At 35.6% G+C, this 72089-nt stretch overlaps 1 non-coding gene across 1 annotated transcript; it reads left to right on the plus strand.

Moving 5' to 3' along the window:
• The first annotated feature begins 13299 nt into the window (after positions 1-13299).
• LOC113271037 (U6 spliceosomal RNA) lies at positions 13300-13406 on the plus strand. Its single transcript, XR_003322038.1, has one exon. It is a non-coding gene; the product is annotated as a U6 spliceosomal RNA (small nuclear RNA).
• The last annotated feature ends 58683 nt before the right edge of the window (positions 13407-72089 follow it).

The raw sequence follows: 72089 nt of genomic DNA on the forward strand, positions 1-72089 counted from the left end.
TCAATCTTTTGGTATCGGTTGAGACCTGTTTTGTGTCCCAGAACATGGTCTATTCTTGAGAATATTCCATGGGCATTAGAATAGAATGAGTATTCTTTGGTTCTGGGGTGTAGTGTTCTATATATATCTATGAGGTCCAACTCATCGAGTATGGCATTCAAAGCCTTTGATTCTTTGCTTAGTTTTTGCCAGGGTGTTCTGTCTATTTCTGATAGTGGGGTATTGAGGTCCCCTACTATTAATGTATTTTTATTTATATGTCTCTTTATTCTGGTTAAGAGTTGGCTTGTGTATCTTGCTGCTCCCCTGTTGGGGGCATATATATTTATAATTGTCATATCCACTTGTTGGATACATCCTTTAAGAATAATATAGTGCCCTTCTGTGTCTCTAACTATAGTCTTTAGTTTAAAATCCAATCTATCTGATATGGGATTGCTACCCCAGCTTTCTTTTGAGGTCCATTTGCATGAAAGATTGTACTCCATCCCTTTACTGACAGTCTGAATGTATCTTTGGGTTCAAAATGAGTCTCTTGTAGACAGCAAAAGGATGGGTCATTTCTTTTTATTCAATCTGCAACCCTGTGGTGTTTATGGGAGTTTAAGCCATTCACATTAAGACTGAATACTGATAGATATAATTTTAATGATGCTATATTGCCAGTAAAGTCTTTGTTTGTATTGGTTGTGACTTTCTGTTCTGTATCCCTCTTGGGGCCTTTTTACCTTTATAGAACCCCCCGTAATATCTCCTGTAGGGCTGGTTTCGTGGTTATGAAATTGGTTAATGACTGGCGATCCTGGAACGTCTTTATTTCTCCATCAATTCTGAATGACAGCCTTGCTGGATAAAGGATCCTTGGCTGCATGTTTTTCTCTGAAAGAGCTTTAAAAATGCTCCCCCAGATCCTCCTACATTGTTGGTGGGAATGCAAGTTGGTACAGCCACTCTGGAAAACCGTGTGAAGGTCTATGGAACATAAGAACTAGGATGATCGGTAGGGGAAGAAAGGGATAAAGAAAGGGGGGGTAATCAGAAGGGGGAATGAAACATGAGAGACTATGGTCTATGAGAAACAAACTGAAGGCCTCAGAGGGGTGGGGGGTGGGGGAATGGGATAGACCGGTGATGGGTAGTAAGGAGGGCACGTATTTCATGGTGCACTGGGTGTTATACACAACTAATGAATCATCGAGCCTTACATCGGAAACCGGGGATGTACTGTATGGCAACTAACATAATATAATAAAAAATCATTAAAAAAAATAAATAAAAAAAAAAAACAAAAATTCTCCCCCAACCCTTTCTCTCATTCCAGGTCTGTGTAGACAGGTCTGACATAATTCTGATACCTTTTCCTTGGTACGTGAGAAATTTCTTTGCCCTGGCTGCTTTCAATACTGTATCCTTGGATCTAATATTTGCGACATGCACTATGACGTGGCGTGGCGTAGGTTTGTCGTGGTTGAGCTTGGGAGGGGTCCTCTCTGCGTCTTGTACACGAATGTTTGTTTCCCTCGCTAGATTAGGGAAGTTTTCAGCTACAATTTGTTCAAATATCTCTTCTAGACCTCTGTTTTTCTCCACCCCCTCGGGGATGCCGATGATTCTGACATTGGATAGTTTCATTGAGTCAGTAATCTCCCATAACCTACATTCGTGGGCGTTGATTTTTTTAAGTCCAGCTTCTATTTTCGCTTTTTCTTCTATTAACCCATCCTCCAATTCGCTAATACGTTCCTCTGCCTCATCCACCCTGGCTGTCAGAACCTCTAGTTTTGATTGCATTTGGCTCATAGAATTTTTAAAATTTGTCAGATTCATTCTCATTTCTGCCCATAGGGATTCTATATTCTCAGTAACATTTCATTAATACTTTTTTCAAGTCTACTCAACATCTTTTTTTTTAAGATTTTATTTATTTATTTGACAGAGATAGAGACAGCCAACGAGAGAGGGAACACAAGCAGGGGAGTGGGAGAAGAAGAAGCAGGCTCCCAGCAGAGGAACCCGATGAGGGACTCCTTTCCGGAACGCTGGGATCACTCCCTATGCTGAAGACAGGCGCTTAATGACTGCACCACCAGGCACCACGGAATGTGGGCTTCTTGATTTTTCAGCCTGCTTTCTGGGGGAGGGGCCTGCCGCACTGTCACTCAGGCAACCCTGTTTGGGTAGAGTCTCCGTGTCTCCTGCGAGGGGGGATAGGGATGGGCACAAGGTGAGCCGGTATTTCCAGGCTTTTGTTCTCTGGCAGCTTTCCCTGGTGGTTTGCTGTGCTTCTTCTGAGAGTCAGAGCAGCAGTAGCCAAATCTCAGCCTCTGTCTCAGAGCAGAGGGACTGCAGATGGTTCTCCACTGGGCCCCTCTGGCCACTTTAACTCTGTTTCTGTTGGTGCTGCTAAACCCTACAGCGTACCAGAATGTGCGCCCCACAATGGGCGTGCCAGCCCTCACTTTCAGGGCCGGCGCGTGTCTGTCCTTTGTGTTTGTAACATCGCCAACCACCAGCTGTCCCCGCGCGCTCTGGAGCTCCGTTTCAGTGTGGTTCTCGCACTCCAGAGCTCCGGTTTTCAGACTGGTTGAACGTGTTCCCCAGCTCACGGTCTCAGTCTGCTCTCTCTTAGGTGCCGATCCGCGAGTCTGCCCGTTCCCCAGTGCAGGTGGCTACATCTTCCTGGTGCCCGAATGCGGCGGCTCCCTCCCCCTTGCGTTTATCTTCCGGTATCTGTGCGTGGCTTCACGGCTCCCCACTTCGTACCTCAATACTCATCGCTGGAGATGTTCATTTGTAGGGATCCAGATGTATCTTCCTGTGTCTCAGGCTGATTCCATGGATGTTCAGGATGGTCTGGTACCTATCCAGCTCGACTCAGGGGACCAGCTGAAAAAGGGGACCCCTACTCCTCCACCATCTTAACTCTACCGCAACAACGTATTTAGTACTTAAAGTTTATAGATAAATGAAATTAATGAGAGTAATGTTGTAAAGGACAGGAGAAGAAAATTGTTAATATGAGGTTTTTGTACTACCTAAGAAGTGATATGTTATTTGAAAGCAAACTTGGGTTAGGGTAAATGTATATTCCAAGTATGAGGGCAACCATTAAAAAAGTGGGAGTCACATGCTTCCATTTATGAAATGAATAAGTCATGGGGATGAAAGCTACAGCATAAGGGATATAATCAGTGGTATTATAATAGTGTTGTATGGTGACAAATGGTAGCTACTTGTGGTGAGCATAGCATAAAATACAGAGTTGTCAAATCAGTATGTTGTACACTTGAAACTAAAGTAACATTGTGTGTCAACTTTACTTCAATAAAATAAAATGAAATTGCTGAATTGAGAAAATGTTCAAAAATGTATAAATTACGTGTTAAGAGAGGAGAAACAATTGACTCATGCAAAATAATTAAAACCATAAAAGGCAGAAAAATAGTGGAAGACAAAAAAAAGAAATATAGAAGAAGGACAATGAATAGAAAAAGTAGAAAAGAGTAACAAATATGGTAGATATTAATCTAACCGTATAAACAATCACTTTAAATATAAATGGTCTAAATACACCAAAATTGCAAAAACTGATATAAAAGAGAAAGATGAATCCACTATTGAAGCTGGAGATTTCAACACACCTCTACCTGTAACTGAAACATCCAGCAATCAGAAAGGTAGTAAGGACATAGTTGAACAGCATCATCAATCAACTGATTAAAATTGATATTTATACAATGCTGTATTAAAAATTAGCAGAATACCTATTCTACTCAAACTCACACAGAGCATTCACCAACATAGACCATATTCAATCTATAAAACATACCTTAACAAATTCAAAAGTATAGAAATCCACAGGTATGCTCTTGGACCACAAGGGAATTAAACTAGAAATCAAAAACAAAAATATAAGTAGAAACCTTCAAAATATTGTAATTAAAACAACACACTTTTACATAACCTTGGTAGTTCATGCCCATTCAATTCATGTTAATCTACTGTTGTTGAAAATTCCACTCACTAGAAGACATAATTTGTCGAAATAGCCCACGGTTAACAAATATTCATTAGAGAATGTTGCTCACCCCTTCTTGAACTAACTCTAACATAGCATCCATTTTTGGAGATGGGCAAGAGGAAAATCTTTTTCAATTTTTCTTAGTGTAATTTTATTTCTTCAGTATTGAAACATTCTTTTCTAAGTTGGTCAAGCTGTGATTTTCTTAATTATCTCCTGGGAATCAACACCTCAAACGGTAGCCACCGGCTGCTTAATAACTTCTTAAATTACATTTCTCATGCCATGTAAGCCTCAGTGATTTCACTGGTAATTATCATCTTCACCAACTCCTTTCTAGATGTCTTCACTCTAATCTTGATGGCTGCCAGAGCACTATCCAGTTCACCTTTACCTGGGGAACTTTTCTTTTCCATCTATTTTCCTTGTTCTGTAACAGTTTCTACAACATGCTTGCATTTTTGCTATTGATGTTGCTATTGTCATTTATACAGTATTAAAGGTAGTAGTTCAGTTTGAGAAATCCAAGTTGAGAACTGTGAGGACATTTTTAAGATTCTTTCAAATCTGAACTTCTATTATTCTTTTATACTTTGTAGATAGACAATTGAAGGACTGGGAAACTAGGAGAAAAGACACAAGGCCTTTCACCGACTTTAATTATTTGACTCTTCCTAAGCAGCTGCAATGTGTCAGGCACGATTCTAGGTACTTTACAATGTTTCGGCTGAAGCATTCAGATAATGCCTAACTGTAAATACATATTAAATAATGAGAGCTCATCAACGAAGAAATAACTGAAAGAAGGTCCTGAGATCACTCTTGCTAGAAATTATTACAATTACCATACTCATCTGTCTAAACTAGTTTAGAGATAGCCTCACCTGAAGGCAAGGAAATCGACCAGACAAGCTCTCAAGACAGCCCCCATCCATAATCTTCCAATAAAATAGACATTGGTCTGAATGCTTGATTCTTGTGGGTTAGAACAGAGGAAGAAACATTGCCATACCAATTTAGAGAAAATAAATTTGTTTTGATAGGTTTACTCTTCTTTCATTTAATTTTTCCCTCCAGACACTTTTTTCATTCCCTTTATTGAGTTTGTTTATATAGCAAGACCATGGTATTGAGCTCCTTTTCACTGAGACTTTTTTAAAGGGATACTGTGATGACTCAGAAGGTCAGTTGGGTTTAAATTAATTTTTGCAAGTTGCCTGTGCATATCAGAGTTTCTTAAATACCTCTTTTTTTTTAAAGATTTTATTTATTTATTCGACAGAGATAGAGACAGCCAGCGAGAGAGGGAACACAAGGGGGAGTGGGAGAGGAAGAAGCAGGCTCACAGCAGAAGAGCCTGATGTGGGGCTCGATCACGTAATGCCGGGACCACACCCTGAGCCGAAGGCAGACGCTTAACCGCTGTGCCACCCAGGCGCCCCTCTTAAATACCTCTTTTTAAAATGAATTATTTGATTATTTAAGCCAGGAGACAGAAAACAAAATGAGTAGAAAAGAAAAACTTACATTCTAAAAATGAAATGAAACCTAATAGGGTTTCAAGTGGTTATTAGTATCAACTCTTTAAGAAATAAACATTTGCTATCAATCTCATATCTTAGCCTATGGCAGAAATGATATTAACTTTGGATGTGTATCTACTAATAATTACATTGATTCTATTTATAATCTATCATCGTGTGGTTTTGACCTCTGTGCAATACCATGATATATTGTTATATCCAAAGAGCTTATTATAAATTAAAATTCCCACTAGCTATCTAGAATTGCTAAAAAATTGTTTGTTTACCCTTAGTTTGTATATTACTTTTCATTTAATATTAATTCTTTCAAGATAGGAAAAAAAAACATATAATTTCAACAATCTAAACCTAAATGCTAAGTGTATATTGCATCTGACTCTGGTTTCTCTTCTAGCTTTGACATTGGTCTGTTCCTTATGCTATCTTTCCACCCAAACTCATCAGTTCCTTTTGTTTTTATTTTTTTAGCAAAAGAATGACACATATGAAATTTCTATTTTAAAAGGATTGCTGAAATCTTACTCAGCTTTAGATTTCTAAGCAAAAATTTTCCTCTTAAAGGCCAATTACACTTAACGTTGAATTTCCTTTTATTCAAAGATATTTCCCAATCTGTCCTAAAAATAATAGCACCAACTGTAGCATTATTGGTTCACAAACTTGAGAGTTTCTTGGGTGAAATCTGAAAGTGGCCCCTGTACTCAGAGGGCAAGGAGAGATGGAAGAAAGAGGCAGACCACTCCAGAATGGTAGGTGGTAGGTTTAATAAACAAAGGAACTTGTATACAAGACTTGTCTTTGGTGGCCACAAGACGAGTAGATCTCTGTACCTGCCACCAGAATGTTATGCCATATAGTGGCCTTAACAGGTTTCAGTCATGTAAACCATTCAGATGGTCTCAACAAAACCTTACTCTGTCAAGGTTACCGCCTTGAAACAATTCCTAGTGTGGGAATGATGGGTGGTATGTACATTCCAAGGATAGAAGAGGGGATAAGGAGACTCCAATTCCCCAGGTCCAACTCACAGTTCAACAAGCAGTCACATTCTGGCAAAAATAGACAAGGCAAGAAACAACAATTGTTGGAGAGGATGTGGAGAAAGGGGATCCCTCCTACATTGTTGGTGGGAATGCAAGTTGGTACAGCCACTCTGGAAAACAGTGTGGAGGTCCCTTTAAAAGTTAAAAATTGAGCTACCCTATGATCCAGCCATTGCACTACTGGGTGTTTACCCCAAAGATACAGACGTAGTGAAGAGAAGGGCCATATGCACCCCAATGTTCATAGCAGCAATGTCCACAATAGCTAAATCGTGGAAGGAGCCGAGATGCCCTTCAACAGATGACTGGATTAAGAAGTTGTGGTCCATATATACAATGGAATATTACTCAGCAATCAGAAAGAACGAGTTCTCAACATTTGCTACAACATGGACGGCACTGGAGGAAATAATGCTAAGTGAAATAAGTCAAGCAGAGAGAGACAACTATCATATGATTTCTCTCATCTATGGAACATAAGAACTAGAATGATCAGTAGGGGAAGAAAGGGATAAAGAAAGGGGGGGTAATCAGAAGGGGGAATGAAACATGAGAGACTATGGACTATGAGAAACAAACTGAGGGCTACAGAGGGGAGGGGGGTGGGAGAATGGGATAGGCCGGTGATGGGTAGTAAGGAGGGCACATATTGCATGGTGCACTGGGTGTTATACACAACTAATGAATCATCGAGCCTTACATCGAAAACCGGGGATGTACTGTATGGTGACTAACATAATATAATAAAAAATCATTATAAAAAAAAAAACAAGCAGTCACATTCTTTCAGTGTCCTCTTCCCAAAAGCATCAAAACACAAACACACATACACACAAAACACATTTTTTTTGTGTTTTCTGTGTTACTGTGTTTCCTTTATTCATTAATAGAGTATATGATTTATTTGAATATTTTATAAACATTTGTCAATAAAATCAATTATAAGGGGAAACAGGCTGAAAATATAAGGAAATGAAGTAATTGATATATTTCATAGCTTAAATAAAATAAATATTAAAACATAAAATATACTGTATAAAGGGGTGGGACAATAAAGCAAAACTCAAAAAAGTTAGCACCTAAATTGAAAATAAATAAATTGGGAAGTGAAATAACGATTAGAAAACACCAATATTATAAAATACAAATATTGGATTTTTATTAAAAAGAAAAATCCATTTAGATACTCTGAGCATACATTGATATAGTTTCTTTTCAGTTTAATCTTTTTTTTATTATGTTATGTTAGTCACCATACAGTACATCATTAGTTTTTGATGTAGTGTTCCATGATTCATTATTTGCATATAACACCCAGTGCCCATTATAACACATGCCATCCTTAATACCCATCACTGGGCTACCCCCATCCCTCCAACCCCCTCCCCTCTGAAACCCTCAGATTGTTTCCTAGAGTCCATGGTCTCTCATGGTTCATCTCCCCCTCTGATTTCCCCTACTTCAGTTTTTCCTTCCTTCCCCTAATATCCTCCATGCTATTCTTATGTTCCACATACAAGTGAAACCATATGATAATCTTTTTTTTTTAAGATTTTTATTTTTTTATTTGCCAGAAAGAGAGAGAGTTAGCACAAGCAGGTGAAGCAGCAGGCAGAGGGAGAGGCAGACTTCCCTGCTGAGCAAGGAGCCCGATTCAGGACTTGATCCCAGGACTCTGGGAACATGACCTGAGCCAAAGGCAACACTTAACCAACTGAGCCACCCAGGCCTCTCAGTTTAACTAATTCTTTTTGAGTAATTATAACAGGTTCTGTGATAAGTAACAAAGACACAAAGATTAATTAACAGGTTAAAAATTAAGAGGAGGAAGAAGAATCAATACACTGTTAAGCATCTTCATAATCATCATACAATTTACCTTATACCAAGCTTTTACTTTGCATTTTTCTTTTATTCTCACGATTATCTATCACAACCTTATGAGGCAGTTATGTTTATTATGCCTGTTTTATAGATGAGGATACTGAGGCTTAGAGAAATCAACAAAATTCTCAAGGTAAAAAACAGACCAAAACTAGGTCTGTTTGAATCCATGTTGCAATTTTACATAGTACACTACTTGGTATATAGAAAACATTCTTTAAGTATTAACAATTTTATCACGCTTATTATTACTGTTATTGTCTTATTATGTAACTATTAGAGAATTCAACAAACCTTTATAACAATAAATGTACATACAGGTTTCTGCAAAAGATGCCTTGGTAGAATGTTGACTTTGGTTTTTTCATATTTATCTATAAATTATTAAGGAAGCTTCTGAATAAAAAATTAAAATAAAACTTGAAATATCTGATGACTTGCATGGGGCCTAAAAATAGGTTGAAGAGTAAAAAATATGTTAGTCCACTACCCAGCTTGGTAAGTTTTAAACATTATTATCAGTATTGTCAATACTAATATTATTGCATCATTTGAAATAACAACATATTTTGATACTTTGTAGCTAGCATTTCTACTTGACAACATGAAAAGATAAAGTCTGGCCTAATCAGCATGCCAGTTTATTAAATATTGAAGGCTTATTTTTCACATTTGTTGTTAATAAAAACAAAGACACGTTGAAACTATAACACAAGGTACAAGGTAACATGAAGTTTGTTAAAATATTAGAATATATTGTAATAAGTAGAATATTAGGGAAGGTTAAAATGTCTAGGTAAAAGAGAAACCTATATATGCATACAAAAAACGGTATATGTAGGGGAAGAGAACACTAAAAATAATCCAATATTAAGATATGTTTTGTCATTTTAAAATTATTACTATAATTATTTTAATCTGGAGAAAAATGCATATTTTTTTCATTGCTAACATATTTCTGTGTTTCATGCCATCTTATTAAGGGGAATTTAGAAATTTGGGGAGGAAATTTAAAACTTATTGTCTCTAAGAGAGCTCTTAACCAAGTTTTGGAGTTCACTTGTTAATTAATGATAAACTCTCCGCCATCAAGATATAGAATAAGAAATCATTGGCAGTGACAACACTCCATTGAATAATTTGAAACTTGCTTTCAGTTGGGCTGATGTGATTAATTAACCCATCAGCAAGCTCAGCTGTCTGATGAACAGTAGCTGTGCAGCACTGAATCTCAAGGAGAACTTGAACTTTTCGAGGACCTTGAACTGAAATTTCTTCTCAGATAAGTGGCCTAATTGAATTTCAATGAATTGGAAATCAAAGCTTTCTAGACTTTTAAATTTGTTAGTACAATTCTCTTTCTTTTAATATTTTTCCCCTCAAGTGTTACAAGTGTGTATCAGATCATATATCTTGAAATCTTTGGAGATTGAAACTTCCCAGAATAAAATTGTTTGCTTTATTTTAAATAAACTTTTTGATGAGGCTCATTTAAACTCTTATTAGTAACCATTCATTACATTTATTTGCAGTTTACTATATTAAAGTAATAGAAATAATCTTTTTTAAAAGGTGTACAACACTAAGTTGTATACTTATTATTTATTGTTAGTCTGAAAACAAATGCAAAAAGCCACCTGTGACTTGTTGACAATAGAGATATGTTGACTCCATACCCAGATGTTTTGATTCAGATAGAATGAAGTAGAGGCAATGAAGTTTGTTTTGAAAATCATCTCAGGGGATTTAAATCCATAGCTAACTTTGTAAGCATAAGGAACTTTAGTGATGGTTTAAGTTTCTTTGAATAATGTCATATTGCTATTTAAAATCTATTTTCATCTGTTTGTCTGTATTTTTGTTAGGAATTTACTGAAACTGGGGTGCTTGGCTGGCTCAGTCAGTAGAGCATGTGACTCTTGATCTCAGGGTCATGAGTTTGAGCCCTATGTTGGGCATAGAGATTACTTAAAATTTAAATTTAAGAAAGGAATTTACTGAAACTTCAACAATCTGTCCTATTCAGAGTTTCCATGTGATTTGTCAATTATAATTGAAATAATAGTAACATTCCAACAATTCTAAGGAATTTACTAAGTCAACAACATGATGCTTCCTCTATTCATAAAGTGATTATATTTAAAGCGTCACATACTGTTGGTTGAAACTCAGTTTAAACACAAGAACAGAAATAAATGCCACAGTGAATGAAGCAAATGAAGCAAATGTTCTAATACAATATCTCCCTTAAAGTGGATCTGAGTTATTTAATGTGAGAACATAGTTGTTATTATCCGTAGTATCAACTACATTGGAAAAGTAGGTGCAATAGAACATAATTTCTCTTAACGATATAGAGTTCCATTAAAAAGCTTTAACTCTGTGGTTGAAACTGTAGGTCAGCTAACACTAATGCCCATTTCCCAAACATTTATACCCTCTACTTACCTCCAATTTATATGAAGTAAAAGCTAAATACTTTTTAATTCAGTCTCATTTGTAGCCAAGTGTCAAGTAATGAGTTCTGACAAAAAAGCACATTTAGATGGATTAGGATATAAATGGGATGCCTGAAGATATGGCAACTTGCAATCTTGTGGGAAAGAACAACAGAATCATAGAAATGCCAGCCTGCCTATATTGAGTCAGTGAATCAGCTCCTACAGGAAAAAAAAAGTCTTGTTATTTGAGAAAAGAAGACTTCTTTATGACACAGTGTTATTTAGATCTTCTCTTGCAACCAAAAATATTTCTACCTAATATTCAAACATCCCTAATTTATCCCATTCAGTCATATAAGAATCAAAGTCATCTTGCTTCATTTAAAAAGGAATAAGCTTCTAGAGATTTTATTTCTGAAAAACTGGTATACATAGTCAGTGCTACAGTCTTTGAATATTTAAAGTGTTACTCTTTGTGGAATCTTTTCCACCAGTGATTGCTAATCATTAAGGTTAGAACACAATATTCTCATAATAGAATAATATTCATATATCCAGCTCATTGAATAGGTCTTTGTATTAGCTTATCTATGTAATGAGATTCCCATCTTTACACATAAAGTCCATCTGTATTCATAATGTATGTTTTGCCTGGGATGTTTAAGCATCTAAAGGTGATTCCAAAGTTGCCCAATGTGTGTGTGTTTGTTTTTAATTATCAGCCCCTGATAACTGAGATATGTGATATAATGATTTATTTTTGCTGCAAATGCCTAGCTTGTTGATTCTTTGGCATTAGCAAACAGAGAGTGATTAGAAAATAGTTCTTAAGCACTTCCAGTTAGAATCTAAACTAACAGAAGCAAAAAGAAGGAAACATCACAATTTCTCTTAATAACTCATGATAGCCATGTATAGTGACATCTGTCTTAAATTACTTGTGCTCTAATTTCACTCAATCTCCCCTTTTTTGTACAGTTTTCAGAACCAGTAACTATCTGATCAGCAGCATTTATATTCTTCAAGCTGGTTACTGGAGTTGCAACCAGTGGACGTTAATGTAGAGAGTTGAATGAAAATAAAAGGAATGGGCATGATTTCTTTTCTTTTCCTTCTTCTTTTTTTTTTTTGGATATCATGTAAAAATCTGTTGAAATGACTATATCTTTTTTCAATACTTTGTTTTAATATCATGGAATTTATTTTCCACATATATAGAACTTATATGAGCTAAGTAATATTGGGAGGTCCTTTGACATTTGTCAAATATCAGATGTGATAATTTGTAAATGACATACATTTTTATGTATGAACATAATTCATAACAAAATGCTGAAACCACTTGAAGTAGGTATAGGATGCCTACTAAAGCAGATATTTAAAGAAAGGAATTGACAATGATCAATAATTGTGGTGCTAGGTACTTTCTCACATACATAATACTGAAAAGAATAGGCACTATTACAATTACTATTTTAGAGTAGCTTGGAAAGGCTAAGGTACACACTCAATGCCAAATAGCTAGTAAGCAGAGAAGCCTGATTTTAGACCCTATATGATACCAGAGTCAGTGTTGTTTCACAGACCCTTAGAAGTTTTTTTTAACCTATTTTCAGAGTTTCTGTTTTTACAAAAAAGTTAGACTATTCCAAACTTTAAATGTATTTGGTTTAAATTAACATTAAGCCAGCACAGTTGCTCATACTTAATAGATGGCCAACATTTTAAAAAATATTTGCTAAAATAAAAGGTATTTTAGCCATACCTAGCTTAGAAACTATAAAATGTAGTGATCACTTCCAGTTTAATATGTGTATATTGTCCAGTTTTCCTTGGTAGAAGTCAATATCTTATAATGGTTTAGAACACGTGTTTTGGAGTTGTCCTCCTAGAGGTAAAATTTTGGTTCTGTCACTTACTAGCTCTGTAACTCAGAGAAGAATTTAACCTTTTGTGTTCAATTTTCTCAGGTGTGAAATATTAGTGATTATTGGACCTATTGTTGATTCTTATTTTCTTCTGGGCAGGCCAAACTCTTTGGAATAATGAAAAGAATAAGAAATTAATCTAAGCAACAGGCTGTCTAAATAATCCATTATCAAGGCATGAGGAGAGTGAGCATCTTCCATTTCTCAGTCATTAATTCCATTCTTAGAGCTGCATTGGTGAAGCAATGGGATTATATTACCATCAGATTTGTTTATTTATATTTTTTATGTAGGCTCCATGCCCAGCATGGAGCCCCATGTGGGGCTTGAACTCAATGACCTTGAAATCAAGACCTGAGCTTCAATCAAGAGTCAGATGCTTTGCTTACTGAGCCACCCAGGTGCCCCAACCATCAGACTTTAAAAGTACACTAGTTTGTGCTCACTTTGGAAGCACATATACTAATATTGGAATGACACAGAGAAGATCAGCATGGTCCCTGTGCAAGGATGACAAGCAAATTCATGAAACATTCCATATTTTTATAGAAATAAATCAGTCAGGGAAAGATAAATACCATATGATTTCACTCATATATTGAATTTAAGAAACACAACAAATAAGCAGAAAAAATAAGAGAGAGAGAGAGAGAGGGAGAGAGATCAAGAAACAGACTCTTAACTATAGAGAACAAACTGATGATTACCAGAGGGGAGGTGGTGGAGGGATGGGTGGGGGGAGGTGGAGGGATGGGTGACATAGGTGATGATTAAGGAGTACAGCTATTGTGATAAGCGCCAGGTGTTGAATTACACTGTATATTAATTAACTGGAATCAAAAACTTAAAAACATACACTGGTTTGACCAGAGTCGTGACTGGGGGGAGTAACAAGTAACAAGTAACAAGCAGGTTTCTAGTGTGGTATGGGAAAAACAATGAATGAGTCAGGAAGTTAATCCTGGGTTTTGAGATAAGTTTTGAATATAGGGTAGCTTTGACCTAGACAAAGAAGGAAAACATATATTAGGTAAGAGGAATATAATATATAAAAATCTATAGAAATAAACCAACATAATATTATTTTTGAAGAAATACAAGTAAATATGGGTGGATGGTGCACAAACTATATGTGGCAGGACATGAGAGTAGAAGTGTAAGTAGGGATTGAATCATTAAGGGTATTGGTGTCAAACTAAAAATTCATTCTTTATATTTAAAGTGACTAGAGCAGAACCAGATTAGAGACAATGAGACCATTTAAGAGACAATGATAGGAAGAAATTAATAACGAACTTTATCAATTTTTTCATATTTCATTATGACCTTTTTAACAACCCTCTTTTATCTTTCATTATTTTATCTCTTACAACAAAACTAGCTGATAGCCAATGAGTGACACAGCAAAAATGTTTGTGGCAAAACTACCTCGAATGCTGATTAAGATGTGGTTCTTTTTTTTTATAATAATTTTTTATCATGTTATGTTAGTCACCATACAGTACAGTACAATTTTTGATGTAAAGTTCCATGATTCATTACTTGCATATAACACCAGTATATGTAGTCATTAACCACTATTTTAAGACCACCGTGGCTACTGGTGTCTAGACCATTATGAAGGCTAGGTAACAAATATTTATATAATAAAAAATGGGAACTTTGTTAATGGAGAAATGAAACCAAAAAACCCCCCACAAAAAAACAAACAAAAAAACCCAAAACGCATAACATATAGCCAATGATCTTGTAACAGCTTTGAACAGTGATAGGTGGTAGCTATATTTGTGGAGAGCACAGTACAATATATAAGGAAACTGGATCATTATGTTGTACACTTGAAACTAATGTCACATTGTGTCAACTATACTCAAATAAAAAAAAGTAAAACAAAACAAAAAAGAGACAATGATAGGAATCTAAGCAAAAAACAACAGGGGTATCAGAAAAATCCCTTTATTTATGTTTGTATGTTTGACTGTATCTAATGAAAATAGAGGAAAGAAGGAATGGAAGAAGAAACCAGACTGCCATTTTACTACCAAGGGAATTGGGTTGGTGGGGAGGAAAAATACTATTTATGTTATTTGATTTGGTATTGTAGGTATGTTTTATTTTTCTAAAAGAATTGTATATATAAAAAGTCAGTAAATTAGAAGCCCGTTTATTAATTTTTTCTGCTTGAAAAATACATCATCTCACTTCAAATTTGCAGTTACTTTCCATTATACACATATACAAGATAAGGTATGACATCCTACATTTTAGCTATTGTTACTTGTGCTTTGGTTGTCATATTCAAAGAAATTGTTGCCAAGACCAATGTCAAAGGGCTTTTTCTCTGTTGTCTTCTAGGAATTTTACAGTTTCAGGTCTTATGTTTAGGTCTTTAATACATTGTGAATTAATTTTCGTGGATGGTATAAGATAGGGTTCCAATTTAATTCTTCTGCATGTGGTTATCCACTTTCTCCAGCATCATTTATTGAAGAGACTATCCTTTCTTCACTGAGTCAAATATTGGCTCCTTTGTTAATTATTAGTTGGTTCCCTTGTCGAGTGTTAGTTGATCCTGTATGTGAAGGTTTATCTGGAGGCTCTCTGTTCTGTTCTATTGGTTTTTTTTGTCTGTTTTTAACACCAATACTGTACTGTTTTGATTGCTATAGCTTTGTAATATAGTATGAAATCAGGAAACGTGATACCTATAACCTTGTTCTCCTTTCTTAGAATTGTTTTGACTATTCAGTCATTTGTGGTTCCATACAAATTTTGGAATTATTTTTTTCTTTTTCTGTGAAAATGTTATTGGAATTTTGATAGGAATTACATTAAATCTATAGATGGCTTTGAGTGGTATGGACACTTTGTTTTTACTTTTATTTTTTTTAAGTTTATTTTATTTATTTGAGAGGGAGAGAGAGAGAGAGAGTGGGGAGGGGCAGAGGGAGAAGGAGGGAGAGAATCTTTAGCAGGCTCTATGCCCAGGGCAGAGCCAGACACAGGGCTCTATCTCATGACCCTGAGATCATGACCTGAGCTGAAATCAAAAGTTGGGTGCTTAACTGACTGAGCCACCCAAGCACCCCTGGACACTTTTAATAATATTAATTTTTCCAGGGCAACTGCCTGGCTCGGCTAGTAGAGCATGCAACTCTTAATCTCAGGGTCATGAGTTCAAGGCCAAATTGGGCATACAGCTTACATTAAAAAAATAATATTAATTTTCCTAATACATTAGCATGGAACATCTTTCTATTTTTTTGTGTCTTTTTAAATTTCATTTATGAGTTTTTTAGTTTTCAGTGTACAGATATTTACCTCTTTGGTTGAATTTATTCTTTTTTTTTAAAAGATTTTATTTACTTACTTGAGAGAGAGAAAGAGAGAGAGAGAGAATGGGGAGGGGAAGGCCAGAAAGAGAGAGAGGGAGAGAGATAGAGAGAGAGAAGCAGACTCCCCGCTGAGCAGGAAGCCCAATTTGGGGCTCTATCCCAGGACCCGGAGATCATGACCCAAGCTGAAGGCAGACGCTTAACCAACAAAACCAACTAGGTGCCCCTGGTTAAATTTATTCTATTTTATTGTTTCGATGCTGTCGTGATGGAATTGTTTTCTTTATTTTTTTCAGATATTTTATTGTTAATGTATAGAAACATAAATGATTTTTGTATGTTGATTTTGTGTCCTACCACCTTCTTGAATCCATTGATTAATTCTCATAGTTCTTTGGTGGTCTTTGGGGTTTCTATGTATAATGTCATGCCACTTGCAAACAAAGGAAATTTTTCTTCTTCTTTTCTGATATATATGCCTTTTGTTTATTTTTCATTCTTGATTGCTTTGGCTAGGACTTCTAGTACTATGTTGAATAGGAGTGGTCATAGTGGGCATGCTTGCCTTATTCCTGATCTACAGGAAAATGTTCCAAACTATCACTATTGAATATGATATTAGCTGTGGGCTTGCCATATATAGTCTTTATTATGCTGAGGTATGTTTATTCAATACCAGATTTGTTGATTTTTTTTTCTTGACAGGATGTTTTACTTTGTCAAATGCTTTTCCTGCATCTATTGTAATGATCATATGGTTTTTGTCTTTAATTCTATTAATGTGGTGTATTACATTTATTGATTTGTGTATGTTGAACCTTCCCAGGGTTAAATCCTGCTTGATCATGGTGTATAATCTTCTTAATGTGCTGTTGAATTTGGTTTCCTAATATCTTGCTGAGAATTTTTGCATCTATATCCATCTGGTATATTAGTCTGTGTTTTTCTTTACTTAGAGTGTCCTTTTCTGGCTTTGGTATCAGGACAATGCTGGCCCCATAAAATGAGTTTGAGACAGTTTCCTCCTCTTCAATTTTTGGAAAAGTTTTTTATTAATATTGAGTTAATTAATTTATTTGAGAGAAAGAGAGAGAGAGTGAGCAAAAGAGAGAGCACAAGCCAGGGGGAGAGGCAGAGGGAGAAGCAGACTTCCCACTGAGCAAGGAGCCTGATGTGGGGCTCTATCCCAGCGTCCTGGGATCATGACCTGAGCCGAAAGCAGATGCTTAACCCACTGAGCTACCCAGGTGCACCAATTTTTGGAAAAGTTTCATATGGATTGGCATTAATTCTCTTTTAAATATTTGTTAAAATTCATCAGTGAAACTATCTGGTTCTGGACTTTTGTTTGTTGGGAGGTTTTGATTACTGATTTAATCTCAAAGTTTTTCATTTTAAATGTATAGGCAAGTTACTAAAATTTATGTTAGAAATAAGTGATATCAGAGGTCATTTTTAATCACACCTATTTGGTTTCAGGTTGTCACAAAGCATAACCACTTTTTTCCACTTCTTCCACCATTCTAGGCAAAAACACCTCAATAAAAATATCACCAGAAACACAGTAACTCTGAGATTTCCAAATGGAACAAATTGCAAACAGAATCTATCTCATTACCGTCAGAACCCAGATGCCTTAAAGCAAGCAATGGATATACATTAGATAAACATGATACATTTCACAAATCCCTAAAATATTCTTATTTCACATGCATAAAATTAACAGGATTCTTATTTCAATTCAGTTCCCAAAATGCTACAGTCAGAAAAGATATACTTAACTACATGTGCGTCAACATTGTCTTTTTATATGAATTACATTAATCATTTAAAACAAAGGGGCCCAGACTTTCACAGAGGCAACTATTAAAAATGGATTCTCCTATCAAATTTATAATGAATACTTGCTTCTGTTATTAAAGAAGATAAATTAACCAGTATGGAAGAATTAAAAATAAGATAATAATATATCATATTCATCATTTTACCCAGACTTCTATCAGTAATATCCCTTCCTTGTTTTAAATATGAATATAATTTGCATAGTTATATTTTAAAGTTGTAAAAAAAGTAGTAAAGTAGTAAAAACAACATTTTTATATTGTTAAGAACAGAAGCACCATTTTGTTGTATTTTTTTAACATAAAACTTAATGAAACTATGTCTCTGTGAACAATTGGTTTAATAATTTTGACCTAACTAGTGGGCCAAGCACCTTTTTTCAGCTCAATATAACTGTCAGAAAAATTAATTTACCAAATTTTTTATGGTTTTTTTCTGAACTGATCTTTTTATAACTGAATATGCAAGTAAATTCATCAAAAAAATATTTGTATATGTCATTTGGTGAATAAAATGCCATGTAAACAGATTCTCAAGTGAATGGTGTGTGTGTGTGTGTATTTCCAAGAAAGATAAAAGCTGGAAAAGAGAAGAGATCAGCTAGAAGAAACCATGACCTTGCAATTAGAGTGAACCTCAAACTATAACATGGTATGGGAAAATCAGAAGATAAAAGATGCAGGGGTACCTGGGTGGCACAGCGGTTAAGCGTCTGCCTTCGGCTCAGGGCGTGATCCCGGCGTTATGGGATCGAGCCCCACATCAGGCTCCTCCGCTATGAGCCTGCTTCTTCCTCTCCCACTCCCCCTGCTTGTGTTCCCTCTCTCACTGGCTGTCTCTATCTCTGTCAAATAAATAAATAAAATCTTTAAAAAAAAAAGAAGATAAAAGATGCAGTACATAATATAAAGTCCTAGATTTTCATTTGTGTCATGACCCACAATTTGTGTGAATAACGAAAAACTGGGCATTTAGCATTGGGACATTTTTTTTCCAAAGGTAATCCCACAATAAAGCTAAATATTGGATTGACGGTTGTAATACAATTGTTCAAGTTTACTTGAGAAGTTCAGTGATCATTTGTTATTTTTGTTTTTTTGTCCATTACTCACCCACTTACCATCTTAAGTGCCTAATGACCTTTCTTGCTTTATAAACATGCAACAGAAGACAAATGAACCAACATTTGGGGCTGGCTGACCTTTTCTGGATTTCTGAGGCCTTAAACTCTCATTTATTTTTCCTCTACAAGTGTATAAATCAAAATAAGGCAGGTTATACAATGAAGAGTTAACTTTGCCAGTGACATATATTTATGTCTTCATTGAAGAAAAATCTACATGACAGCCATTCCTTTCCTGTCCATTGACATTGCAGTGATTTATAAACAAGTGGTAGAAGCACTTCAGATTTGGATGATTTTATCCCTTAAATAAAAAGGATTTTGGTCTTCAAAGTGAAAATAAGCACAATCAATAATTATCTTTTTCTTGTATACTACTTAAATTGTATGAGCTCTGATTTAAGTGGAAACTATAATTGGAATAAGGCAAACACATCTATTGACAAACATGAAGCCTGATTGGCATTATGATCCCACCATTGCTTATATTCTACTCTATTTTACTACCATTTATTTTTTGTTGTTTTATAGTAGTTTCTTGCATTTTTTAAATTATTTTCCACAAGTAGACTGTAATATACATGCCCTATTTCTCCTTTGCTGCTGTTTACTGGAGCCGATCTTTAAGAAAAATAAAATACCAGGGCTCTACATTTTCAATAAAGTTTGATATAATTTAATAGTTAAAAAGTCCTAATTCTCTGAATATCTCTTGCCATTTCACCAAAAGAGTAAAAAAAAAATCACATTATTCATTTGATTATGGACTTGCAGAATACAAAACATCATTTCTTCAACAATTCAATTACCTAGCTGAACATAATTATTCGATCAGTGAATCTAGAGATGGTATAGAAATGACTATCGAGAAAACAGCCACACCGTCTTTGAAAAAATAATATTATGGCTAAAGAAGAATATTTCCCTATTGATTGGCCTGTTTCATAGTTAACACAAAGCAGAAGCTGATGTGTGGAGTTTGTTTTGATAGGTAAAAAAATCTTAATTTTTAAATTGTTTTTTAACTGTGTCTTGTAAATATTTTTACATCTCCCAACAAGTTTGTGGACATTTATGATTGTTTTAGCAGTGTTCATCATCATTTTTCAATTGTCTGGGGATTCATATGTTTCTTAAGAAGCTGACTCCATGCACATACACACACACACACACACACACACACACACACACATTTAATTTTTTTTAAAGTAAACTCTATGCCCAATGTAGGACTCAAACTCACAATCTTGAGATTAAGAGTCACATGTTCCAGTGACTGAGCCAGTCAGGTGCCCCTTCATCCATATATTCAAGGGGAAATCATGAGGTAGTGTAAGCTGATCAGTGTGTTGCTTCTCTCTGGGTACATTGATCTAAACTGATTTGGTCCGTTTTCATACCTTAAGCTTTTTTACTTGCAACTCTGGGACAAATAGCTTACAAAGCCCTACGCAAGCTCCACCTTTGTTAACTCTGACTTTATCACCTATTACACTCTCCCTTCTTTTTCCACTCCAGACACACTGATCTCCTTGCTATCTCGAATAAGTCAGTCACATTTTTGCCATAAGCATCTTTGCACCAGTTGTTTCCTGTACCTATAATACTCTTCCCACAGATAACTGCAAGGCTGATCTCCTCATTACATCAAGTTTTTGCTAAAATTTACCTTCTCAATGAAGTCTACTCTGAAGACACCATTTAAAGAATCAACCTATCCCAGAACTCCCAACCATTGTCTGTTTTATGATATATATTTATAGTAAAATGGCTTTATTTATCCCTCATGGTACTAACCCTAATGAAGGACAAATCAAAGATATTAAACAAATACTGGTTGGATTATTTTGTGAATATAATAAACCCAAGTAAAATCAATGAAATATTTATCAGTTCAAGCTAGGAAAATGAACATAAACAAGAACATACCAGGGAGTCATTTTCATATGGGTATAAATGTGATTCACACACACAGACACTCAATGTAGGACATATTTTAAGTTGTGTTTTATGAAAATTTCTCAGAATCTACTTGAGAGAGTGAAAAAGAGGACAAAGAAAGGGTTGAACAGGTGGGGTGCTAGGCTCTCAGTATTTGTTTAGTAAGAAAGGCAGAAGGTAGAAGGAGGGTTCACTACCAATACATAACTTGGAAATTTGGAAGGAATGTGGCTATACTGTAGGTATTAGATATATGATCATTGCTATATTCTGAAGTGAATAATAATTTTTTTCTGGATCAATTTCACAATTATAAAATCATAGTATATTTTGTTTACACTTAGGGACAAAATATTTCAAGACACTGTTAGAGTTAGTTGTATGCCCAAAAATATAAAAATAAGAGCCCAATTTCATAATGCATTGAAGTTAAGAGAGTCCTTTCACTTGCTAAATGATTTACCAGTACCAAGTTTTCCACATATTAGCAGAGTGATACTGACACACAGAAAGGGAAAACAGAGAAAGCCTTTATCAGTGTCGTTTTCTGATCATTTGGAATTATAGAATATATTCTCTCAAAGGAATGGTACTCTACCATGTACTATGGATTCTTAGAGTGATGGTTAAGTGGATGGTTTACCAATAGATCACAACAAAAGGAAATTTTTTTTATTTTTAAAGCAATGCTAATTTTTATCTATCTTTTTTTAAATTTTTTTTATTACATTATGTTAGTCACCATACAGTACATCCTTGGTTTCTAATTTTTATCTATCTTAAATTACATTCACTTATTCATTCTCACATACACACAAAACATGTGTGTGTGTGTTTATATGTGTGACTTCCCACCTTGTTTGTTAAATTATCATGAGGATTCAATTTTTTATGATAAAAATGTGCTCTATCTTGGCATCATATAATAACATAAATAACTTATCTTTGACATAAATAACTATTTGAAATGCTTCTCAGTAACTATAGTCTCCCTGAGATGTGAATTTTGACAACAATGTGAAAACTGTGTGCCCAACTCTTTTTATCTTTATGATTTACTAATATCTTTGACAATTAAGCTGATATTTGTACAAAGAATCTATCTTATAAAAATATTGGAATCTTTCACTTAGAAATAACAAGTACATTCAGTCCCTGGTGTGTTTTTTCAAGAACAGGGATAGTTGCTTTTTTGACAATTTGCAGCTACAGCATTTATACTCATTACAAAGCAGATGAAAATAATCTACTTACAAAAACAGCATAAACCTTTAACTAGCAACGATTACCTTCTAAGTTGTTATTATTATTATTACTATTATTATTATTTTAGAAGATACAACAGCCTGACACAAGATCCCAAATGACATACTATCTCTCAATTTCCACTTACTCTGATTTAAAAAGAACATCATTTTTCCCTACTCACTCCCAGTAGCCTTTTTGGAGTTATACAACAGATGTTTTGTCACCCACCTAGTCACATGATTGCTTTTCACTCCAGTGAACATATTTTGGAAACAAGCTAATGAGGCGATCTGTAACAAACACACTTGGTCCCCTTTGGCTGATATTTCTTTGCTGATGTGATTTATCCTTCATTGTTAATTAAATAAAAATAAGCAGCAATTGCTTTCCCAGTATTGTACATTCAGAAATAAATCTGTGTAATGTGGTGTATAAATGTGTTTTTTTTAAATGTTCAAGTTCAAGTGATGAACTTTAAGTCTGTGCTAATTGTTTAAATGAGGGCACAGACATTTATGAAGACCCAAGCTCATTATAAGAAGCACCACTGTAATAAAAGTATGTTCTTAATGAAACCCTCTCTCCATTTATATGATATGAGCATTTTGGTTAATCCTGGGGTTTATGAACCAACATATCCCTGTTGAAAATGCTAATGATCTAATGTAATTGGCATTATCTACATAACAAGTGAGTAGACATGCTTATCTCCAGTATGTGGTAAGTTATATCTAACGACCAGCCTTTTGTTTACCTATGTAAGTGACAAGAAATCCCAGCCCCAGGTACCGTCAGTCATTTGCTCTGAGCTAATGCTTTTTCTTAATAGACAATTTAAAAAAATAAAAATACAAGATGGTATGTCTTGCAGAATAATAAGTATTCAGGGAATTAATAATTTTAGGATCAATTCTCTGGTTAAAAGTTATTTCTATTATATAATGAAATTGGTTGAAATGTTTTTTTAATTTTTGTTTTGGTACCTACAAAGTTTTGCCTTTCAGATACCCCTATTGTATTGCATCCTCTTAATCTCTACCTCTTCTGGGAAGGGTCCATAAAAGCCTCATGGGTAAACTCTGAGAAAGATGGGTAAGAGGAAGAGGTTGGGAGTCTCCCTAGAAAGGGAAAATAGGCTGAATTAGGTCAAGCTATTAGATGTAGAAGTTTTAAGACTATGCTTCCTAAGTTTTTGTATTTAATGAGTGAACACAAGCTTAAAAAATAATTGAGAATGACAGTATTCCTAAGGTGATTTTTGGTGGTGGTATTTTCCAGGAGAGACCAATAAAACAACATGAAAAATAAACCAATAATACTTTTGCTGTGGTTGGGCCAATGATCTCCATTGCCTCCCTCAAAAGCATCCACGTTAAGCATACCTAAGGAAAAAATGTTCTTACTGTGCAAATGGCTCCTTTCTAACCATTCATTGCTCCAAGATCCTCTTAGAATTTCTAGAAACATCACTAACCGTATCCTATCACCTCTCTTAATAAAAGAAATAGTATTTTATCACTAATAATGTAAGAATGGTAGAGTCTTAGGACATTTCCTGGAAGTTTAAATCCAACATATACAAATCTGAATTCTGTTTCTATACCAAGGTACTTATTCCATCCCTGAATAGGTTTCTTGGGCTAGAAACCTGAGACTCACCAGGGCTCATTCTTCTTCCTCAACCTCCAATATTTAACTGGTCACTAAGTCCAGTCAGTTCTATCTCCTTGTTATCTCTTGAATCTGTGCACTTCAGTAGCTTTCTTTTTACATTTTTATTATTTAAGCATAGTTGGCATACAATGTTATATTTGTTTTAGGTGCAGAATATAATGATTCAACAATTCTACATGTTCTGCAATGCTCACCACAAGTGTAGCTACCATCTGTCACCATAATATTATTACAATCTTATCGACTGTATTCTCTATGTTGTACCTTTCATCTCTGTGACTTTTTTATTTTATAACTGGAACTCTGTAACTTTTAATTCCTTTCACTTATTTTGCCATCCTCTACCCCCCTGGAAGCCATCAGTTTGTTCTCTGTATTTATAAGTCTGTTTCTGTTTTGTTTGTTTGTTCTTTTGTTTTGTTTAGATTACACATATAAGTAAAATCATATGGTATTTGTCTTTCTCTGACTTATTTTTTAAAGACTAATTTTATTTATTTATTTGAGAGAGAAAGAGAGAGGGTGAGCATGAGTTGGGGGGGGCAGAGGGAGAGGATCTCGAGCAGACTCTGGGCTGAACACGGAGCCTGACTTGGGGCTCGATCTCATGACCATGAGGTCATGACCTGAGCCAAAATCAAGGGTTGGTTGCGCAACTGACTGAGCCACCAAGGTGCTGCTTATTTTGCTTAGTGTAATACCCCCTAGGTCCATCCATGTTGTTGCAAATGGCAAGATCTCATTCTTTCTTATAGCTGAGTAATATTCTGATATTATCCAGTATATATATATACCACATCTTTATCGATTCATCAGTCAATGGACATTTGGGCTCTTTCCAAAATTTGGCTATTGTAGATAATGCTGCTGTAAACATTGGGGTGCATGTATCCCTTCAAATCAGAATTTCTGTATCCTTTGAGTAAATACTGAGTAGTAAAATTGCTGGGTTGTAGGATAGTTCTATTTTTAATTTTTGAAGGAACCCCACAGTGTTTTCCATTGTGGTTCCCATAATTTGCATTTCCACCAATAGTGCACCAGTATTCTTTTTTCTCCACATCCTCACCAACACTTTTTTTAAATTTATTTTTTATCTTTTTATTTCTGTTAAAGGTCTTTTCCTAGTATTTTTCTTAAGGCTCTTATTCTGTCTAGGACTGTGTTAGAATTAGCAGATAAATTATAAGCTATTGAGTTAAATCTAAATTCCAGATGAGCAATGAATCATTTTTAGCATAAGTATGTCCCAAAATATTGCATGGGACATACTTACAATACAGAAAAAAATCTACTGTTCAAGTGAAATTCAACTTAGTGTCTTATATCTTTATTTGCTTAATTCGGCAATCCTTGACTAATTGCAAAAAAGTCTTTTTCTAGCCAATGTCCTTTCCAGTCCTCCTTCAACTGTCCCTCCAGTCCCATGATTATCCTCCTAAAACATAAATTTCAGTACAGCAATGTCTTACTGAAAAGAGAAACATCCTTTGACTCCTCATTCTCTGTAAATTACTTCTAAATCACAGAGCTTGAATTCTAAGGCCATTGGCAATCTGGTTTTAACATATCTTGGAGCTATGCCATCTATCACAGGTCTCCAGGCCTCAGGTACGTTGTACCACACTGGGCTTCTCATTGTTGCTTGAACTCATGTAGAGTTTGTACATGTGATTTCCTTTATGTGAAATGCCCATTCCTGCTTCATTACCTAGAAAATTCTTATATAATTTAAGAGAAAATTCAATTATTAATTTTTTGCATATTAATTCCTTTGAATTTCAGTATTTTTTAATTTCAAAGTCCCCAGTAGCTGCTTCAATAACTGTTTCTAACGCCACCTTGTTGTGGCAACTGCCACACTGTACTGCAGTGATCTATTTACAGATTTGTCCCTGTTCCCACTTAACCATGAACTATCACAAACAAGTGAGGGCCATGTTTTATTTGTCTATGCATCCCCAGTACCTAGCTGAATGCCTGACATACTAGATATTCAATAAGTGTTTGACAAACCTACAGATACCTCCTATCTTTAAATTCTTTGATATCTAAGTAGAAACCTACTTTATACTTTCCCTCCCCTAATACTCTTATGTGGTATGTATGGGTCCTCTTTGAAATTCTGGTTTTATGTACCAAAAATCACCCCACATAATACCTATTAAGGGCTTCAATTCCCAAGTCTGTTCATCACTAAATTTTGCAAATGCAATTATAAGCAGAAATTCATTGAAATATCTAATTAAAAGCAGAGCTCTTTTCTGAAGGTTCTTTGCCAATGATTTGCCTCCATAAGCATCTATCTAAAATTGAGTTAAATGTTATTCATGTAATTCAGGGGGAAAAAGTGGAAAAAATTAGAGGTCTAGGGAAATTGTTAGTCGGGCTTTGGTACTGTTTCTGTCACTTCTCCAGTGAGGATGTTTGGCTGGTCATTAAAACCTTATTTCCCCTCCTCAGATAATATTGAGGAAAGAAAACTAGGAGTTTGGGACATCTGGCTGGCTCAGTGGTGGAACATGCAACTCTTGATTTGAGGGTTGTGAATTAAAGCCCCACATTGGGCATGGAGCCTACCTAAAAAAGAAAAACAAAAACAAAAACAAAAATGAAACCAACCAACAAAACAAACAAAAAACTCTAGGAGTTAGGAGCAGTAATGACAAAGCATAGATGTTCCACCAGACCAGATCTGAGTGTTTCCACTCCCCTAATTTCTGCTAAGACTACCAGCCTTAACCCAGATGAGGGTTGTACCATGGAACCTCCTGAAAAAAATTTAGTAAAAGTCTAGTCACATTTTGGAAGTTATAATGAAACTGCTTAAAAGTATAAAGTTGATCAGAAATCAAAATGTTTGCACTAATGCTTTAGTGAAGCTTGATTACTTTAAGTAAACTTTTTCCTCTCTTCTGCAAACCTCCCCTCCTCCCTTCTTAGCCTTTTGTTTCAGAAACTCAGTATCACCCGAAAGATGTGAGGAAGGAGGCTGGTAGCCCTTACACAATTCCTATCAAAACTGGCTAGATCCTGCATTTCCCTATAGAGCTCCCCAGCCCTTTCCTCTGGGCTTGCAGTTTTTGAAGGCCATAGCCTGCTGCAGTCTCCTTTGCCAGGCAAAACTATGAAACTATTGGTTCCTCTTTATCCCAAACTCTGTCTTTGCATTATATTTTGGCTCCAATATATAGAGGTCGGTTTTCTACAAGAAGGTACAAGACTAGACCTAGAAGTAAAAAAACAAAGCAAAGACTGGTAAGATTTCAGGAAAATGAAACAATCTACTTAGTTGTTAATGGCTGTGGGAAAAACAATTGGTTGTTTAGAGACTGAACTGCTCAGGAAATTGTCAGTCTTCATTAAAAAATCTATACGTTTAAGAATTTATATACATATCTATGTGTATTTTCTGTTAAACATTGCTTTATAACTTGATATTTTTATCACTAATAATGGGAAGATGAAAAGTGTCACTCCCTTGCTTATTTCAAGTAACCCATAACCCACTCGCAAGTGCAAGCACAAGGAAAATCCAACAGAAAATAATATATCATGAATTTAATCACCTAGGGTATTGAAAGAAGATTGCACTGATGTGGCTGTTATCTTTCTCTTGTACCTTGTGGGTGACTGTTGAGCCAGCTATAGTCAGTGTCTCAATTTAACAGCCTTTTTGCAGTGGGATCAAGCACATTAAACTATCAGTTTTTTTCTTTTTGTTGATTTATTAACTTATGAACACTATGAAGAATTTACACAGTGGTTGGCACCAGGTCTAACACCTTTCAATACACATGGAGGTCAATTATATAAAGTCTCAAGAAATCCCAAAAGACAGATGTCAATAGCAAGGAGTAATAAAGTATAGGTATTTTATGTAAAGAATTAAAAAAAATACTTTATTTATTTGAGAGAGAGAGAGACAGAACAAGCAGGAGGCACAGAGGGAGAGAGAGAATCTCATGCACATTTCATACTGAGCATGGAACCTGATGTGAGGTTTGATCCCAGGACCCTGAGATCATGACCTGAGTGGAAACCAAGAGTCGGACGCTTAACCAACTGCACCACTCAGGCACCCCTATGTAAAGAATTTTTAAGTAAGCAGTAAAATAGAAGAAAGAGAACATATACATGAGACCTAGGGTATATGTTAAATGATCTGAAGCATTTGGGGTGGCCCTAAAATCTGAAAATACAGATTAATATTATTTTATTTTTTAAATCAATTGTATCCACTTGATATGTCTGAGCTATACTAATAGGACAGGTTTTTCAGGGGAAATCAGAGAGACAAACTATGTGAGGCAGTACATCATGAATATGTGTTCTGAGATTAATGGAAATGCATTCATACACAGTGCCCATTGTGATTTTGCATAACACATTGTTTTAAGCATTCCTAATGAGGGATATCACATTAAATATACCATTTAACATCTTTTAACTAATCATATAAGATCAAAAAACTGTGTATTTAATCTGTTTCTGGACTTTATAGTAACTCTGTATACTTGAGTATAAAATGTGTTTATTATAAAAAAATAAAAATATGAGAACATGAAGTAAAAGACATTTCCTAAGAATACCAATTTTTTTCAACTGTAGCTTCAATAAATTGTATACTTTCTCTTAGAATTTGTTTATGTAAGAAGGTTTGTGACGCACTTTTTGGTGCATATCCAGTTTTTAAAAATTGTTATGTTTCTTTTCAAATCATTCTGTTTTTCTTAATACTCAAAAATTTTTAAAAAATAGAACAGAAAATACTGAAATGTGTTAGAGAGATGTATTTTATCATGATACAGGCTGACATTGTAATATACTGTTTGCCTGACAAATATTCTCCTTCTCTCTCTCTCTCTGTCTCTCTACACACACACACACACACACACACAGTTTTCCCCAAAATCTCATTATCCACTTCCCAGTTGTACACATTAATTAAATTTTCATGAATGAAATACAGTAAGAATGCCTTCCACACAGTACACATACAATAGATGGGACCCCTGCTTTAGTTGAATTTGACTTGTTAGTGGAGAGGAGAAATATCACTAAGAATAAAGTACTGACTTCAATTATATCATTTCTTCTTGAACCATGACTGACAAATTGCCTATGTCTGTTGAGTGGTAAGAGGATACTGATAATCTCCAAAACACCTGTCCTCACTTTGGCACAGTATGATACATGCCTTTGTATGAACTGGGTGAAATATCTAAACTCATGTGCAGTAAACCTTTTAATCTCACTTGTACATCCTCAATCAAAATGCATATATTGCGTCTTAGGAATTTGGGTGGCTACAAAGAATTTTAAGTCATAACCCTTGCTTTTAGGAGCTTCCACTCTTTGATTAAATACAGAATGCCAAATTCAGTTTCATCTGGAACAAGTTGCTACTATTTTACAATCTTAAGATCCATGTTAAATTCCTCTTAACATATGCAATATGTTTCAATGATATATTTTTGAGAAAACTGAAGGGTATGTGAATACCTTCAGCCATTATTATTCAATCACAAAGGGAATTCCAACACGAATAGAAACATCACTGATCTGAAAGTTTGAACTAGTGGTAACTAAGTGGAATTGCTGCTTATTAATTTCCACTAATCCAGTATTACACTAAAACAACCTTACAATGGCCAACCTATTTGGTCTTTATTGTTTGACACTTGTATTGCTATTTCATTTTGAATGTACACAGAAACATAGTCTTCAGAGATATGTGCACTGATTTTTGTATACTTTTGAAACATAATTAAAACTAAATCTATGCCAGATTATTTTCTAATCAAAGGTAGAAAGAGCTGATACATGTTTAAATAAGATGGAATAAAATATGTTTCTATGGAAAAATACTGATATAATGTCTTTGTCCAAGTTCTGAACAAGTGTATGCCTTGGACAGAGTCCTTATGAAAATTAAATATAAATTGATACCTGCAAGCAGCTAAATCCTGTATCATCAACAAGTGCACACTGTAGCAATTAAATATAGTAGTAGTAGCAGCTTCTGATGTGGTTTCTAAGTTCTAGTTACATAGTTATCCAAAGAGTAGCTGAGCCAATTTTCAGTGAATGCTTTGCATTTTTGCTAGGACATAAAATGGATAACTATGCTGTTTCACGAAAAAAAGGTTGTTTCTCCATTATTAAGGACTTCTCAATCAGTTATTTATCATAATAAAACCTTAAATGCTGCATTTTTCCCTAGTTTTATCTGATATAGTCTGTGTTTGAATCAATCAGGGAGAAAAAAACATCCAACTTCCAGTTCCCTGGCTCATTTTTCACTTTCTAATGGCAGGTATAGTTATAAGACAGAATGCCACAATTCATTGTTGGTACTGTTTAGACAAAAATAAAAATAGAAATAAAAAAGGATTAAGATGCTCTGTTATGGGCATTGTAGTTCTCCAAATCAAAACAAAGTCTATAAACAAATAGCAGTAGGAAAATGATCTTAACTAGCGGATGTATGAAAAGACTCAACCTCCAGTTCTTAAATTATAGCTGCTTCCAGATTAAAGCAATGCTCCTGATGGAGCAGTGTGCTTTATATCCTCTGGCAACATCCTTTTTTTATTGCACTAGAAACCAATGTTGAATTTCCTGAATAATTACATAAATAAACCATGCACTTTACTTATTTGTGTGCCCATATTTAATGATATATTGTGCATGTAACTTTCAGAAATATGATTTATGACAGTTTATATTACCACAGAGGGGTGTTTACTTGAAATATGTACTTGAAAAATATCATATAAACTGATGTTTTTTGATATATATTCAGAAATGATCTGATTTCTCAAGAAAATGCAAACTAAAAAACCTAGTTCCAATTAAATCATTCTGAGAGTGTTCTTAATTGGATTCTCAACTTTAAATGATGTAACAGACTAATGAACATAAACATATAAATTATATTTATTTTATTCTATGTTACAATACTAAGGATCAAAACAGTGCTGTGGGTTGTCTGGTGCTATCTTCAAAAAGGTATAAAGCAAATCCATAACCCTAAAGTCTAAAATTTTTAGCATATGTGAAGGAAATTTTTAAACAAGTTTTGAAGGGCAAAAATCCATATATTTAACGTCATGCTTACTCTTTTATAATTTATTTTATTCTGATCTTAGCTTGAAAATAAAGGGTTTCTTAAAAATAAAAAGAAAATCACATTCTCATGACTTTTCCCTAATTATACATATGACAACTTCAAAAATAAACTTTTTTAGACCATTATGGACTAATTCAGAAAGGTACTACCTCACGGTTCTAAACATACTTTAACTTACTCCTTAGCATATTACATAGAGAATAAATTCAGTGTGATATGGAAGTATATCAAATTCTATGCATTCAACTAAATGATTGAAACACTAAAAAATCTATTGGATGGTTTAAGCTAAGTTAGCTAGTAGCCCTTTTAAATTAAGCTCAATTTTACTTTCTTGTTTCACTTGCTCTTCCCCACCGACTTTAATTTAGCATCTTATTCTGTGCTCCTTGATGTCCCCGTTTTGTTGCCAACAACCTTATTAAGTATTTAGCACCTTTCTTCAACTTTTTAAACCTTCTTTGACTTAATTAAAATTTGGCTTTCTACTGACACTCCCATTTTTGGCTACATATTCCAAAGAAGACTGCATCTTCTTCTAGGACAAACAGGAAGAATTAATGTTCTCCTTACTTCCACTGATAATTCCAGACCATATATTCGGACACTTCAAGCTCTTAAAACGTGATTCCTGTCTTCTTATTCTCCTGAATGTTCTCATCAATATTAGGGAGATAATGGTATTTAATTGATGCATGCTTGTCCATATCCTCTTGATCTCTTCATAGTACTTGGCGTTGTTAACTCCTCTATTCTTGAACTATTTTTATCACTTGGTTTCCATGACAGTGCACCCATATTTTCTTTGTCCTTCTTTGATTTCTTCATGTCAATCATGAATTCCTCCATTCTTCTTCCCCCTAAAAATATCTTGATCTCCAACATTCTGTCCACCTTTATTTTTCGTAATGAGTTGACTGACTCCTAGCACTATCACACTGATTAATCATAAATATACTTTAGACTATATTGCAAACTGCCTGCTAAACCTTCCATCTGGATATTCCAGAGAAATTCAAACTCAGCCCACTTCAACATAACCTAAGGTATCTAAGTCTTGTTTCGAATCTTACTTCTGATGTACATTTCTCAGTTGATGGCTTCTCCATCCTCCAAATAACTGGTTCAATATTAGGAACCCAATACACTCTTTTTTGAACATACCACAAGGATGGGCAATAAGAAAAGCATGAAGGAAAACAAACATATCTCCTGTAATTATTTATAATAATAATAATACATATTACTGTTATAGTTCATTCTGTCTGTCATCAGAGCTCTTACCAATTTTCTTATAATTATTTGTTTAGCCATCTTTCCTCACATCTTATTCTCTGCCCTTCGAGGCAGTAATGAACCTTATTTCTTTTCCTTTCCTTCCTTTTCTTTTCTTTTCTTTTCTTTTTTCTTTCTTTTCTTTTCTAAGTAAGCTCTACCCCCAATGTGGGGGCTTGAACTCACGACTCTGAGATCAGGAGTCCCATGCTGTATGGACTGAGCCAGACAGGTGCCCCACCTTATTTCCTTTTGTAATCCAACAGCCAGGTTCTCAGTTTTCTCATCTATTAAGCGCAAGTTAAATTTACTTTTCCAGCATACCCACAGATTCCTGGGGGTGGGGGTGGGAAACAATATAAGTAATAGAAAGTCATTTTGAAAACTATAATGTATTTCACATAAGTAAAACATCATATTAGATTCATTTATCAACATATATTTTGTGAGTACCTGCTGTGTACAAGTTAGTAGGCCAGAAAGATAAAGTAGCATGACAGTTACAAGTACAGCCTCCAGGAGCATCTGGCTGGCTCAGTCGGTAGAGCATGAGATTCTTGACCTCTGGGTCGGGGTCTTGAGTTCCAGCCCCATGTTCGGTGTAGAGTTTACTAAAAGAAAAAAAAAAGTACAGCTTTTATAATAAGAGTGCCTCAGTTTAAACTCAGTTTCTATCACTCAATAGCTGTATTACATTGAGCAAGTTTCTTAACCTCTCTCTTTTTCAGCTTTCACTTTGTAAAATGGGCTTAGTGACAGCGAATATCTTATAGATCATTATGAGGATTAAATAAGTCAATATGTGTATAACTAATTGTTATTATTACCTGAAGTTTTTGTATTCCTGTCTTAAAAATCATTCTGACCTGTATGAGCCCACCAAATCTAAAGCTCTTTACCATTCTTTAGTCCAGGTGTGGCCTATGTTCAAAGAAAGAGATTAATTTTAAGTGAGATATCTTTAGTGATGCAAAAGTACAAATCTGTTTTAGTTGAGAAAAGGTTGTGCTGAATGTGTCCTGATTAGAAGACACCAGAAATTGTCAATGCCCAATGAATTACTATTTTGTACTAACTAAACTGAACATAAGAATAGAGGAAAAAAATAAATTGCTAATTCATTAATTTATATTTAGAACATTATAAAATCCAGTTTTAAAGACCTGACAGCCAATTTCTTTTTCCTTTAGGTGACTTTGGTTATCTTTGCTCTGATCCATTAGGTGCTGATTTTGCTGTTTGCCTCTCCAAGGAAACTCTATTTACCTTATCTCCAAGTTTTTGAATGACATCACATCATAGTCCTGGAATAAATAAACAACACCCAATTAGACTCATTATCAAAAGCATGGGTTAATCCAGTAAATGAGGTAGAAGCATGAGAGACTATGGACTATGAGAAACAAACTGAGGGCTTCAGAGGGGAAGGGGATGGGGGAATGGGATAGGCTGGTGATGGGTGGTGGGGAGGGCACGTATTGCATGGTGCACTGGGTGTTATATGCAACTAATGAATCATCGAACTTTACATCAGAAACCGGGGATGTACTGTATGGTGACTAACATAATATAATAAAAAAACATTAAAAAAAATAAGTAAACACCAATTTTTAAATGTGAAAAAAAAAGAAGTCATTTTAATAATAGTTTGCAGTTTAGGGGAGGTTTAATCTCATATTTCATAAATATTTTAATAGTTTATACTTATTTTTCCTTATTTTTTTCCCTCTTGCCTCCACTCAAGTCTGAGGTCATGATAACATTGGAAGGAAAAAGTTAAACTATGATGGGATCAGAGAGGAGGAATTGAGACTGTTGTAATTGTTTTCTTTTCAAATTTCACATTGTGTTTACAAAAAAACTTTAAAAATTAATATTTGGATCAAGACATTTTTTAAATGATCTGCTTACTTTGAGATCACTTTATTTTTTTTAAGTAATCCCCATGTCCAACATGGGGCTTGAACTCATGACCCTGAGATCAAGAGTCACATGATCTACCAACTAACCAGGTACCCGGCTAAGAACATTTTAATCTGGATTCCATCACCTATCATCAAATGACTCCTATCAGCAAAACATAAGGAAAAAATACAGAATTCAAAACATTACATTTGTTCTCAAGTTGCTTATAATGGTTTCTTTTATAGTGAAACAAAAATAATTTCCAATCTTTTTAAAAAACTTTCGTAATATTTAGGTTTGAACATACGAAGAAGGTCGCCATAAGACTTTAGTACCAGACACGACCGGTTTTAATTACTAACCTTAATTACTGTAAATTAGAATTGCAATAATCTGCAAATGCTAATTTAAACCTGGACTTGCTTCTAAGCAAGCTGCATGTAATAATGAACAAGCAGCAGATTATCCTCAGAAGGGCAATATACTGTACCACAAATCACAAGTTGCATTCCCTCCCCTTTTTTTAGTGCAAAATGTGATTCCAAAAAGATGTTATTAAACTATAACCTTAGTCATTTTCAAGCTTTCGGCACTTAAAGTGCTGAATTTTAGATTACTTTTTAATATTCTGCCTGTGCCTAGTTTCCTTACTGTATGTAAAGTTATTAAAGCTGTCTGCTCCAATATCTTCTCTACTGAGGAAGATATGACAAAAAGATGAAAGAGACTACCTTTAATCTGAAAAGGCTAACCTCAACACAGAAATGAAACAGTAGAATATATAAAGACAATAAGAGTTCTTTTCTGAAGGTAGTTTATGTTCATTGAGTGGTCACCAAAAAAGTATTAAATTGAAAGTATGTGACAACATAATAGTCCTGAGGCTCAGTTTCCTCTCTAGATAATTGATACTGTTTTTTTTCTTTATTATGCTATGTAATTGAAATGCCACTTACCATGTAATTATTTGCTTTACTTGGGATGGGGGAGTGAAGACATTTGTTTTGTAAACTGCATTAAGAAAAAAAACACATGGGGCGCCTGGGTGGCTCAGCCATCAAGCATCTGCCTTCAGCTCAGGTCATGATCCCAGGGTACTGGGATCGAGCCCTGCATCGGGCTCCCTGTTTGGCAGGGAGCCTCCTTCTCCTTCTTGCACTCCCCTTGCTTGCGTTCCCTCTCTTGCTGTCTCTCTCTGTCAAATAAATAAATTAAAAAAAAAAGAAGGAACACATATTAAGGCATGAGTGACAATTAGGTTCAGCAAGAAATTTTCAAAAAGAACCTTCAAAGTCTTTCCCAAAACCAAAAGGGGATGCTGTGTTTTTTTTTTTCTTCTATTATAAGGATTTAAAATAGAAATGTGTACAGGGCTCTAATTGAGTTTTTGAATTTTTCTAATTGCTTGACATTTTGATAGGGATGTGGATTTTCAATGATTTGTGTTTTGTTGCTTTTATGATTCTCAGGATTTTTATCTATATGTTGGGTCTTATAATTTCTGAGAGTTCTACAGCTGTAAGCATTTGAGGTCATGTTGATCTGAGATCCTAGGTTCCCACCCTGTGTTGAGGCTTTCATTACTCTATTGTTTCTTTAAAGTTCAGTCTTCCATTAATCTCTTCCCCATTTCTCTCTAACTCACACTCTATTTATCCAAACTAGAAAACTAGAATCATCTTTGACTCTAAAATTCCTTTTCTCTACATCTAGTCAGTTACCATGTCCTGTAAAAATACTATTCTATTTTTTTCCCTTTGCCATTGTGGAAGTGTTGGCTCTTATTATCTTCTGCTTGGATTATTACAAATCCTTCTCACTGGAATTCCTGGCACTCCATCTTCCTTTTCCAGTTATTACTGCAATCATCAGAGTGCTCCTTCAAGACTGTGGATGGCATAATCTTATTCTATAGCCAGAGTAAGCAAATCAGAACTTTGCAAGCCAAATCTGACATAAAATCTCTTAATGGCTGTCTATAAGCTACAGGATAAAGTATAATATTCTTAGCATAACATACAAAATGCTTTATGATTGAACCCTTACCATCCAGTGTCCTAAATATCCCTATATCCTAACATCCTAACATGATTCAACCATATTAAACTTCTATTATGGTACACACATCCATACACCCTCCCACACACATGCACACACCCACATGCATGCACATACACACACCAAATGAATTTTCATATCTCCTTGCCATTTCTATTTGGCCTGGAAAAAATTTCCATATTGTTCAAGACTTGGCTAAAATGTCATCTTCTCTGGGAAGACTTTTCTTGACTAACCAATGCACAACTAGTTGTCCTTTGCTTTCCTTTAAGTGCAACCCTATAGCACTTTAAAAGTGACTTTAGTAATATTTGTGGCATTATATTTTTATTATTTTTTATCCTCTGTCCTAACTTTGTCCCAGCTCTGAACTTCAGAGATGGGAATTACACTTTTTTCACTCTGTAGTGTCAGGAGTCTGGCTTAATGTTGGGACATACTAGGAAGCTAATAAATATTTTCCAGATAAATAATGAAGGAAAGAAGGAATAACAAACAAACCAAGAAATAAAATTTAAAAAAAAGGAGTAAATCTATCAAAATATGGCACAACACCCAATGAAATCACAAATCACACACATAATCAGAAAATATACAAAATTGTTCCTTGTAAACTAATAATTGTAAACTGCAAATTAATTTGTCTCTTAAGATGGCAGAAAAGGTTCTTACCATCCTCACATGCAGTATTCCCACCATATTTCACCAATAATCATGATTATGGTGATAACAATAATAACAATAAGGAACATTTATTGAGAGCTTTCATTGTGCTAGGCACTGTTTAATGTACATTGCTCATATTTTCTCAATTTTCATAACAACTTTATCAGACAGCTAGTATTATTATTCTTATTTCATAGATTGAAAGTAAACTGACACAGCTATCTGCACTTTACCATACACCAACAGAACTTCAGTATAATGCCACTGGATTATAACTGAAAGAGCTTCAAGATATGTTTTCTAAGGGGTAGTTGGAGAAACCCAATGTTAAGAAAGGAAAAATAAAGATATTAGAGAAATTTGAAATTTCTGGCACATATAGCTTTGACAAACATCAAACAAAACCCAACTCTTAACTAGTATACCATAAAACCTCACACTGAAAGCTTATTTGCCTCATTTTCTATTATTCAATACAACATGTTTAGCTTTTAACAAAAAATTACAAGCAAACCAAGAAGCAAGGAAAAATACACGTTAAAGAGACAAAGTAAGCATCAGAATTAGATTCAGATATGACAGATATATTGACATTAACAGAAGGGAATTTAAAATGACCATGATTAAAATGTTAAGAGCTCTAGTGGAAAAAAGAAGCCAACTTGCAAGAAACAGATGGGTAATGAAAGCAGTAAGGCAGAATAAAAGGAAATCTTAGAAAACAACAATAACAACAACGCTGCAATAGAAATAAAAAATGCCTTTGATGGGCTCTTTAGTAAGTTCAACTATATCAAGGAAAAGAACTAGTGATCTTGAAGATAGGTCTGTAGAAACTTCCCAAACTAAAATGCAGAGTAGAAGGAATAAATATTTAAAAAATTAAAATATTCAAGAACATAGAGTAGTTTTGAAACATGTACCATATTTAATTGAAATAATAGGAGAAAGAGAGAATAGAGCATAAAAAGTATTTGAATAAATAATAGCCTAGAACTTTCTAAAATTAATGATGGAACTCAAACTACAGATCCAGGAAGCACAAATAACACTAGACAGAGGGACACCTGGGTGGCTCAGTCGTTAAGTGTCTGCCTTTGGCTCAGGTCATGATCCCAGGGTCCTGGGATCGAGCCCCGCATCAGGCTCCCTGCTCAGCAGGAAGCCTGCTTCTCCCTCTCCTGCTCCCCTTGCTTGTGTTCCCTCTCTCACTGTCTCTCTCTCTCTCTCTCTCTCTCTCTGTAAAATAAATAAATAAAATCTTAAAAAAAAAAACACTAGACAGAATAAATACCAAACTAAATCAAACCAAACCAAACAAAACCCACTTAGGCATATCATATTCAAATTGCAGAAACTAAAGAGAAAAAAAAATCTTGCAAAGAGCTAGAGGTAAAACAAATCTGTAGAGGAACAAAGATAATACCTAGAGCAGCCTTATCATCAGAAACCATGCTTGCAAGAAGAGAACTGAATGAAGTATTTCAAGTGTTAAAAGAAAAAAAAATAACTCCACCAAACTAAAATTTTATATCCAGAGAAATTATCATTCAAAAGTGAAAGTGATATACCTTCTCAGAGAACAAAAATAAAAGGGGATTTATTGCAATCAGACCTGCCTTGTAGGAAATTGTTAAAATATTTTCTTCAGGAAGAAAGAAAATTATATAAGTTAGACTTGGATGGACATAAAGAAAGGAAGAGCATTGGAGAAGGAATAAAAGTAAAATAAAATATTTTATCTTTCTTATTCTTTTTTTTTAAGATTTTTATTTACTTATTTGACAGAGAGAGAGAGAAAGAGGGAACACAAGCAGGGGGAGTGAGAGAGGGAGAAGCAGGCTTCCTTCTGAGCAGGGAGCCCGACTTGGGGCTCGAAGCAGGACTCAATATGGGGTTTGATGTGGGACTCAATGTGGGGCTCCATGCATGGCTGGATGTGGGGCTCGGTCTCAGGACCCTGGGATCACGACCTGAGCCAAAGGCAGCTGCTTAATGACTGAGACACCCAGATGTCTCTCTCTTATTTTTAATTGATCTAAAAAGCAACTGTTGAAATGGTGATAGTAATGATATATTACATGATTATAGATCATGGAAAATGAAAGTGGATGACAATAATATTATAAAGGAGGGGAAAGAGGAAATGGGAATATTTGTTATAAGTCATCTGCACTACATAAGCTATATAGTAATGTTATTTGAAGGTGGACTTAGATTACTTAATAATGTGTATTGTAAACTCTAGGACAACACCTAAATTTTAAAAATATGTACAATGAATATGCTAAATGAGGACATAAATTGGAATAATATAAAATGCTCAATTAAAACCAGAGAAGGCAGAAAAAGAAGCCTCTGGCAATAAATAGAAAAAAGTTACAAATATTGTTGATATAGGGGCACCTGGGAGGTTCAACCCAACTCTGACTCTTAATTTTGGGTCATGTCATGATCTCAGGGTCATGAGATGAAGCCCCACATTGGGCTCCATGCTGGGCATGGACCCTGCTTAAGATTCTCTTTTCCCTCTTCCTCTGAACCCCTCTCTCAAAAAAATTGTTGATATAAATCAAAATTTATCAATGATCACTTTAACTATGAATGATCTAAGCATGCCAATTAACAGACAGAGATTTAACCAAGGCAGTGAAAGACTTGTTTATTAAAAATAATAAAACATTGCTGAAAAGAATTGAAGAAGACACAAATAAATGGAAAGACATCTTGTGTTCATAGGTAGAAAGATTTAAGACTGTTAATATGTTAATATTGCCCAACGTGATCTACAAATTGACACAATTATGAAATTTTCAACAGTCTTTTTTTCAGGAATATAAAAGCTAATCTGAAATTCATATGAAATTGCAAGGGGTCCCAAATTGCCAAAACAATCTTGAAAAAGAAAAGAAATTTGGGACTTCTACTGCCTGATTTCAAATCTTGCTACAAAACTATGGTAATCAAAAGAGTGTAAGGACAGACATAGAACCAAATGGCATAAATATGAGTGTCTGGAAATAAATTCATATTATCAATGGCCAATTGACTTTTTTTAAAAAAGATTTTATTTATTTATTTGACAGAGATAGAGACAGCCAGCGAGAGAGGGAACACAAGCAGGGGGAGCGGGAGAGGAAGAAGCAGGCTCATAGCTGAAGAACCTGATGTGGGGCTCGATCCAATAACGCCGGGATCACGCCCTGAGCTGAAGGCAGGTGCTTAACCGCTGTGCCACCCAGGCGCCCCAACCAATTGACTTTTTTAAAAAAAGATTTTATTTATTTATTTGAGAGAGACAGTGTGTGAGCTGGGGGGAGGAGCAGAGAGAGAAGGAGAAGCAGATTCCTCACTGAGCAGGGAGCCTGATACAGGATTCATTCCCAGGACCCTGGAATTGGAATCATGACTGAGCCACCCAGGTGCACATCAATGGCCAATTGACTTTTGATCAAGGTTTGAAGTTCACTCAGAGAGGAAAGAACAGTCTCTTCAATAAATATATGTGTTTGGATAACTGGATGTCCACATGTAAAATAATTCAGGCTACTACCTCACAGAATTAACTTAAAATGGACAAATAACTTAAATATAATAATGAAAACCATAAAAATCTTAGGAAAAAATAGAGTTTAATCTTCATGTTTTGGGATTTGGCAATGCATTCTTAGATATAACACCAAAACCATAAGACACAAAAATGCAACAAAATAAAAAAGATAAATTGAACTTTATCAAAATGGGAAACTTTTGTTCATCAAAGACACTATCAAGAAAGTAAAAAAACAACTACAGAATACACAGAAGTATTTGAAAATTCTATAACTAAGACTCTATATCCAAAATATATTTTAAATATCTCACAATTCAACAAAAACAACCAAATAAAAAAATCCGCAAAGGACTTGAGCAGACCATTTCTAAAGAGGATATACAAATGGCCAAAAAAATTCATCAAAAGATGCCTTGTATTAGTCAGTTCAGGGTGTTAAAACAAAATGGCATAAACTGGGTAGCTTATAAACAAAAAAAGTGTAATTCTCACAGTTCTGGAGGCTGGGAAGTCCAAGAACAAGATGCCTACAGGTTCAATGTCTGGTAGAGGCCTGCTTTCTGTTTCATAGACGGTCATCTTCTTGCTATGTCCTCACATGGTAGAAAGGGTAAGGTGGCTCTCCAAGATCTTTTTAAGGGACTAATCCCATTTTTAAGGGCTGTGCCCTCACGACCTAATCATCTCCCAAAGGCCCCCATATCCAAATATCATTACGTTGGGGATTAGGTATTCAACATGTGAACTTGGTGGGGGAGGGCACAAGCATTCAGTTCATGGCAATGTCCAACATCGCTGGTAGTTAAGTAAATGTGAATTAAGGTCATAATGTAAATACCACTTCACACTTACTAAGGTGACTATAAAAAAAATTGGTGAGGATGTGGAGAAATTGGAACTCTCATGCATTGTTGGTAGGAATGTAAAATGGTGACTCCACTGTAGAAAAACAGTTTGACAGTTTCTCATAAAGCTAAATATGAAATCACCATGTGATAACAATTCCATTTCTGGGTATATACTCAAAAGAAATAAGGACTCAAAGAGATATTTTTGCACCAATGTTCACAGCATATTTGCAATAGCCAAAAGGTAGAAATAACCCAATTGTCCATCAACAGAGGAATGGATAACCAAAATGTGATCTGTCTATACAATGCAATATTTTTCAGCCACCAAAATGAATGAATTCTGGAGCATGCTACATCATGAAATAACCTTTAAGACATGCTAAGTGAAATACACCAGACACAAAAGGACAAATATTTTATGATTAACTTATATAAAATATATAGTATAGGCAACTTATTAGAGACAGAAAGTAGAGTTTACTAGGGATTGAAGAGATGGAGAAATGAGGAGTTATTACTTATGGTTAGAGTTTTGATCTGGGGTGCTTTGGAAATAGATAGTGGTGATAGTTGTACAACATTGTGAATTTAATTAATGCCAATGGTTGTACAACATTGTGAATTTAATTAATGCCACTGAATTGTACACTCAAAAAAATAAACTGGCAAATTTTATTATATATAAATCCACAATAAAAAAAGTTAAAAAGAGAAAAGAAAAAGAAGTCACAAATAAATCAAGAATGAAAAGAGAGAAAAATGTCACTACTGATGACAAAGACATAAGAAGGGTAATAAAGGAATACTACGAACAATTGTACAAACACAAATTTCATAACCTAGGTGAAATGGGTCAATTCCTTGCAAGACACAAACTACCAAAATTCTCAAGAGAAAGATAACCCGAATTGCCTTATATCTGTAAAAGAAATTGAATCAATGAATAAAAATCTGCCAAAAACAAAATCATCACTCCCATGTGTTTTGACAATTGACCTCTATCAAAATTTAAGTAACAAATGATATGAATCCTCCACAACCTTTTCAAGAAAATAGAAACTATGGTAACGTTTCTCAACTCATTCTTTGAAGTCAGCATCACTCTAACAAAACTTGATAATGATATTACAAAAAAGGAAAACTGCAGAACAATATTTCTCATGAACATAGATGACAAAATTCTCAACAGAATATAGCAAATTGGATCCAACAATATCTAAAAAGAATAATGATAAAGTAAGATTTATTTCAGTTATGCAAAGCTTGTTTAAAATTTAAAAATCAATATAATCCACGACATTAAAACTAAAGAAAGTTAATCATATGATAACAATTGATGCAGGAAAACCATTTGACAAAATCCAACCCTATTTGCGATAAAAACTTTCAGCAAATTAAGGATGGAAGGAAACTTTCTCAATTTGATAAAGTACAAAAGCATTCAAAGGACATATTTTCCAGTTAAACTAAATACTTTCCCCCTTAAGATTGGGAACAAGGCAATAATGTCCTCTCTGACCACTTTTATGCAACACTGTAGTTGAAGTCCTAACTAGTGCAGTAAGGAAAGAAAAGGAAATAAAATGTAAACAGAAATATAACTATCTTTATTTACAGATGAAGTGATTGCCTATATAGAATATCCCATATAATCATAAAGAATTAATATTGATAAAATGTACTTCCTAAAACAATCTGCAGATTCAATGCAATCCCTATCAAAACACAAAGGGTATTTTTCACAGATCTAAATAATCCTGAAATTTGTATGGAATCACAAAAGACCCTAAATGGCCAAACCAAACTTGAGAAAAACAAAAACACTAAAAGTATAGTCCCAGATTCCAAATCATACTACAAAGCTATAGTAATCAAAACAGGATGTTATAGTCACAAAAACAAACAGATCAATGGGATAGAATAGAGAGCCCAGAGTAAATCCATGCTTATATGACCAATTAATATATGAAAAGGGCTACATGCAAAAGAATGAAACTGGACAACTTTCTTATAGTATATATAAAAATAAACTCAAAATGGGTTAAACACTTAAATGTAAGACCTGAAACATAGAAGAAAACATAGTAAGCTCTCTGACATCAGTCTTTGTGATATTGTTTTTGAAGGCAAGGGCAACAAAACAAAAACAAACAAATGGGACTACATCAAACTAAAGACTTTTGCACAATGAAGGAATTCATCAACAAAACAAAAAGGCAACCTAACGAATGGGAGAAGATAGTTGCAATGATATATTTGATAAGGGGTTAACATCCAAAATAGATAAAGAACTCATATAACTCAATATCAAAAAATTAAGCATCCAATTAAAAATCGGCAGAGGCCATTTTTCCAAAAGACATACCTATGGCCAATAGGCACATGAAAAGATGCTCACTAACCATCAGGGAAATACAAATCAAAACCACAATAAAATACCACTTCACATCAGTCAGAATGGCTCTTATCAAAATAGATGAAATAAGAAGGGTTGGGGAGGATGTGGAGAAAAGCGAACCTTTGTGCACCATCGGTGGAACTATAAATTTGTGCAGCCACTGTGGGAAGCAGTATGGAGATTCCTCAAAAAATTAAAAACAGAATCATCATATGATCCAGCAACTCTACTTCTAGGTATTTATCTGAAGAAAATGAAAACAATAATTTACCATTATGAACACCACTATGTTCACTGCAACATTATTTATAATAGCCAAGATATGGAAACAACCTAAGGGTTCACCTATGGATGAATATAAAGAAGATGTGGCATGTGTGTGTATGTATACATATATAATGGAAAACAATAAAATAATGGCATATTAATCAGTCATAAAAAAGAATAAAATCTTGTCATTTGTAACAATATGAATGCACCTAGAGGGTTTTATGTTAAGTGAAATAAGTCAAAGAAAGAGAAATACTATATGATTTTACTTATATGTGGAATCTAAACAACAAAACAAATGAGCAATCAAAACAGGACAGAAACAGACTTATAGGTACAGAGATCAAACTGATAGTTTCCAGAGGGGAGCGGGATGGGGGATAGACTAAATAGGTGAAATGGATTAAAGGTACAGTAGTCTAGATATAAAATAAATAAGACAAGGGTGATGTAATGCACAGCATAAGGAATATAATCAATAATATTATAACAACTCTGTATAGTGACAGATGGTAACTAGACATTGTGGTGTCTGTTTTGTAATGTATATAAATATTGAATCACAATGTTGTACACCTGAAACTAATGTAACATTGTGTGTCAACTATACTCAAATAAAAAATTTTTAAAAAAGAAGAAATTAAAGATATAATAAAAAAATATATCATGTCATGGATTAAAAGACTCAATATTGTGTCAATTTTTTCCAACTTGATCTCTATATTTTATGATATTGCAATCAAAATACCACCAAGCTGTTTTGTAATATTGACAAACTGATTTTAATGTTTATATGAAAAGAAAAAAGATCTAGAATAGCCAAAGCAACATTGAAAACAAAATGAGAGAATTCACTACTTAATTTCAATTACTGTAAAGCTACAGTCATCCAGACAGTGTGGTATTAGCCAAATTGTAGAAAAATAGATCAATGGAACAAAATAGATATTCCCAGAAATAGACCCAAACAAATACAATTGACTGATCTTTGAAAAAGGGAATAAAGGAAATTTGATGAAGAAATGAGTCTTTTCAACAAAAGGTGTTGAAACAGTTGAAGTTCTGTATACAAAAAGAAGAGCCTATAAATAGACCTTACAGCTTTCACACTATTAAACCAAAGTGGATCAGGGACATATATGTAAAATGCAAAACTATAAAACTTTTTAACCAAACCGTAGAGGAAAATCAATATGATCTTCGGTTTGGTGATTAGGTTTTAGGTAAAACACAAAAGCAGTATGCATGAAAAAAATGAAGTTGAATTTTTAATAAAATGTAATAAAGATTAAAAACTTAAGCCTGGTGGAAAACCCTGCTAAAGAATGAAAAATAGGGCAACAGCCTGGGAGAAAATATTTGAAAACATATGTCTGATAAAGTACTTGTATCCAAAATACACACACCTTAAAACTCAAGAATAATAATAAAAAAAAGGGCAATATAGATCTGAACACTTTGCCAAAGGAGATATACATATAACAAATAAACACTGAAAAATACGTTAAACATCATATGTCATTAGGAAATTGCAAATTCAAACAATAATGAGATACAACAATGCACTTATTAAAATGGCTAAAATCTAAGCCACTGACAGCATAAACTGCTGGCAAGAATGTGAACAAGAAGAAATCTCATTCATTTCAGATGGTAATGCATCATGGTACAGACATTTTAGAAGACAGCTTGGCAATTTTTAGATAACTAAGCACAGTCTTAGCATACATTCCAATAATCACACTCCTGGGTATTTACCCAAATGAGTTAAGAAACTTATGTCCACGAAACAAGCAAAAAAATCTGCATGCAAATAGTTGTAGCAGCTTTATTTATACTTGCCAAAAACTGGTAACAACCCAGATGTCCTTTGATAGTGAGTGAATAAACAAACTGTATTCATCCATACATTGGAATATTACTCAGTGATAAACAAAAAAGCATAGGTAATATAGTCAATAATATTGTAGTAACATTGAACGGTGACAGATGGTAACTATACTTTTTCTGGTGAGCATTGTGTAATGTATAAAATTGTCAATTCACTATGTTGTATGCCTGAAAATAATATAACATTGTATGTCAACAATATTTCAATTAAAGAAATTCAAATACAAGGGCATCTCAGCATTTGACTCGATTTTGGCTCAGGTCATGATCTCAGGGTTGTGAGAATGAGCCCTGCGTCAGGCTCCATGCCAGTTGTGGAGCCTGCTTAAGATTCTCTTTCTCCCTCTACCCCTCTCCCCACCTAAAAAAATTCAACTACAAAAGAAAAAACTTTACACTTTCAACTATAAAAGAAAAGCTTTACACTTCTGGATTCAAAGTAAGTGGCTACTGATGAAGTAAGAATGCTTTTTACAGGAAAAATTTATAGATTAGCCTCTTAAAGTATATGCAATGTGGTCTTAGCCAAATGTCAATGACTGATCTTTTAAAAATCTATTTGAAAGTCCTAATGGGTAAAATTTTTATAAGCTACATTTAACAAAACTTTTATAAGTTACATACAGTAAAATATCCAGAAAAAGAGAAATGCCATTGTATAATTTAGGTGAGCATTAGAAATATTCATGTATTATAAACCTATAGCTAAGTTTAGGTAGTTAAATATGACTCTGTATCTATTCCAGTAATTAGATATTTCTGTAAATAGATACCTTTATTTATTAGTCACATTATTCTTACCAAGAAAACAAATAACTTCCTTGGCTTTTTCTTGCACAAATGAAAAAAAAAGAAAAAAAGAAAGAAATAATTGAGCTATCAAGCCATGAAAAAACATAGATAAATATATATTCCTAAGTAAAAAAGTCATTCTTAAAAAGCTATATGCCATATGATTCCAACAATAAGACATTTTGGAAAAGGCAAACTATGTAGATAGACAAGTATAAGTGATTGCTGGAGGATTTGGGGGACAGGGAGAGGGGGAGAGTGTTATTGAAAAGATGAAGTATGGGGGTTTTTAAGGCAATGAAACTATTCTTTCTAATGCTATAATTGTGGATTCTTTATACTCTTAATTTGTCAAAACTCACTGAACTTTTTCTAGCATGAGTTAAACTAAACTTTGAAAATTTTAAAAGATCATTTAAGAAGTCAGAGCATATCCTATGATGGACATCAGAATGTGAAGAAACAACCTAGCTGTATCACAAATGTATGAAATTATGTCACAGAAAAGCATAGGGGATAAGTTTCTAACCTAAATAAATGTTTAAATGAATAGTGTTTATAAGAATAAAGGCAAAAGAAACTGTATATAAATACTGTATTTGATAAAATTGTTCCTTATATGGTACAAGTTAACAATTTTAAAGCTCTGTATATGTATACTGGAATTGAACAATTAATTAAATGGAAGGTGGATGTATGAGCCATATTTCTCATGGTTGGAGTGTGAGTTAATAGATAAGCAACGGGAGTAAGTTATTATGATCCATCTGGTAGTGAATTTGAGTGAAAGACATGAGTATGAACACATGTTTAACTTAAGACAGAGATAGATGATTGCATATAGAAATATATATACATATGTTTATCTATATAGGTTAGTATACACACAAACATTTCCTTGCTTTGTCACATGAGAAGGCCTAGAAGTAATGATGCCCAAGTAGTGACAAGCACAACTAGCAATTGGATTTTGGTTTCTAATGCTATTCTTCAGGGTTCCTTAGAAAAATGGCTGATTCTAGTACTTGGGCAGAAAATATACCTGATTAACTTGGATCATCTTTTAGTGCCAGAAAATACAAAGTGTTAAATAAGAAAATGAAAAAAAAAGGCAGATGTAAAAGGGATACAGCAGCCAACCAAAAGAGCTCTCAATGTCCAAAGTTGGAATGATGTGAACAACAAAATAAATAAATAGTACTGGATTTTAGCCCAAGGTATAAAAAAAATGGCCATGAGTCCATGCTGAAATGAATAAATGATTGAATACATAAATGAATGGAGGAGAATTGCTAAATCTCCACATAGAAGAATTTCAAATAATTTATATAGATAGTCTGCACTTAGGGAGGTGAAAATATGCCTTTTCTCTCCCTAACTGATGTCTGTGCATAATCACTTCCTTCTAAAGATTATAAAATGGAAAAGTAGAAAAAAATAAGTTAATTTACAGTGGAAAAACCTGACAAACACTCTCAGCCAGATCAAGATCAGTATCGACAGTGGTAATTCATATTGATAGTATGTCCTTTGATGTAATGTGTTGAGAATGACACTGTACTTCAGTGGTCTTCCTCCAAAAAACCTATAACTCCAGTCTAACTGTGAGAAAAACAACAGACAAATCCAAATTGTGGAGCATTCTATAAAGTACCTGACCTGTAATCCTCAAAACTGTTAAGGTAATGAAAGCGCAGAAAGTCTGAGAAACTGTCACAGAGAATAGGAAACTAAGGAGACTCAGTGACTAAATGTGGTAATGTAGTATCTGGAATGGAATCCTGGAACAAAAAAGGTAGTAGAGAAAAGAGGAGGAAGTAAAATCAAGTATAATCTTTAGTTAATGATAATGTATCAATATTAGTTTATTAATTATGAAAAATGTACAATAATAACATAAGCCATTAATAATTAAGGAAAGAGTGTGGGATATATATATGGAACTCTTCAAAATAATTCTGTAAAGCTCACACTGTTTTAAATTTAAAATATATATATACTAAAAAAACCCTGAGACAGTGTTAAATAACTTACAAACAAATCTATAAGCCTGTTCAGGACTTCCTCTGGACACTTTGTGTTAAAAGATATATTTTCTTTAGTGATGTCCTAACTTCTCCCTCTTCTCCCTGCTTTCCTCTGCTGTGCTCCTCAGATCATCCATACTTATATGTCTGGAACCTTTCTTTCAGAAAATACAAATATTTTTAGAATTTATTTTAATTATTTTATTATATTTTTTATTATGTTATGGTAGTCACTATAAAGTACATCATTAGTTTTTGATGTAGTGTTCAATGATTCATTATTTGCGTATAATACCTGGTGCTCATTACAACACAAAAGTACAAAGATTTGAAATAAATCTGCACTGAAGTATTTTAGAAATTTACGTATTATTATCATGACCACCACTGCTCTCAAAATAGAGAGCATCTTACAAAAGAAGAGGGGAAATACATAGGTCATTATTAAATGGCAATGGTTTTTAACATATGTAAAATAAGATTTCAGCATACAAAAATATATATCACATTTTTGATATTGTGTTAAGCTTCTTTAAAAAATATTGCCCTGGATGTCTGCCAAGGTAAATAACAACATGTATTGTGTCAACACAATTAAATTTTGCAGATGCCATTTTTATTCTTTACTATAAATCATTCATTAACAAAGAAAAAGAAAAAAGCAAAGTCTGAGAGTCCACAATGTGTTATGTCTGTGTCAGGTAAAAGGATATAAAAACAGAAGTCTCAGAGTCCACTCAGCACCAGCTTTTTCAAACTGGTGAAGAAGGCATGAGTAAACTTGTATTTCCCATACATTGGGGAAAAACTATTTTTTGTAACTATTGAGAGTTCAAGTGCTACCCTTTTTTTTTCGAGAGAAAGAGAGAGAGGGCATGAGATGGGTGGGGAGGGCAGAGGAAGAGGGAGAGGGAGAGAGGGAATCTCAAGCAGGCTCCACACCCAACATGGAGCCTGACCCAGGGTTCAATCCCATGACACCAACATCATGACCTGAGCTGAAATCAAGAGTCAGGCACTTAACCAACTAAGCCACCCAGGTGCCCCTCAGGTATTACACTTCTGATCAAAGTTTTATCAATATGTTAGAATATAGATTCATTTTAATATTAAAAAAAATAAGCGATGAACATACTAAAAATATTTTTTCATTTGGGCAGCTTCTTAAATATCTTTTGAATCTGAGATAATGCTCAGCTGCAAAGTAGCTGTTCTTACAGAAGCTATAGTATAGAATGTGACTTTCTCCTATGTGCAGAATGGTAGCAAGGAGTAGCATTAGAAAAAAATGAGAACTTAATTCTAAATTCAAATATAGTTCTTTTTTAAAGATTTATTTATTTATTTGAGAGAGAGGGTATGAGCAGGGGGAGGGGCAGAGGGAGAGGGAGAGAATCTCAAGCAGACTTCCTGGTGATTGTGGAGCCCAACCTGGGGCTCCATGTGGGGCTCGATCCCAGGACCCTGGAGTTCCATCCCAGTACGTTGAAATCATGACCTGAGCCAAAATCAAGAGTCAGACCTTAACCCATTGAGCCACCCAGGAGCCCCTCCAATAGTTCTTAAGAAGTAACATTAAATTTCCAATCCAACTAACATTATATATTAAAAGAACGATATACATAAAATATTTTTAAAGAATATGAAGATAATTAGACTTACTCTTATTTGACAAAGATTTTGAACTTAAAGATTTCAAGGAATGTATTTTTGGCAAATTCTATAAAAATAAATTTTAGTAAACCCAAATATTTTATTTCATACAAAGTTTTAAATGGTTTCTAAAAGAAAAAACAAAACAAAAACAAAAAGCTCCTCTTGGAGACCCAGGCCAGAGATAGAATAGAGAGATCACTGTCTGAGATGGTACACTTGTTTAGCAATATATACTTATTTAATAAGAATTTAAAAATTAGAAAGGGCTTTGACTATGCAAACATTTGGGTATGCGCCTTCAGCTTCTTACATATAGTAGGTAAACAATACATTTTTCTGCACAGTAATTAATCAACCATAAGAACCTCAGATCTTGAGATGGGTTAAGATGGCGGAGGAGTAGGGGACCCCTTTTTCAGCTGGTCCCCTGAGTCGAGTTGGATAGGTACCAGACCAGCCTGAACATCCACGGAATCAGCCTGAGACGCAGGAAGATACATCTGGATCTCTACAAATGAACATCTCCAGCACTGAGTACTGAGGTACGAAGCAGGGAACCGTGAAACCGCGACAGATATTAGAAGATAAATGGAAGGGGGAGGGAGCCCCCACGTTCGGGAGGCGGTAGCCACCTGCACAGGGGAGCGGGCGGACTCACGGACCAGCACCCATGAGACAGTGGACTGAGACCGTGAGCCGGGAGCGTGTGCCATCAGACTTCTCACAGAACTTCAGAACTCCAGTGTGCTCACTGGAAACAGACTGAGACCGGGAGCTCCGGGAGCACGGGAGGGGGGGTGCTGGTGGTGTTAGAAACACAAGGGACAGAGACACAACGGCCCTGGAAGTGAGGGCTGGGATGCCGGGTGTGGGGCGCACATCCTGGGACACTGCAGGGTTGAGCAGAACCAACAGTAACACAGTTAAAGTGGCCAGAACATCAGTGGAGAACGGTCCAGAGAACAAAAGCCTGGAAATACCAGCTCACAGCATGCCCATCCCCATATCCCCTCACAGGGGACATGGAGACTCTACCCAAACAGGGTTGCCTGAGTATCAGCGAGGCAGGCCCCTCCCCCAGAAGGCAGGCTGAAAAATCAAGAAGCCCACATCCCGGGGTGCCTGGGTGGTGCAGTCATTAAGCTCCTGTATTCGGCTCAGGGCGTGATCCTGGTGTTCCAGAAAGGAGTCCCTCATTGGGCTCCTCCACTGGGAGCCTGCTTCTTCCTCTCCCACTCCCCTGCTTGTGTTCCCTCTCTCGCTGGCTGTCTCTCTGCCACATAAATAAATAAAATATTTAAAGAAGAAGCCCACATCCCTAAGATCCCTATAAAACAAGGGCGCACGGCCTGGGTCCTGGTCAACAATTTGGGCTCTGGACAATCCAGCAACCTCTCCTCATCAGAATGACGAGAAGGAGAAGTCCCCCCCAGCAGAGAAAAGACAATGAGTCTGTGGCCTCTGCCACAGAACTAATGGACATGAATGTAACCAAATTATCAGAAATGGAATTCAGAGTAACAATGGTCAAGATGATGTGTAGACTTGAAAAAAGTATTAACGAAAATGTTAATGAGAATATAGAATCTCTAAGGGTGGAAATGAGAGTGAATCTGGCAGAAATGAAAAATTCTATGAGCCAAATGCAGTCAAAACTAGAGGCTCTGACGGCCAGGGTGAACGAGGCAGAGGAACGTATTAGCGAATTGGAGGATGGGTTAGTAGAAGAAAAAGCGAAAATAAAAGCTGGACTTAAAAAAATCCAGGCACACGAATGTAGGTTATGGGAGATTGCTGACTCAATGAAACTATCCAATGTTAAAATCATCGGCATCCCCGAGGGGGTGGAGAAAAACAGAGGTCTAGAAGAGATATTTGAACAAATTGAGGCTGAAAACTTCCCTAATCTAGCAAGGGAAACAAACATTCGTGTCCAAGAGGCAGAGAGGACCCCTCCCAAGCTCAACCATGACAAACCTATGCCACGTCACGTTATAGTGCAATTCGCAAATATTAGATCCAAGGATACAGTATTGAAAGCGGCCAGGGCAAAGAAATTTCTCACGTACCAAGGCAAAGGTATCAGAATTACGTCAAACCTGTCTACACAGACCTGGAATGAGAGAAAGGGCTGGGGGGGCATTTTTAAAGTTCTTTCAGAGAAAAACATGCAGCCAAGGATCCTTTAACCAGCAAGGCTGTCATTCAGAATTGATGGAGAAATAAAGACCTTCCAGAATCGCCAGTCATTAACCAATTTTGTAACCATGAAATGAGCCCTACAGGAGATATTAAGGGGGGTTCTATAAAGGTAAAAAGGCCCCAAGAGGGATACAGAACAGAAAGTCACAACCGATACAAAGACTTTACTGGCAACATGGCATCATTAAAATCATATCTCTCAGTACTCAGTCTTAATGTGAATGGCTTAAATGCTCCCATAAAATTATACAGGCTTGCAGATTGGATAAAAAGACATGACCCATCCATTTGCTGTCTACAAGAGACTCATTTTGAACCCAAAGATACATTCAGACTGAAAGTAAATGGATGGAGTACCATCTTTCATGTAAATGGACCTCAAATAAAGCTGGGGTAGCAATTCTCATATCAGATAAATTGGATTTTAAACTAAAGACTATAGTTAGAGACACAGAAGGGCACTATATTATTCTTAAAGGATGTATCCAACAAGTGGATATGACAATTATAAATATATATTCCCCCAACAAGGGAGCAGCAAGATACAGAAGCCAACTCCTAACCAGAATAAAGAGACATAGAGATAAAAATACATTAACAGTAGGGGACCTCAATACCCCACTATCAGAAATAGACAGAACACCCTGGCAAAAACTAAGCAAAGAATCAAAGTCTTTGAATGCCATACTTGACGAGTTGGACCTCATAGATATATATAGAACACTACACCCCAGAACCAAAGAATACTCATTCTATTCTAATGCCCATGGAACATTCTCAAGAATAGACAATGTTCTCGGTCACAAAACAGGTCTCAACTGATACCAAAAGACTGAAATTATTCCCTGCATATTCCCAGACCACAACGCTTTGAAAGTGGAACTCAACCACAAGGAAAAATTAGGAAGAAACTCAAACACTTGGAGACTAAGAACCATCCTGCTCAGGAATGACTTGATAAACCAGGAAATCAAAAATCAAATTAAACAGTTTATGGAGACCAATGAGAATGAAAACACAACGGTCCAAAACCTATGGGATACTGCAAAGGCAGTCCTAAGGGGGAAATACATAGCCATCCAAGCCTCACTCAAAAGAATAGAAAAATCTAAAATGCAGTTTTTCTATTCTCACCTCAAGAAGCTGGAACAGCAACAGAGGGACAGGCCTCATCCACTCATGGGGAAGCAATTGACCAAAAATAGAGCAGAAATCAACGAATTAGAAACCAGGAGTACAGTAGAGCAGATCAACAGAGGTAGAAGCTGGTTCTTTGAGAGAATTAATAACATTGACAGACCTCTGGCAAGACTTATCAAAAGAATAGAGAAAGGACCCAAATTAATAAAATTATGAATGAAAAAGGAGAGGTCACAACCAACAGCAATGAAATTGGAAGGATTACTAGAAACTTTTATCAACAGCTTTATGCCAGTAAATTAAGCAACCTGGAAGAGATGGAGGCCTTCCTGGAAACCCATAAACTACCAAGATTGAAACAGGAAGAAATTGTTTTTTTAAACCGGCCAATTAATTATGAAGAGATTGAGTCAGTGATAAACAACCTTCCAAAAAATAAAACTCCAGACCCAGATGGTTTTCCTGGGGAATTCTACCAAACATTCACAGAAGAAATAATACCTAGTCTCCTAAAGCTATTTCAAAGAATAGAAACAGAAGGAAAGCTACCAAACTCATTCTATGAGGCCAATATTACCTTGATCCCCAAACCAGGCAAAGACCCCAACAAAAAGGAGAATTACAGACCAATTTCCCTAATGAATATGAACGCCAAAATCCTCAACAAGATCCTGGCACATAGAATCCAACTGTACATTAAAAGGATTATCCATCATGACCAAGTGGGATTCATCCCTGGGATGCAGGGGTGGTACAACATTCGCAAATCTATCAGTTTCTTAGATTTTATTTAGAAACAAAAATTCAGAAATCATATGAATCTCTCAATAGATGCAGAAAACGCATTTGACAAAATACGGCCTCCTTTTCTGATTAAAACCCTTCAGAGTGTAGGAATAGAGGGTTCATTTCTCAAGCTCATAAATGACATCTATGAAAAGCCTACAGCAAATATTATTCTCAATGGGGAAAAGCTGGAAGCCTTTCCCTTAAGATCAGGAACACGACAAGGATGCCCACTCTAGCCACTATTATTCAACATAGTACTAGAAGTCCTTGCAACAGCAATCAGAAAACAAAAAGGGATCAAAGGTATCCAAATCAACAAAGAAGAAGTCAAACTGCCTCTCTTCACAGATGACATGATACTCTATATGGAAAACCCAAAAGAATCCACTCCCAAACTATTAGAAGTTATAGAGCAATTCAGTAATGTGGCAGGATACAAAATCAATGCTCAGAAATCAGTTGTATTTCTATACACGAATAATGAGACTGAAGAAAGAGAAATTAGGGAATCCATCCCATTTACAATACCACCAAAAACCATACGTTACCTTGGAATTAACTTAACCAGAGACATAAAGGACCTATATTCTAGAAACTATAAATCACTCTTGAAAGACAAAGAGGAAGACACAAAAAGATGGAAAAATATTCCATGCTCATGGATCGGAAGAATTAACATAGTTAAAATGTCCATGCTGCCCAGAGCAATCTACACTTTCAATGCTATCCCGATCAAAATACCGAGGACATTTTTCAAGGAACTGGAACAGATTGTCCTTAAATTTTTGTGGAACTGGAAAAGGCCCCAAATCACCAAGGAACTGTTGAAAAGGATAAACAAAGCTGAGGGCATCACAATGCCAGATTTTGAGCTGTACTACAAAGCTGTGATAACAATGACAGTATGGTACTGGCACAAAAACAGACACATAGACCAATGGAACAGAATAGAGACCCCAGAAATGGACCCTTGCTCTTTGGGCAACTAATATTTGATAAAGCAGGAAAAAACATCCAGGGGAAAAAAGACAGTCTCTTCAATAAATGGTGCTGGGAAAATTGGACAGCTACATGCAAAAGAATGAAACTTGACCACTCTCTCACACCATACACAAAAATAAACTCCAAATGGATGAAAGATCTCGATGTGAGACAGGAATCCATCAAAATTCTGGAGGACAACATAGGCAACAACCTCAACGACATTGGCCAAAGCAACCTTTTTCATGACACATCTCCAAAGGCAAGAGAAACAAAAGAAAAAATGAAGTTGTGGGGCTTCATCAAGATAAAAAGCTTCTGCACAGTGAAGGAAACAATAAAAAAAAACTACGAGGCAGCCCACGGAATGGGAGAATATTTGCAAAAGATGCTACAAATAAAAGACTGGTATCCAAGATCTACAAAGAACTTCTCAAACTCAATACACGAGAAACAAATAAACAAATCATAAAATGGTCAGAAGATATGAACAGACACTTTTCCAATGAGGACATACAAATGGCTAACAGACACATGAAAAAATGTTCAAAATCATTAGCCATCAAGGAAATTCAAATCAAAACCACACTAAGTTACCACCTTACGCCAGTTAGAATGGCAAAAATCAACAAGACAGGAAACAGCAATTGCTGGAGAGGATGTGGAGATAGGGGATCCCTCCTACATTGTTGGTGGGAATGCAGGTTGGTGCAGCCACTCTGGAAAACAGTGTGGAGGTCCCTTAAAAAGTTAAAAATTGAGCTACCCTATGACCCAGCCATTGCAATACTGGGTATTTACCCCAAAGATACAGACATAGTGAAGAGAAGGGCCATATGCACCCCAATGTTCATAGTAGCATTGTCCACAATAGCTAAATCATGGAAGGAACTGAGATGCCCTTCAACAGATGACTGGATTAAGAAGTTGTGGTCCATATATACAATGGAATATTACTCAGCTATCAGAAAGAATGAGTTCTCAACATTTGCTGGAACATGGATGGCACTGGAGGAGATAATGCTAAGTGAAATAAGTCAAGCATAGAAAGACAATTATCATATGATTTCTCTCATCTATGGAACATAAAAACTAGGAAGATCGGTAGGGGAAGAAAGGGATTAAGAAAGGGGGGTAATCAGAAGGGGTAGTGAAGCATGGGAGAGTATGGACTCTGAGAAACAAACTGAGGGCTTCAGAGGGGACGGGGTGAGGGAATGGGAATGACTGGTGATGGGTAGTAAGGAGGGCACATATTGCATGGTGCACTGGGTGTTATACGCAACTAATGAATAATCAAACCTTGCATCAGAAACCAGGGATGTACTGTATGGTGACTAACATAATGTAATAAAAAACATTAAAAAAAAGTTATAAAAAAAAAGAACCTCAGATCTTTAGCAAAGATTTCACTTGCTGAATTCTCTAATAATGAAGCACATTTCTTTCTTTTTTTAAAGAGATTTTATTTATTTATATGATAGAGAGAGAGTGAGATAGAGCACTAGTGGGGAGGTGGGAGGAGAGCATGAGTAGGGGAGAGGCAGACTCTCCACTGAGCAGGGAGCGTGATGCAGGGCTTGATCCCAGCACTACTTGAGCCAAACGCAAACATTTAACCGACTGAACCACCCAGGAGCCCAATGAAGCAATTTTCTAAGTCAAAATAGCATTAAAGATTCCTTCACCAACAATTTCAAGGGTAGTAGCTTCTTTTCCCCCACGTAGGGGCTGACTTAGTGCAACAGATATTATGGAATTCATAATTTCAACATATAAAAATAAAGACATTTAATGACAATTTATGGAATACAGGCAGATCCATTATTATGTTTCTGTTCCAAAACAAGCGCCTACCTTAGGCATTAATTATCTCTTAACCTGTACTTGAGTTATACATTGCTCTGTTGAAATCTGGTTTCTTTTTCCATTAACCTTTTTGTGTTCAGGGTGATAGAATTTATACCTCTCTGCTACTAATCTTCATACTTCTCAAGTAATTAGAGAGAACCAGGTTTTGAAATCCCTTATCTGCCAGTGTTCTTCAATAAAGGAAAATTTGACTAAACCTGGTACTTGAAAAAATGCAACAAAATTTCCCAGCACCAGTGAAATTATTCCAAGGGTCATGAGTGTTCACTCCCATTGCTGGAAGTGTTGTCATATTATCAGTATCTAGTCTCAACTGCCTATGTGGGAAAATAAAAAGATAGACTATATAGCATGGAGGAAGCACTAAAAAAAGGAAGGAAATAATGTAACTTTGAAAACTGAGAGGCGCTTTTCTTTTTTTCTTCTTATTCTTATAGTCCCCCAAATCCAAAGAACAATGGTTCTGATGCATTTACAATCATGACACAGTTCAGAAAGATGTCTCTTACATTTTACATAGATCAGTGAAATGGATATCTACATCTGGAACCTGGGTAGAGAATGAATAGAGAATGTAAATGTTTTCTGTGTAGACAATTGGAACTTAATTTACTATAAATAAATATTGTACCTTCATCTTTCTTTGGCTGGTTCTCTTCCCTGGGAGATGTTATAGAAATCAATGAAATATCAGAACATTTTTTAGACTTTTAAAATATTCAATATAAGAGATACTTAATAAGCATTCAGGGATTTTTGAGAAACAACACCAATATTTTTTGACTATGCCAGTTTTTCATCCATACTATTCTTCACTGGTCTGCCTGGCTGTGCTACTCTTTATTACTTAGATGTACACCTTATGCTATATGCATTTAATGTATTTTAATTGTGCTTTTTCTCATGCGTTTCTGCTCTAATAGCTATTAATTGGTCTTCCATGTGATCTTACTAATTCATGATACATTCTTTGATATTCTTAATTTCAGTATTCAAAATTAATTCACTTGCAAAATTTGAGTAATTTGCCTTCCTGCTGCTGCAGCTTATATTGTCTTAATCTCTTTTCACTACTGTAATATACAGGCAATAATGATGTCTACTAGTATCTTTATTTTTAGATTCAATAATATTTTATTTTTAGATTTTATTTATTTATTTTTCAGAGAGAAAGAGAGCACAAGGTGGGGGGGGGGGCGGCAGGCAGAGGGAGAAACAGGCTTCCAGCTGAGCAGGGAGCCTGAAGTGGGAATCCTGGGATCACCAGGATGCTGGAATCATGACCCAAGCCAAAGGCAGACACTCAACTGACTGAGCCACCCAGGCATCCCTAGATTCAATTTTAAAAGGTCCCCTTAAAATTAACTGACTTAGATCTAATTGCAGTGAATTTGGTGGCTAAAATTACAGTTTCACATATTCACCATGGGGATATATTTTTATTCTGCTGACTCTTAAACTTTGCCTGAGGTCCTTTTTTAAAAATGTACTGGAATTGAGAATCCTTCCCTATATATTTCTCTTCATAAATATTGAAAAGGCAGTATGTAGGCAGTTCTTTGATATGTTTTCTGGGTTTCATGGTGGTTGGGTTGCCTATTACTAGAACATATTTTGGTGGTTATCTAAAAATGAACAAGCAGGAAAATTATTTTGGTTCCCATTCAATTCACTAATCTGTACTTTCCCTGTGATATAAGTTCCAACTTCCTTTAAAGCATAATATCAGGTAGTATAAGGGACAAAAATAAGGGATATGAGTCAGTTTGCATAAATAAACACAATAACTACCAACCTGTACTAGACTGAAGGAAGAAGCCACAAATTATCAGCAAGAGGCAGTTGGAACTAGGCTTGAGGTAAACAGACACACAAACAACATGTCAGCCATGATAAAGAGTGTAAATCTGAACAGATGTCAGTTCTAGAGCAGCAGCAGGCAGAATAAACAAAATTGGCTTTGGATAAAATCCAAGGGAGAAGAAGAAAATATGAAGCCTGTAGAAGCACAGTGTCCAGCAGCTCTTCCGTAGTAATCGTACCTTAGCTGGGTAGAAAGAAACAAACACCTGTGGCTTAAAAAAAAAAAAAAGTCAGCAAAACCCAGGGTGATCAAACGAACTAAAAGTGTGGGGTGTTTTTTGGAAAGACACAAGATCAATAGAGTTTGATTTCAAAGTCTATATAAATAGCAAGATGTAGGAGAGATGCTCATTTTTCCATCTTCTCCATATATCATGACATTGATTCGATTAATAGATGTGCTTTTACTGTGTCATTAGCCAGATAATACTATGAGGAAGTCCCACAAATATGCATGCATCTCAGAAATAAATCTAGGAATTTAGATTAGTTTGATAAACATTTAGTGTGATTTTGTCCAGTCTGATTATGGTTTTGGAGGCAACTCTAAAACAAAATGATTGTGTACATATATATATCAGCACTAACCATAGTTGTAAATCACAATATAAATTATAGTTTCCAGAGATTACTTTTCAAGCCTAATATTTTTGCACTCTTCCCTCCAATATATAGAAGTCCCCTGAACACATTATGTTCTCTCATATTCAGGTTTCCCATTTTAAGCTGAATTTCCCATTTGTGGCTAATTTTTCTAATATGTGAAATATGTATAATGTGCCTAACTTACAGACTTTTGTAAGGATTAATTGTAATAACATAAGTTTAAACAGTAAACTATAAAGTGCTATACAAATGGTAGTAATTATTTTTCTAAGTATAAACGTGAGCACTTCAGGTGCCTGGTATGTGTACTATGAACAAGACAATAAGTAGTTACTTCTTTTGTTTTTCTGAGCAATTACAATGTGCCAGGGACTTTACTAAATTCTTTGCATACATCATCTCATTTATTACCACAGCTCGGTGAAGTTGGTACTATTACTATTGCGTTTTACAAATAAGAAAGCTGAGACTCAGGATGGTTAAGTAACTTTTTCAAAGATTAATAGCTAGAGTAGGATGTATTCAAGGTCTGTCTGAATCCAAAGCCCATGCTACCCCCCTTTGCCTCTGAGTGGGGGATACCAAAATACAAGGTACTGTCCCCACATCTCAGATACTTCCAACTGTGTCAAGGAAACTATAGGCAACCATAACAGAAATTCTTTACCCTTTCTCTTGTGTGATCTATTATAATAAAAAAGTTATTTAATTTTCTGCTTTATTGTAAAATTGTTAGTAACTTTCAAAACTCCGTACTCTTTATGTTTAGAGTATCGAAAACAGTTTTTCCTTTTTTCAATTAAAAATATTTTTAAATTAAATTAAATTTATTTATTTGAGAGAGAGAGCACACTAGCAGGGGGAGTGGCAGGAGAGGGAGAAGCAGACAACCCACTGAGCAGGGAGCCTGATGCAGGGTCTGATCCCAGGACTCTGGGACCATGACATGAGCCAAATGCAGATGCTTAACCAACTGAGCCACCCAGGCACCCCAACAGCTTTTCTCTCTTAACCAAGGATTCGTATCAGTATTGTCTGGGTTACATTTTAAAAACACATATATTTGGAAGTTACCATCAGAAGTTCTGATTTATTATTCTTGATTGAGAACAACTGTCCTGTAATAAATCAGTATCATACATACTAAGCTAAATAAGTAAAAAAAGCAGGGATGATAAAGTGGTTTCAAGTGGTTCCTGAGAGTAAAATAGCATGCAAACAAACAAAAATAAGTATGATCTGTGACTGAAGGATGTTACATCAGATTTTATGCATTTTGAGCAAAAGTATGTGATTACTTTTTTTAATTTGGAGAAAGAAGAGCATAAAAGAATAAGATAAGTTTATGTAAGTGGAGAAGAGACAGATGGTTGTAGCAAGAAGTGGATGAAAGATAGATACACAGAAGGTCTCTTTGTGATGGAAGACACACTGTGCTTACAGGCTAAAGATAAAGAGAGTGGAAGGCCAAAAAAATGGGAATGCTTTTGTGCTGGGAGTAAGGTTTGGGAGGAGATTTAAGTTGTGGAGAAAAGGGAAATGCAATTGTAATAGTTCAAAGACAAGTATGGTGATCAAAGTTAATGATAAAGGTGAGATTGAGTGCTATCAATTCATTATGGTACTAATCCACAGAAATTTCTTTCAATTTTCAATTATTCATGTGTAACAGTGAACATGGCAGAAGATTCAATTAATCCAGGGTTAGAAATTTTAAAGGACAAATGCAAAAGCAGAACAAGTGATCAGGATAATTAAGGATGATAGTAAGAAAATGAAATGGTGAGTCATCATGGAACACATTGGCTAGAAAAGGAAATAAATTCATTGGGGGCTAATAAAATGGGAGAAAATGAGGTCATAGAGTATATGTAGTAGGGAGGAGAGATAGAGATAATAGGAATTAAAATAACTCATTAGAAAGTAGGTATTCAAATTCAGTACTTCAGAAATAAAATGGTTATGAGTGATGGCAGAATCGTGATGTGGTAACAAGTGGCTGAAGTGGCATAAAAATGGTATTTAATGCACAAATAAATGTAGAATTCATCGAATGGTGGCTGGCATTGGTATGCAGAAGGAAACATGTGAGAACCAATACCTTAATGAATATTAAGTAGTGACCAGACGTTTTTAAAATGTCACAGAGAAGGAGGAATAAAAGAGATACACAATTGGATTATAGAGACATCAGAATAATGCTTTGTTTTTATTTATTTATTTGAATAATGCTTTAATATGAGAACAGAGAAGTTACAGTTTGAATGGAATACTGGTAATAAAAGGTATGTACTTCCACCTCATCATCTTGTGTATATGAACCAACCAACAGGTGTATTAATTAAAATTCTTAATTGTGATATAAACTTGGAAAGTAAAAGCACAGAGAGTAGGAACTAATGGGCATCCTCACTAACAAACCACTGTTGAAATGAATGAACACCAACCACTTTTGGCCTTTTTGTTACTTCACTCTCAGGATTCAAATCCAGAGAGAAAGGATCTGATTGGCCTAATTTGTGTCATACATATGAATTTGTCAAATATATATGAATATATATCGTGACCTTGTCCATTTTAGATGCACTCATATTTTTTGAAACTGTATCCTCACATACAGTTGACCCTTAAATAAAGCCAAGGGTAGGGATACCGACCACCCATGCTGTCAAAAATCTAAGTGTAACTTCTGATTCCCCTAAAATTTAACCACTAATAGCTTGCTGTTGACTGGAAACATTACCAAGAACATAAAGAGTTGATGAACACATATTTTGTATGTTATATGTACTATATGCTGTATTCTTAAAATATGCTGGAAAAAAAGAAAATGTTAAGAAAATCATAACGAAGGACATACATTTGCAGTATATACTGTATTTATAAAAATAATCTGTGTAAAGATGGCGGAAGAGTAGGGGACCTCATTTCATCTGGTTCCTTGAATTTAGCTAGATAACTATCAAATCATTCTGAACACCATGAATTCAACCTGAGATGTAAGAAAAGAATATCTGGAACTCTACAAGTAGAAAAGTGACCACTTTTTTACAAGGTAGGAGGTGCAGAGAAGTGAATCTGAGGGGAGATATGGGAAGATAAATGGTGGGGGGGAGGGAGCCTCTGTAAAATAGCTACTGGAAAGTGATAAAGCCCTGGAGGGCAAAATCAGAACCCTTAGAAATCTGCTCCAGTGGGAGACTTCCCCGTCTGAAAGGGGCTCAGGGGGTGAAATGGGCAGTAGTCTAGGAGGGACAGTGTGGTCTCAGGATCCACAGAGTCACAGAATTAACAGGGGTGCCTGAGCTGGTAGAGTTCCCAAGCAGTGGAGTGGGGAAACTGATTATGGTCAGCAAGCCCGGGAGGGGGATCTCAGCTTGGTTCACCATAAACTACAAGCTGGGGCCGATTGAGTGACCTGGGTGACCTCTCTCTGCCTGGGGACCCTGCAGAGGACTGGAATTCGGGGACCCTCTGCCATCCCCCAAGAGGGGTGGAGTGGGTGTGCACATGACCAGACAATAGCTCTCAGAGGGGGGCCCTGTAAAGGACAGTATCAGGCCACCTTTCCCCTGGATGAGTGGAGCAGTTGCACACAGGATACAGATCCAGTGACCAGTCTCAGTGCCAGGGCCCTACAAAATTCAGTAATGCAGGACCCTCCAACTTCCCCCAGAAGGATTGGTGTGGACACACACCACAGGAGTCTGCAGATTTTGGCACACACAAAAGTGAAGACTCTTTATCCTAAGGGTTTACTGAAGAGAGGGGATCATGATCTTTTGGCTCTGGGGCTGGAGATTGGGGTATGGCCATTTTTATTTGGTCCTCTAAAGAGGTGCAGAAAATCTTCAGGGAAGAAATCCACACAGAAGACCAGCATACACTGAGCTTGGTGCCCTGGCAAGGGGCAGTGCAACTACGCCAAGGCAAAGACACCTGAGAAGCAACACACAGGCCCCTGTCCCAGAAGACCAACTGGAAGAACAGGTGCGCAGATAGTTTATGAACAACACAAGACTGTAAAACTCCAGTGCTAGGGGAAAATAGTATATAGAATTTGAGGGTTTTTTTTCTCACAATTTGTTTATCTTTCAGTTTAAAATTGTCCATTTCTTGTTTTTATTTCTTTTTTCCCTTTTCAACTAGTTTCTTATTTTATCAACTCCTTGTTTTTAGTTTTTTTTAACTTTCATTTTTTACATTTACATTTTATAGATATTCTTCATTTTTGGCTTCCTTTCACTCTATTCAATTTTATTTTATATATTTTTATATATATACATATGTAAGTTTTGCTTTCTTTACAATTTTGGGATTTAGTGTCTTCTAACACACAGACCAAAATACACTCAAGACCAACTGGATCACCCTGTTTTATCCACCCTGTGAGATTATATTCTCCCTCCCCATTTTTTTTTTCTTCTTTTCCTTTTTCTTTTTCTTTTCTTTTTTGGTTTCTGACCTCTTCAGATTTGTCTAGTGTATATTTTGCTTGGGCCATGGTTAATATTTTTGATTCTATTCACTCATTCATCCATTCTTCTCTGGGCAAAATGACTAGAAGGAGGAAATCAAAACAAAAGAAAGAACCAGTGGTAATGCTCTCTGACACAGATCTAATCGATATGGATATAAGTAAGATGTCAGAGATGGAATTCAGGATAATAAGTATAAAGTTACTAGCTGGGCTTGAAAAAAGCATAAAAGACACTAGAGAATCTCTTAGTACAGAAATGAGACCTAATCGGGCTGAAATTGAAAATGCTCTGAGATGCAGTCTAAATTGGATGTTCTAACAGCTAGGATAAATGAGGCAGAAGAGAAAGTAAGTGACATAGAAGACAAGTTGATGGAAAGGAAGGAAGTTGAGGAAAAGAGAGACAAAAAACAATTAATAAACCATGAGGAGAGTTTTTGAGAAATCAGTGATGCCATGAAATGAACCAACATCAAAATTATTGAGGTGCCTAATGGTGAAGAGAGAGAGAGAGGGCCAGAAGATATATTGGAGCAAATCATAGCTGAGAACTTGCCTAATCTGGGGAAGGATATAGGCATAAATGTCCAAGAGGTAGATAGAAACCCTCCCAAAATCAATAAAAATAGATCAACACCTCAACATGTAATAGTGAAGCTTGCAAATTTCAGAGATAGAGAGAAAATCCTGAAAGCAGCTCAAAACAAGAGGTTCCTAACCTACAGAGGTAGGAGCATTAGCCTGACATCAAACTTATCCACAGAGACCTGGAAGGCCAGAAAGGGCTGGCATGATATATTTGGGGTAGTAAATGAGAGGAATATGCAGCCAAGAATACTTTATCCAGCAAGGCTGTCATTCAGAATGGCAGGAGAGATAAAGAGCTTCAAGGACAGGCAGAAACTGAAAGAATATGTGACCACTAAGCCAGCCCTGCAAGAAATATTAAGGGGGATCCTATAAATGAAGAGAGACCCTAAGAGTCATATAGACCAGAAAGAAACAGAGAAAATCTACAGAAACAGGGACGTTACAGGCAATACCAAGTAAAGGGGCTGAATGCTTCCACCAAAAGACACGGGGTATCAGATTATATAAAAAAGCAAGACCCATCCACATATTGTCTACAAGAGACTCATTTTAGACCTAAAGAAACTTCCAGACTGAAAGTGAGGGGGTGGAGAATGATTTACCATTCAAATGGACCTCAAAAGAAAGCTGGGGTAGCAATCCTCATATCAGAAAAATTAGATTTTAAACTAAAGACTAATAAAAGATGAAGAGGGACACTATATCATACTTAAAGTGTCTATCAAACAAGAAGATCTAACAATTATAAAAATTTATGCCCTCAACATGAGAGCAGCAAATTATATAAACCAATCAATAACCAAAGCAAAGAAACACACTGATAATAATACATTAATAGTAGGGGACTAAGCAGAAGATCAACAAAGAAACCAGGGCTTTCAATGACACACTGGACCAGATGGACTTTACAGATATATGCAGAACATTCCATCCTAAAGCTATGGAATGCTCATTCTTCTTGAGTGCATATGGAAATTTCTCCAGAATAGATCATGTACTAGGTCAAAAATCAGGTCTCAAACAATACCAAATGATTGGGATTATTACCTGTATGTTTTCAGACCATAGTGCTTTGAGACTTGAACTCAATCACAAGGGGAAATTTGGAAGGAACTCAAACACTTGGAGGTTAAAGAGCACACTACTAAAGAATGAATGAGTCAACTAGGAAATTAAAGAGGAATTAGGAAAAATCATGGAAACTAATGAAAATGAAAACACACCTCTTTAAAACCTTTGGGTACAGCAAAGTCAATCCTAAGGAGTGAGTAGCTTGCAATACAAGCCTCTCTCAAAAAAATTAGAAAAATCTCAAATACACAAGCTAACTTTACACCTAAAGGACCTGGAGAAAGAACAGCAAATAAAGCCTAAACCAAGCAGAATAGAAATAATAAAGATTAGAGCAGACATCAATGAAATAGAAACCAGAAGAACAGTGGAACAGATCAATGAAACTAGAAGCTGGTTCTCTGAAAGAATTAATGAGCTCAATAAACCTCTGGCCAGACTTATCAAAAAGAAGAGAAAAAAAAAAAAGGACCCAAACTAATAAAATCATGAATGAAAAGGGAGAGATCACAACCAACACCAAGGAAATACAAAAAATTTAAGAATATATTATGAGAAAAAAATTAAGAGCAACTAATTATGCCAACGAATTAAGCAATCTGGAAGAAATGGATGCATTCCTGGAAACTTATGAACTACCAAAACTGAAACAGGAAGAAATAGAAAAGCTGAACAGATCCATAACCATCAAGGAAATTGAAGCAGTAATCAACACCCCCCCACACAAAAAAGAGTCCAGGGCCAGATGGCTTCCTAGGGGAATTCTATGAAACAAAGAAGAAATAATACCTATTCTACTGAAGCCATTTAAAAAAATAGAAATGGAAGGAAGACTTCCAAACTCGTTCTATGAGGCCAGCATTACCCTGATCCCAAAACCAGACAAAGACCCCATCAAAAAGGATAATTTCATGCCAGCATCCCTGATGAACATGGATGCCAAAATACTCACCATGATAGTAACCAATAGGATTCAACATTACATTAAAAGGATTATTCACAGGGCACCTGGGCGACTCAGGAAGTTAAGCATCTGCCTTTGGCTCAGGTCATGATCCCAGGGTCCTGGGATGGAGCCCTGCATCAGGCTCCCTGCTCAGTGGGAAGTCTGCTTCTCCTTCTCCCTCTGCCCTTCCCCCCTGCTTGTGCTTGTTCTCTCTTGTGCTGTCTCTCTCAAATAAATAAATAAAATCTTTTTTAAAAAATAAAAGGATTGGGGTGCCTGGGTGGCTCAGTCACTAAGTGTCTGCCTTCAGCTCAGGTCACGATCCCAGGGTCCTGGGATTGAGCCCTGCGTCTGGCTCCCTGCTCAGTGGGAAGCCTGCTTCTCCCTCTCCCACTCCCCCTGCTGTGTTCCCTCTCTGCCAAATAAATTAAATCTTTAAAAAAATAAAGATAAAAAAATAAAAGGATTATTCACCAAGACCAAGTAGGATTTATTACTGGGATGCAAGGGAGGTTCAACATTGGCAAATCAAACAACGTGATAGGGCACATTAATAAAAGAAAAGGCAAGAACCATATGATCCTCTCAATTGATGCGGAAAAAGCATTTGACAAAATACAGCATCCTTTCTTGCTTAAAACTCTCCAAAGTGTAGTGATAGAGGAAACATACCTCAATATCATAAAAGCCATCTACAAAAAGCCCACAGAGAATATAATTCTCAGTGGGGAGAAACTGAGAGCTTTTTCCCTAAGATCAGGAACATGACATGGATGTCCACTCTCACCACTGTTGTTCAACATAGTACTAGAAGTCTTAGCCTCAGCAATAGCACAAGAAAAAGAAATTAAAGGCATTCAATTTGGCAAAGAAGAAATCACACTCTCTCTCTTCACAGATGACATGATACTTCATGTGGAAAACCCCAAAGACTCCACCCCAGAACTCACAGCAATTCAGCAACATGGCAGGATACAAAATCAATGCACAGAAATCAGTTGCATTTCTATACACTAACAATGTAACTGAAGAAAGAAAAATTAAGGATTCGATCCCATTTACAATTTCACCAAAACCCATAAGATATCAAGGAATAAACCTAACCAAAGAGGTAAAGGATCTGTATTCTAAAACTACAGAACACTTATGAAAGAAATTGAGGAAGACACAAAGAGATGCAAAAACATTCCATGCTCATGGATTAGAAGAATAAATGTTGTTAAAATGTCTATGATACCAAGAGCAATCTATACATTCAACGAAATCCCTATCAAAATACCATTGACATTTTTCACAGAGCTGGAACAAACAATCCTAAAATTTGTATGGAATCAGAAAAGATACCAAATAGCCAGAGGAATATTGAAAAAAAAAAAAACCTGGGGGCAACACAATGCCTGACTTCAAGCTATATTATAAAGCTGTGATCAAGACAGCATGGTATTGGCATAAAAACAGAAACATATATCAATGGAACAGAATTGAGAACCCAGAAATGGACCCTCAACTCTATGGTCAAGTAATCTTTGACAAAGTGGGAAAGAATAACCAATGGAAAAAAAGACTCTCTTCAACAAATGATGTTGGGAAAATTGGACAGCCATATGCAGAAGAATGAAACTGGACCATTGTCTTACACCATACACAAAGATAAACTCAAAATGGATGAAAGTCCTAAATGTGATTCAGGAATCCATCAAAATCCTAGAGGAGAACACAGGCAGCAACTTCTTCAACCTCGATAGCAGCAACTTCTTGTAAGATATGTCTCTAAAGGCAAGGGAAAGAAAGGTAAAAATGAACTATTGAGACTTTATCAAGATATAAACTTCTGCACGGCAAAGGAAAAAGTCAATGAAACTAAAAGGCAATCTACAGAATGGGAGAAAGTATTTGCAAATGATGTATCAGATAAAAGACTGGTATCCAGGGGCGCCTGGGTGGCACAGAGGTTAAGCGTCTGCCTTCGGCTCAGGGCGTGATCCCAGCGTTCCGGGATCGAGCCCCACATCAGGCTCCTCCACTATGAGCCTGCTTCTTCCTCTCCCACTCCCCCTGCTTGTGTTCCGTCTCTCGCTGGCTGTCTCTATCTCTGTCAAATAAATAAATAAAATCTTTTTTAAAAAAAAAGACTGGTATCCAATATCTATAAAGTGCTTATCAAACTCAACACCCAAAAAAACAAATGATCCAGTCAAGAAATGGGCAGAAGACATGAACAGACATTTTTCTAATGAAGACATACAAATGTCCAACAGACACATGAAAAAATGCTTCACATCACTCATCATCAGGGAAATATAAACCAAAACCACAATGACATAACACCTTACAGCAATTAGAATTGCTAGAATTAACAACTCAGGAAACAACAAATGTTGGCAAGGATGTGGAAAATGAGGGACCCTCTTACACTGTTGGTGGGAATGCAAACTGGTATACTGCCGCTCTGGAAAACAGTATGGAGTTTCCTCAAGAGGTTAAAACTAGAGCTACCCTACAACAGAAATTGCATTACTGGGCATATACCCCAAAGATACAGATGTAGTGAAAAGAAGGGGTACAGGAACCCCAGTGGTCAAAGCAGCAATATGCACAATAATCAAACTGTGGAAGGAGCTAAGATGTCCTTCAAAGGATGAATGGATAAAGAAGATGTGGTTTATATCTACAATGGAATATTACTCAGCCATCAGAAAGGATGAATACTTACCATTTACATTGACGTGGATGGAACTGGAGGGTATTATGCTAAGTGAAATAAGTCAATCAGAGAAAGACAATTATCATATAGTTTCACTCATATGTGGAATACAAGAAATAGTGCAGAGGATCATGGGGGAATGGAGGGAAAATAGAATGTGAAGAAATCAGAGGGGAAGACAAACCATGAGAGACTCTTGACTGGGAAACAAACTGAGGGTTGCAGAAGGGGATGTGGGTGGGGAGATGGGGCAACTGGGTGATGGGCCTTAAGGAGGGCATGTGATGTGATGAGCACTGGTGTTATATACAATTAATGAATTATTGAATACTATATCTGAAACTAATGATTTACTATATGTTGGCTAATTGAATTTAAATAAAAAATAAGGAAAAACTTCCATGTTAAAATAAGTTGATCACAGAGTAGTTTAGATTGACAGTAGGTCAATTGCCAACCTCAAGAAAATTTCCATGCAACAAGGTACACTGTAAAATATCACACAATTTTCAAGCCAGTGACACATCCCTTTTAGGTATTAGTTTGATTTCAAATGTCCCAAAGGATTAAGAAAAACAAACAAGTGAATAAACAAACTAACAAATAAAATGGTATTCTTAAGCTCCAAAGAGTCATGTGCACCACTTTGTGGCACACCTACTTATTTTATGTGTAAGAACTATGATCCTGGAAACTGTAGATATCTATAGAAATGGTAAAATCTTACTAAAAAAACAACCTAAAATTGTAATGGTCACTATGGGGAACATTCCAATTAGACAAGATCATTCATTTAAGAAGTGCACTTAAAAGTAAAGGTTCTCAAATTAAACAAACAGAATGGGATACCTATTGTAATTAGTATGCAGAAACTTCCAAAAGGCTTCAAGATTTCAAAATGGCTTCATTAAAAGACTCATTACAAAAGCTAATGAAAAATGAAAGACACCAGAATAACCTAAAACAAAAGACAACAGGACTGAAGTGACTACATCTTCTCCCCTCCATCCTGCTTTACCTGAGTACTCACATTTTACTAATTCTGTCTGAACTGCCTTTCTACTACTCTAAAGAGACTATTAAAGAATTACATTTTAAGATAAAACTACCTGAGGTTGCAGACAAACCTTCTCAGATATCTTTTATCCCTTATTCAAAGACTAAAATAAGGGCCATAGTTGAAGAATTTCCTAACATAGAGAGGATCTGCCAATTTTTTGGAAGAATTTAGAATCATTGATGGGGCCTATGAGCCAGAGCTGCCAGATCTTTATTAGCTTGTACACATATTGGTAGAACCTGGTGAAGCCCAAAAATCGCTGCAGGAAGAAAAATGGCAAAACCATAAAGATGATATTTATTATTTTTGATCTTCAACATTTTCTCCACAGGGACCAGAAAAATCACACAAAATAGGAACTGATCTTTTATAATTCATTCCTAGAGTCTTCCCTGCTCATACTGATTGGTCTATTATTCAAACTTACAAACAAACAATAAAAGATGAATCTTTAGCTGATGTTAAAGCCTGTTTGGAAGACTTCTTCCTATGGCATTCCATGTTTCATAAAATAAACAAGGTCACTCAACCTGCTCTTGTTGCCCCATTTGTAAATTGATTATCTCCTGAAGTCAGAGGATTGATAAAAATGCAGAAAACAAGATGGGAGGCATCTGGTCTGACTGAACTTGTGACCATAGCTGAGCATTTTGAAAGAACTTTGGAATAAGATTATAAACTAAGATCTGCCTAACTATTGACCTTACAGCTACAACAGCTCCAAGGCCAGAGACCTAGAATAATGCCTCCCACACCACATCCTCCTAGTGGCCCATTAAAATGCTGGCCCAAGAAATGGATATCTCATTTGTAATCAACTGGAACACTGGGGAAAAAATTGTCCTCAAATGTCCTATATGAATTCCTTAATATCTACTCAAATGATCCTTCCCCAAACTGATGGGGCTCCAAGGGATCCTCCAGTAAACTGTCACCAATAATACCATAAACAACCAAGGGAGAAATAAAATTAAAATTAATGGGAAACCTTGCTAAATTCTGGTAGATATAGGGACCATGCTTTCTACTTTTAACCCCACTCTCATAGGACAATAAATCCCTCAGAGTGAAAAAAAGTTTCCATAGTGGAGGTATCTAATAAAGTTCAGACAGAATTTCTATCTCAATCAGAACAAATGACTTTGGGGTCTTTTACTGAAAAACGTTCTTTTTACTATGTGATAGAGCCCCAGTTAATCTATTAGGTAGAGATCTCCTTTCTAAATTACAAGGCCAATCTGTTTTGCCTTAAGTGGACACTTCGGAGTTTCCTGACCTACCTGG

This window comes from Ursus arctos, chromosome X (assembly GCF_023065955.2).
Source record: "Ursus arctos isolate Adak ecotype North America chromosome X, UrsArc2.0, whole genome shotgun sequence".
Classification (NCBI taxonomy): Eukaryota; Metazoa; Chordata; class Mammalia; order Carnivora; family Ursidae; genus Ursus; species Ursus arctos.